We start from the raw sequence: 72,089 nt of genomic DNA, 5'->3' as shown, positions 1-72,089 counted from the left end.
CTCTTGACGAGCTTTCATGTTGTTAGGTGTAACCTTCTTTAAACTCATTAACTCCTAACATATATTCCCAGCCTCCACACAGCTGGCACACTGTTTTTCCAGCCCTACCAGACTATCAGATACACCGGGCTTCTGCAAAATCTTTAGTTTTCTCTGCAGACCAGTCTACCTTGGACTTAGGGTTACAACATAAATGAATTAATGTAATCACGGCCTCGTGTTCTACTTATGCTAATTAAGCCATCAACCCTTTTCACGCTTTAAAGTGTAGTCTTGCTTGACCTCTTCTTAACCAATTGGTCTAATGTTCTAGATTTGCCTCGATTGCAGAAGAAAACATGGGATGTAATATGGTGTCTCTGCAGACATAGAGTCATCGTGAGGTTCCATGTCAGAATATGGACCAAAAAAATGTAAAGGTCCAAAATATTGATAATATATTAGCAAATATATACATTTATTTGTTGATAGCAGTATTTACGTTAAAAGTAAAAGTTACATACTCTTTAATAATTGCTAACTATTCGAAAAAACTATATACATTTGAAAAAAATATAAACACATGCACATGTATACATATGTAGGTACATTTGAAATAAAAAATATCTTTCTGTACTCTCAGAGCTAGCATCAGTATTGATTGGCAGCTCATACTTTCATTAGATAACTGCCTTAGCCCATGAGAGCAGCCCTGGAATTTCAGATCAGCGATACCGTCAAGATGGACATCCACCCTAAGCTGCATATTTACAAGGGTATCGCGCCACCCGAGCATCACTTTTTGAGACTCTCCGGTGGTGCTGTGCCTTGCTCCATATTTAGAAGGTGGCACCAAGCCACTTTGCGTGGCTTAATGCCACCTTGTAAATATGGTCCTCCTCGTCGCAGGTTTCTACAGCAAAGCGACGTGCAATGGGTGTTGCTGTGGGTGTTCCTACGCACCACCCTTTGCTTTTTGACACAGCTCCAGATTTACAAGGATCTGTAAATCTGAGGCAGTGCTAAAAACTTACACCTCCCCAGGAGATGCGTAAGTGTGGCGAAATCAGGAGATTTTTTTTTATTTCACCTCATTTTGTGCTCTTTCTACGTGTGCTGCAGAAGGAGGAAAATGCCATTCATGATTGTTTTTGTGCAGGAAGGTGTAATTTCCTGCACAACAACAATCATCCCTACAATGCAGGTACCTTTGCACCGTGGTGCAATGGTGCCTGCGCTAGTGCTAGGCTGCTATGTTTGCACCGGCACAGGGTTGAATACAGGAGTACGCTATATTGTTGTAAATACTGCACATTCCTGCAGAAAATGATGCCGCTTGGCACAGCAAAATTGCTTGCAGCACCGTATTGCAACACTTTCTTCTAAATATGCCCCAAATTTTGGAAACATGGCTAGTCAGGCCATGATAAAACCCCTGGAAGCCTGAAGTTCTGAGGGCTGCTCTCTGTGCTGTAATGTCTGAGGGGTTTCACTCCCTCCTGCCAAAAAGCTGCCAGAAGGATATGGTGTTGTATACCTTTAGAAAAACATAGGCAATCTGACGCACAAACAATTTACTTTGCTGGACCAACTGAACACTGGTGATGTGGGCAGTGATGTAGTGTATGGATTTGCTGGCCTGCTTCCATGACGAGTGGTCATTTTTGTGGAGGACTGATGATGAGTTGCACAATCCAGCTTCGCCAAAGACCAATCACTACCATATTCAGGGATAAAAGCAGCCAAATCATTATCACTACAAAACATGAGATGTAGATCTCTAGGTACCTTTGTGAAAGAATATTATCAACATTTTGTATATACAGATAAAATGTGATCTCTGTGAACTGAACATATTATTTTCTCGTTTCTTTCAAATGTACTACAATAACATTTATCCTGTGATAGGAAGGTGGTTGTGAGAATCCTTTTTGACACTGCAGTGTCATATCCTGCTTGAGTGCCAAAGCTTTCCTTTGCACACTGTTGGACATGGCCCTTCTTAGGGGAATTTACCCCAAAATGTATTGCTTTGCCGACTCTCTCCGCAATGCCTTTGTAATCTGGGCACCTTCCCACTGTACTGCCGAGTGAAAGTGTGCATGCCCACATTGGAAAGGAGATGTGTACACAATGGTTTAGGTGCTGTACCTATGTCTGCTCTGTAAACATGTACACTACATACCAGGGGTAGCGGCACTGGCTAGTAGTGGGACGTAGCACTGAGTATGCCACCCACCAGATAGCCTGTTAACCCTATATCGTATCTGTCATGGTATGCCTGTGGGAACGCTATTGCTCCCCTGCTTATGTTGGCATCCCGTACACCTCAGCCAACTCTGAGTGGGTCGTCACATAGCTTGTCGACATCCCCAGGGAAGCCCTGGGGGCGTAAGGGGGGATGGTAGGCTGAAAGCCACATGGGTGCATATGTATGTCCTCTATCCAGGTACAGCAGAACCATCCAAATGGTATCTCCACTGCTTTGGAGTTAGGCTCTCCCCGTGGGATACTCCTGTTGCGTTGCCATTTCTCTGGTGTGCTCTCATGGCCCAGAGCATGTCCTTACTGTCAAGTCAGTTTGGAAGTGTGTGCGCCTTCCTACACAGATTAGGAAGGGGCGCTGGCACCATGTTTCGAAACCTGGTCTCGTCTGCCAACACAGACCAGGGTGTGCACACCGGCCCTTATGCTGTTTCGAATATGTGTCCAGCCAGCCACTGCAGGCTGGAGGATGCACCCTGGCACCTATGGCATTTTGAGATAAGTGCCTGGCCTGCTTCACAGGGGAACAACCTTTACAACGCAACTGTTACAACGCACTACACTTACAACGCATTTTTTACAACGCATAATCCATTACAACGCACTACACTTACAACGCATGACACTACAACGCATTTTTAAAAACTACCTTTACAACGCATACCATTACAACGCCTACCATTACAACGCATAATATTACACTACACTATCCAACACTTACCCTACTGTTGCACCCCCTGGAGTTAGAATAGCAATTTTTACCCCTATACTATCCAACACTTACCCTACTGTTGCACCCCCTGGAGTTAGAATAGTAATTTTTACCCCTATACTATCCAACACTTACCCTACTGTTGCACCCCCTGGAGTTAGAATAGTAATTTTTACCCCTATACTATCCAACACTTACCCTACTGTTGCACCCCCTGGAGTTAGAATAGCAATTTTTACCCCTATACTATCCAACACTTTCCCTACTGTTGCACCCCCTGGAGTTAGAATAGCAATTTTTACCCCTATACTATCCAACACTTACCCTACTGTTGCACCCCCTGGAGTTAGAATAGTAATTTTTACCCCTATACTATCCAACACTTACCCTACTGTTGCACCCCCTGGAGTTAGAATAGCAATTTTTACCCCTATACTATCCAACACTTACCCTACTGTTGCACCCCCTGGAGTTAGAATAGCAATTTTTACCCCTATACTATCCAACACTTACCCTACTGTTGCACCCCTTTGGAGTTAGAATAGCAATTTTTACCCCTATACTATCCAACACTTACCCTACTGTTGCACCCCCTGGAGTTAGAATAGTAATTTTTACCCCTATACTATCCAACACTTACCCTACTGTTGCACCCCCTGGAGTTAGAATAGTAATTTTTACCCCTATACTATCCAACATTTACCCTACTGTTGGTGCAACAGTAGGGTAAATGTTGGATAGTATAGGGTGCCCCTGGAGTTAGAAAAGTAATTTTTACCCCTATACTATCTAATACTTACCTTAAATGCAATTTAATATTATGCGTTGTAATGGTATGCGTTGTAAAGGTAGTTTTTAAAAATGCGTTGTAGTGTCATGCGTTGTAAGTGTAGTGTGTTGTAATGGATTATGCGTTGTAAAAAATGCGTTGTAAGTGCATGCGTTGTAAAAGTGTGCGTTGTAACGTCATACATCCGCTTCACAGGCTGGTGAGCGCATACCTGCTTCCCCAGTGTTATAACATCCGGGGCAGGTCTGTGTCAGCACACGTACAGTCATGGTCATAGGGCTGGGTAGGCCCATGTGCCTAGTCGGTCCTTGCCACGTGGAAGTGCGCGCTCCCTTCCTACCCATGTTGGGAAGTGGCCCTGATTTGAAAATCTGAGCCATGGACCGACCTGCCATTGCAGACAGGTAGGTGAGCAAGGGCATCTATCATGATTAAGCCTATGAGTAACTTGCCATTGCAGGATGCAGTATGTGCACAGCCACACCTATGGTGACTGTGACTGCATGTGCGGCATATCATCACAGACTAGTGCATTTTTACTGACTCGCATAAGAGTTAAACCTGTGACCAGTCTGCTGCGCAGACTCGGGCGGATGCATTTGCACCCTTGGTGCTGGGTACTATGGGGCTTATTTACAAGGCTACTGTGCCACCGTTGCATCACTTTTTTTGATGCACCGGCGGCACATTGTACTTGCCCTTATTTAATAGGCCACGTACAGTTACCCTGCATGACTTTTCATGGCCTTGAAAATATGGACCCCTTTCAAACAATACTCTGCGTGAAAGAGGCATTCCATGGGTCATGGAACCTGACAAATTGCCAGATTTATAAATTGTTGTAAACCTGGAAATGTGTTAGAATCCTACGCCTCCCCAAGGATGGCGCAGGAGTGGCGTAACATCCTCGTTTTTCACTTTTTCTATGAGTGCTGCATTCTGCAGCATATAGAAGGAGCAAAACGCCATGAATGATTGTTTTTGTGCAGGAAAGTGTCCTTTCCTGCACAACAGCAATCATCTCTGCAGTGCAGTCACCTGTGCACCATCGCGCAAGGGTGTCTGCATTGGCGCATGCCTTCTGTTTCTGCGTCGGCACAGGGGAGAAAGACAGGAATGCGCCATATCTTGTAGGTACGTCGCATTCCTGCCCTTTTATTTTGATGCAAGGCAGCGCAGCACAGCAGGAAGGCTTGCTGCGAGGACGTGCATCAAAATATAGTAAATGAGGCCCCCATGTGTCCAACCTATCAATGCAGGTCTGTGTGAGCACTAGCACTCATGCGCCCAAGTAGTGAGGAATACCTGTGTGTGTTTTCTCTGCTTATGAGGCCTGCTCTTCTCATAGGTTAATATGGGGAAGTGATTGACATTACTTCGGGCTGCACTAGTGGATTGCAGCTGATATGATGTTTAATATTAATGGATTCACTATACCAAACCCTTTTCATTGGTAAAGGGGTTTCTGGCATAATTAGCTTAGAAATCTCACTTATAGAATCTGGCCATTTCTATTAACCCTGGGTGGAGCTGGCGAAGCGCGACTACGCAGAAGTCCACGGAGTGGGGACAAACTCCGTGGACCTCCGCTCCACCCCACAGCCAGACACCCATCCCCCATTATATAATTAATTAAAACTACATTAAAGATAAAAGAATAAAGACTTACCTTGACTGCGGAGTCCCAGGTTCCCGCCCTCCTCTTCATCGTCGTCTCAGGGTGATCTGCACATGTGCCCTCGCATGTGCATTTCTCTAAAGGAATGCGAGGTCGCGCGTGCATGCACAGATCACCCTCAGACGGTGATGAAAAGGAGGACGGAAGCCCGGGGACACCACAGTTAACGTAAGTCTTTATTCTTTTACCTTTTATGTAGTTTTAATTAATTCTTCATGGGGGGTGGAGGCGGGGGCTGGTAAACTCCGCTCCGCCACGGAGTGTGCGGGTTTGCCTACTCCGTGTTCACCGCAGAGTAGGCAAATCTCCGCTCACTCTGTGGGCGGAGCGGAGCTCTCCGCCCACGATTAATATCTATGCTCCAAGAGCCTTGTGTGCTGTGGTGCCTGGCTCCAGTTTATGCCAGCGATTGGGGGAGCACATCTGTACATTCCCCAAGCAAGAGCTATAAACATAGGGCATCCCGCAACTATGGCAGACCTCACCCATTTGAGGACCGCATGGGATAAGTTGGAGATAGAGGTTTTGATACTTAGCATCTTGGGCCAGATCTTGGCCCCACTTAACATTAATATCTGTATTCCATGGCCCTATGGCAGACAGGCCTACAATTTAGGGGAGACATCTGTGGTTCAAAGGGAAACCCCCTAACCCACCCCTAACATCAAACACACATGACAGTATAACTATGGGCACTATCCTTCAGCAAAGGGTGAGATACGCTTATTGGGATGTGGGAACGTAGAACCCGGACTGCATGGTGCATATTGCCAAAGAACTCTGTTGTGCACATGGAGGATAACTATACGAATAGAAGTTGGTCTGGGCCGAGGACCTGCTGAAGTGTGGAGCCCTGAAGTGTGTTCTCCAAGGGCCCGACCTCAGGCATCCTGTTCTCCTTGAGATCTCAGGGACATCAAAGATCTCCTGCGAGGAACTTACACCATCTACCTGAGACATTTATAAGAGTGGTGCCCTCAAAAATACCTACATCGGCTACTGAATCCCAACTGATAACGCGGTGTGAGCTTAGACCTAAGACTTTTGTATGGAGACCCGGATTGTCTAGTGCGGAGCCCCAGAAATCTTGCCTGCATCTAAGGCATGTGGTTCCTGTACTGCAGGGTCACTGACACTCATAAGCGTCTTGTGGTGGTGAGCGAATTCACTGGTTGCGGGACCCGTGTGGCCAGTGTCATCGCTCGTGCCGCATATCTCTAATGTGACACACTGACTGCATGCTCATTGTGTTTGGTGTTTGATTGACAGGGTGCAACCCTCGGAGGTGGGGATGTATCTGGAGTATTGACGCATTCTACCTCTTGTGGTTCTACTAAACTTGTGCCTGTATGGTGTGTGACCAAACTGGTCTGGTGCAACCTATATCATCTTGCATTGGACATTGTGCCTCATTTCCAGAGAGGTACGGAATTGCAATTCTTTGCTATGTGTGGCAGGAATTGCCTGATGCAACCCATCTAACGTTTACCGGCCAGTGAGTCTCATTTCAAGGGAGGATTAGAATTTGCAACAAATACTGTTTGAAATCTGAAGTGACAGGTAAGACTCACCATTGCGCACCAGTTACAGTGCTTGGATTACCTGGGGAAGGCCCTGATCATTCTACTAAGAAGCTCCCCTGTGCTACTCCCCATTCATTGGCTGTTCCCTTTTTGACCCTCATTGTGGCGGACCAACTGACCTCTCCACACCTGGCCCCTCCCAAAGACATCTTGGTACCAGGTAGTAGCGAGAGAGGTTGACTGGGTTGAAGGACCGCCTCCAAGACAGTTTGGAAGTGGGTCAAGAGACTGCATGACTCACATGTGTTTTGAGACCTGTGGGTGAACTTCCTGAGTGGCTGCTAAACTTCCCTTGTTTATGTCTACCTCCTAATTTAAACTGCTACAAATTCCCATCTGCTTCCTGAGGACCCGAACTATGTGACTTTGGTAGCGAGATGGCAAGTGTCTGGGAGGCGGGGCTGTTTATCTTCCATCTGGGGGTATAGGGAAATGGAGGTGAACTAGAGGGTGGAAGGAGGATGTGGTCACGTAGTCTGCAGGGTGTGATCCATTGACCTGCTGGGTACGAGTGGCAATGCATCAGGGTTCTAAATGCGTATGTATCTAAGAGTGTGCAGTACGGGCTGGATGATACCTGCCGCACCGCATAGTGGTGAGGAGTGAGTATGTGGGAGTGTTCAGTTGTGGATCGCCAGTTATTTATGTCTCTTTCCAGCTGCACCGTTTTGTAGGTTGACTGTATGCCAAAAGCACAATACACTAGACACTGGGTTTACCTGCACTGCGGGCCAGTTGCTCCAGCCCGCAGTGCTGCTACAAAGTGTTCTATTTTCGTGTATGTACATATTGTTGATATTGTGTACCGCATAAGGGTGCTCTCTCTCAATTGGGAGGGAAGGTTAGATTAGTAATTGTCCACAGTGTACATACTATTGATTTCATAACAATATGAGTGGGCCTGGTACTGCTAGTAATAATTCCAAATGTGTTTTATGCCAAAAAGTATATTATGTTCAGGTTATCTAGATTGAATATGTGTGTTAAATATAGAGATTTTTACATACATCCTGTGTGAAGTCTCTTTTGTGATGCTCAGAGTACTTATCTCGAGTGGATGCTGTGCCTTTGCTTTACACATTGCCTCTGATATAAGGCTGACTGTTCAGTGCCAAGCTACCTAAGGGTGAACATGGATTGTACAGTGAGTGTAACCACCTGCCCTTGACGGGAGCGGTAGGTTCTGTCTAGCTTGCAGGCATTCCATCAGCCAACCAGACACTGCTGTTTCCAGAACTCACTAACAGCTAACAGCTACTATTTAACATTTAAATAGGTATGAAAAAGGATGAAATTCCACCCAGGAGCAAACAGTAGTGGGGCCTTGATGGGCAGAGATAACTCCTCTGAACCTCCGAAAATATGTAGGCTGCATAAAACACTTTGGGGCGCACTTAAAAGTCAAAGAAAAACATGCCAAGATGAGTGTTGTGTATCCACTGTCTGGTTGCTGAAGGATCTACTTTTTTCCCACCAGATGTCTGTCTCTGGTTTTTACATATAACACTGGGGGTGCACATGAAAGGACAGGAAAAGGTTGGCAAGTTGGCCTCTGTCGGTTTGCTGATGAACCTGATTTTGTTTCACCAGACTTCTTTCTATAGTTTTATTGTGGTTACTGTGGCTGCGCAAACTGGATTTTAGTGTTAGATTTGGGATGACACTAGGATTACCAGAGTACACTTCCCATACATACTCCCAGCTCTCAGAGCCTAAGTTTAGTGGCAAAAAATGTTGCCATCCTGAAAATGCCTAAAGTGGGTATGATTGGCCTCGGGAACTTTTACCCCATTGGCTGGGGTGTGTCCAGGAGCAATTCCAAATCACTGCCTCATGTGAAGCATAAATATGACACCACCAGGTACCCACTTCAGAGCACTGCTGGAGCTGAGGAGGAAGGGAAGAGGACTGGACTTGAAGTCTATGACCTGAGATAAGCCTTGAAGGACTGGACCTGCTCTCTCTTGTAATCAGGACAAAGACATGGACTCCAAGGATCATAAGACTGTACTCCTATTAAAGCTACAGGAGCAAAACAACCTATACGTGGCCTTTTCCTGCAACTGCCCAGCTGAACTGTGCCAACAGAAGCTGAACTGGGCCCTGCTGTTGACCTCTGCCTGATACCTTTTGAATCTCTACAGGGCATATTTAGAACAGAATGGAGAAGTGTGGCGTTAAGCAAAGATTGGTGATGCCACGCTACGCCATTATGAAAAAGCAAGGATGCGCTGTATTCACAGGAATGCGTTGCACCCCTGCGTTTCCCCTAGCGTTGGTGCTGAATTTAGCTGCCTAGCGCCAATGCAGTCACCCTTGCACCATAGTGCAAGGGTGTCTGCGTTGGGGGGAATGATTGTTTATGTGCATGAAGGTCTCACTTCCTGCACATAAACAATAATTTATGGCGTTTTGAAACTTGTATGTGTGCTGCTTAATGCAGCTCACATAGAAGTTGCAAAACATATTTTTTTGTGTGAATGTTTATATGCAAGAAGGGACACTTTCCCGCACATAAACAACCAAAGACTTTTTCCTGTTTCTATATGTGCTGCACAATGCAGCACACATAGAAACAGCAAAAACGAGGAGAACTTGCTTAAGACCAGGTTTTACCTGGTCTTAATTTTGGCACTGCCCAATATTTACTCCACCCTTGTAAATATGGGGCAGCATCACAATCATTGGGTCTTGTGGTGGAACACCCACGGTAACACACATTGCCCTCTCCTTTCACGCTAAGTACAGCGTGAAAGGGGGCCTTATTTACAAGGCAGCGTTAAGCCACATTAAGTGGCTTAACGCTGCCTTGTAAATAAGGTGAATCCCATATCGCCACAGGAACGTCTCTAAAAGTGACATTCCTGTGGCGATAGGGGCTTGTAAATATGCCCCTAAGTGTCTTTCCTTAAACCCTGCGGTCATTAGAAGTGTACTCCTGTCATGGAATGGGTATTAAATAATTAAGTGAGAGGGTACAATCTTTGATCAGGACAAACCTGGTTGTTGTATCTAACCTGTGCTCAATCATGGTGAGCTTCAAATTGCAAGTAGGTTATTTTCTACTGTGACCACTGACTATAATTGGCACTGTGTGCTTATTGGTACTATTCCTACTTAAATAAAATAAAAAATGCATATCCCCTGTTTCCTTTATTGGACTGTTTTTGTCATCTTTATATCATTATGCTTGTTACATTTTATTCTAGTTATCTATTTCAGTTTAGAGATGTTGTTGTTTTGCATTTTTACTTTGTTTCTGCTTTAGTACTTTGCAAATATTGTACGCACTGCCCTAAGTTAAACCTGTCTGGTATGTGCTATAGATACCAGTCAGTTGAGATTAGGTTAATCTAGTGAATTTGAGAGTTCACACTGAGAATGGCTGTGAGTATTACTACAGTTGGGTACTTACCCCTCTCACCCAATAGAAAACATAAAGAAGCAAGAATGTGAGTGCTTCATTAATGTACTATTCCATCTGAAGGAATTAGTTTGGGTTGTGAGTGTGGCCTGTGTAAGAAGTGCTTCAGTATTATACATGATGAGTTGTGGAATGCACTCCTTGTGTGGTTACTGTTGTGAAATTGCATTTATATGTGGAGTGGAATGAAGCAGAAAGAGAGATAGCTGTGCAAGCTGACCTTCCTGCCATTCTTGTGAGCAAATAGGCCACATTGCTTTGGTGGGCTAGAAATGTAGAGTAACAACATAAGTGAAAGCACAATTTATAGAAACACTAGATAAACAATTAGTTGAGTTTACCCAGGCATGACTGAGTAATTTTGAGGATTGTATTGGATGAAGGATGGATCCTGGAGTTGTAGATATATAAGCTACGGGCATGCAAAAGAAACACAGAGCCACGGAATATGTTCTTAAGGGACTTCCATAGAATGACAGAAGAACAACACAAATGAATGAGTACATTATATGCATCTAAGGCCCAGAGATAATAATCATAAGGTAGGCCCACACACAAATAAAAATACACTATTTCATGAGGAAGCAGACAAGCAAATATGCCAAAGCACAAATTGATAATGATATGGTGCAAAGTTCAGCTCCCACTAGTCACATTCAGCCTCTTATAACTGACAATTTACTTTACAAGACAGATTTATTATTTGCTTTCAGACAGGGCTATTGATCAAATTGCACAAATAAGTTTACTCTTAAGCTGTTGAGTAATTTTATTACTTTTGGTTATTCACAATTTAAGAGGGTAAAGCTACTCAAAAGTGTAGACGTATATGTCTTCACTCCCTGAAGCAGTGGGTAGAGCTAAGTCACTACTGTCAAAAAGAAGGCATTGTAAGTCCAACACAACACTAGGCCATAATTATGTATAAATATGGGCAGTAGGTAGTTATAGTTAGGACCTAGTTTCCATAAGAAGAGTGTTTTTTCATTTGCCAATAACTTTGACGTTGTTTGACGAATTTTCGCAAACTTTTAAAAACAAATTTGACACTCACTTCAGCTGGTGTCTTGAAACTTTCGCGGTGAACCGTCAAGCAAAGGCTGAAAACAATGGGGGGTTTCCAAAACATGTTTTCTTCATGTTAATTTCCATAGGAACTTCAGAAACGGTTACTGCCCGAACGGATGAATTATACCAAATTTGGCAGAAAGGTAGCTGTTTGTTCAGAAAGCGACCTTTTTGTTAAAATGTGTAAATCCATTCAGTAGTTGCTGGGTTTATTAAATAAATTTCCAGTTGTATATATACAGACTCAGAGGAACCACAACCCCTTCAGATCTTATGCTGAGATCTGATTGGCTGCCAACACTTCAAACCAGGAAGTGTTGGCAGCCATCTTGTGACTCGGTTGATCCAAGTCACAGGAAAAAAACATAAAAAAGGAAAAGGGGCAGGGGGATCCTGTGATCCGTTATTAATGGGCCCCCAGGTGAGCCAGGTCCCGGGGGCATTGTATAAGTTAAGGAGGGGGGCAAATGAGACCCCCCTCCTGAGGCTTATTATGCCCCAGGGACTACCACCTCCGCAGGGCTTATCAATATAAGAAATGCGAGGGTGGCCAAACACAACCTCCCTGAGGCAAAATACAACACTAATGTGGGGGCTGCAAATCCCCCCATGCAGCCGCGCGGACTGCCACCACCCTGGAGCAAAATACAACATAAATGCGGAGGGGGCTGCATGCCCTCCCTGCAGCCCCAGGCAAGCACCTCCCTGGGGCAAACATTAAGTTAGTGCGGGGGGACTGTGGGGTACCCCGACAGTCCTGGGGACCAGCACCTCCCTGAGGCTGAGTAGTCTAATGGAGGGGGCCAGCGTGGCCCCCCCACTGGAGTCATATATGTCCCTGGGGGCGGCCACCCCCGGGGTGCCCCCCCTGGGACATTGCAGTTTGCTATGGCTTGGCAGTAGCATTACCGCTCCCACCAAGCTATAGTAAACATTACTTGCCTTTCAGCAAGCGAGAGTATTAAAAATGCTCTCGCTTTCTGAAAGTAAAGCAGAATAGCTTTTGAACAGAGGGAGCTGTATATTCAGCAGCTACCATTGTCCAAAAGCAATAACAACTCCTGGAGGATGTAGGGAGCCGGCAGGGACCTGGCAGGGACCGTGGGGGCCTTCAGGCTCCCCCAGCGGTCCACAACTAAGTGTCTGGGTGCCCATGGTCGGACGAGGGCACCCAGACTAGAGGCCAGGCCCTGGGGGATGGGATTCCCAGTGCCCAAATTGGCCCACAGGGGTTGCGCAGGCCCCCTCCCTTGAAAACATTTCTTTTTAAAAAAGGGGCAGGTCCTGGGGGATGGGGTCCCCGGGGCCGAAATCGGCCCGAGGAGGTTGGCCATGCAGCCCCTCTCCCCATTCAAAAAATGCCTGCCCCAGAGGCTGAAATCAGCCATGGGAAGGGGGGGGCTACGCAGTACCCTCCCCCAAAAAATAAAATAAAAACAAAAAAAGCCAGGCAACTCACCCAAGGCCCCACCCCCTTTCTCCACCAATCTGCAAACACACCTCCAGGTTACAGTGCTGGTTGGGGGATTAGGTCTCCTTGGCTCCAGAAGGTCCTTGGGGGCAAACAAGTCCTCCTGCTACCTCCGGTAAGTCACACACAGGAGGATTGTTGGAGAGGTGTTTGGAGGCCATGACCCCCGTTGTAATCAATTATGTCCTTTCAGATGTTGCTGTGATGTGATTTGTGAGATAATTAGCAGTGCATGGAGAGGGTATGAGTTATAGGTAATTTAGGGCAAGAACTTTGTTCTTTTCAATGAATTTTTAAGGTGTTTCTCAATCTAAGTAAGTTATAATTGCAATTCCTAACTATAATGTTACTTTAACATTTGTTTTTCAGCGAATTTCTGTATTTTTTTTATCAAAAAGTAAGATACAAAATGACCGATTGACTAATGACTAATTATTGTAATTAAAATCAGCATTTGACCTGGTCCCCAGGGACAAATTATGGTCCATTTTAATAAGTATGGGGGTCCCTCCGTACCTCTGTTATTAGATGAAGCGGCTTCATGAATCTAACTATGCACAAGTTAGATATGGGAAAAATGGTGGGCTTACAGATCCTATAGTTGTAGACAGAGGGGTAAGGCAGGGGTGCGTTTTGGCCCCAACCCTATTCTGTCTATTTATTAACGGCCTTGTGGAGGACTTTATTGGTGGGAGGGACGTAGATGCACCCAGGTTGGCGAAACACAGGGTTCCGGCCCTGATGTTCGCTGACGACACTCTGCTACTATCTAAATCTCCTATGGGAACCCAGCGGGCCCTAGACATCCTCCAGTCATTTTGTAAAAGTAGGGGTCTGGAGATAAACTCTCTAAAGACCAAATATATGGTTTATAACACGGGCGATTCCACACGTCCAAATCCCTGCCAAGATGGGAAACCTCTGGAAAAGGTTACAGTTTTTGACTATCTAGGTCTAACCCTCACTGATAAAATGCAGTGGCATGCACAAATCAAGAAGGCTAGTTTAAGACTAGCCCAAACTTCTGGGGGGCTGGCGAAGATACTTAAGAAAAACACCCACAAGATGGTTGGCCCAGCCATGGAAATTTACAAGACACAAGCAAGGGGGGGCAGCCCTGTATGGGGCAGAAATTTGGGGCCATCAACCATCTGACTCCTTCTCTAGGAATTAAAATTCCTTTATTAGACAAATCCTAGGCCTCCCAAAAAATACACCACTGACGCCACTTCGTATGGACCTTGGGGTCGGTCTAATTGCTGAGGAAGTTGCCCTTAGGCCCCTTCTCCACTGGTGCACACCAGAACTGGTGGCTTTTAAGGATGAGATGAAGGAGGTCTTAAACATGCAGGGGGCGGGCAAAATCCCATGGTTAGCCTTTATTAAAAATACCTTAGTTACTCTAAGGATGGGTGACCTATGGGCCAACGCTGAAGTATCTTGCCCAACAATCCCTAGGAAGGCTTTTATAAAACTTTTTAGAGAATTTAAGATAAATCAGATTAAGGGGCACTCGACCACTGGTACACTGACTGTACAATTTCTAGAAGTCAACGACCATTACAGGTTAGAATCTGTTCTTGACATTATTCAGCCCCCTTAGCCAAAAAACTTTATTTGCAATTTAGGCACGGGGTATTACCACTCCGTGCCTTCACAAATAACTGGGGTGGTGCACAGTTCAAGGGGTGTCCGGTTTGTGAGAACATCTCCGAAACGGACCAACACGTATTGTTTGTCTATCCGGCATATAAAAAGATTAGGTACCGATGGCTTCAACAGGTCAGCCGGAATCTAGGGACAACTCATTGCGGGTAGGATTATAGGATATTAAAATATGATACCAGCCTCCCTATTGTGTACTCAGTTTCCCGATATTTATTCTGTATGTGGTGTGTTCATTCAACTGTACTAAAATCTAGTCTGGTTCAATTGGATTTTTAATTTTTAAACAATTTTTATTCTTTTTTACTGTATAAAATTGAGTAGTTTTATATACATTAACGCTTTTACTGAGACCTTTTAAGTATTGCACTGTCCAGCACTTTACTTCATTTTGTATAACAATACCGTATGAAATGTGTTGCTTTTTTAAACAAATGTACTTTTATGACCAGAACGGCCGAAATAAAGATATTTTGAACTTGAACTTGAAATTAAATGGATATTTATAATGCATTGTTTACTAAAAGTGATTGGCATAACATTTTTGTAATACAGCTTTAGTAAAAAAAGCATCAACATGTTTTTGAGATTTTCAGGCCCACGATTCTTCAACAAGGGGTCCCGCACTCCAGCTGAAATACCTAGAGCTCCAGCTCAAAGTGGTTTCAAAAATCTGGTAAACTCTCCTGTGGTCATGAATGTAATGACGCGCAGCATTAATAAGCTTTTTTATTGTTGCTGGGGAGCTGTGTGCTCCCTGCAGCCCCCACACTAGTCAAAAATGTTTGGTGGTGCCCCTTTTCTTTCTAGGGGCACAACCAGGCTTCAGACATTAAAAGTAAAAAGCCCTACCAGGGCATTATGAGGCACTTCTTGTCTGCAGCAGTGAATATAAATGAGCAGCTCCTGCCAGGCATTTATTATTCATTTTATTTGTTTTTTAAAATATTTCTTTGGGTGCCCCAGTGACTACCTTGGCTGGCCACATCCTATTTTTTTAAATTTGGGGCCAAGGTGGGAGCCCCATGGCACCTGAAGTCCCTGCCAGCTCCACAGATGGCACACATCATGGTGCCAGAGGAAGCTGCCATTTTTTTACCATTGGCCTCCCTGTGCCCACCAGAGGCACCCACAAAAAGGTTTTTGTTTGGGGCGCGAGGGGGCCCAAAGACCCCAGCAGTTTCTGCCAGCTCCCCAGCCAGTACCCATGTTGGGTGCAGGCGAAAGAAGCTTTCTTCACTACTCCTGCTGGGGGGGGCAACGTTTTTTTCCCTGCTCTGCACACTCCTGACCAGAAAATCACAAGGCCCAGGGGTGTGGGGTCCTTGGGACACTATGATCAAGTTCCAGAGGCTAGGGCCCTCCGAGCTGACACACTCCATGGAGGTTGGGGTCCTCATGAAGGCTTATGGAAGAAATCAAAAAGCCATTAATAAAACAATAATAAGAAGCTATCAGTGAAAATGGTATTCAATGAATACACTGCTAAAGATATATGCATCAAAAGCTAACATTTTGAGCAAAGGCAAACAAAGCAGTGAATCTGAAAACAATTGCTTTATCACAGAAATCCTCATTAGACTCTAAATTCAATTATCTTTCAATTTTACTGCTTCTCTGAACAGCTTTAGGGGATTGCTAAACTTTGAAGAGCCACAATAGGCCTTCGGATATTTTACGCTTAACGCATCTCCTAACCTCACTGTGATTTCAATGGCAGCTTTACACTTGCGAAAGTGTGAAAGTGCAATTGTCTTTTCCCCTGCTCAACCAACTCCTTTCCCAGACATTCACTCTGAACACCTTCATACTGAACACCACCAGATCCTGATCTGGCCAAAGGAGTTCAAACCATTTTACAAGCCTTCCTCCTGAGAACCAACTCAAAAGGTATAATCCCCATGCATTTTATGAGAGGTAAATATATATTCCGCTACTCTACAATGCACCTCTTTTCTCCAATCCTTTTCCACAGACCCCTACATCTGTGTGAACTCCTCTAACTTCCTACAAAACCCCAATATAATTTGGTTCATCTGGGGATGATACAAGGCACAAATTTTGTAAAGAATTCCTGTTTTTATAGAAAATCTTAATACAACTGAAGTGAAAATCTCACGAACTATGGCGATTTTAGGTCACCTGGAATGCATGTCCATTAGGACAAATATATATGTTGCAACTGCACTCACTGACAACAGTCCAATAATATCAAATGCAACTTCCTCATGTCATTCTTTGGGACACTCCCTCCAAACCAGGGGTGGTGTTCTCACTTTCCTTGCCTTGTCACTCAACCTGCAATGCATTCACTCTCACAACTTCCTTTCAACCTGCAAATTCATGGCAAGCTACTGATATATACTTCTCAGACTCTGTTTAGTTTTGCTTACCCTTTGATGCCCCACATTTACCAGCTCAATTGCTTGTATCTTTAACCCCTTGCGTGCGGGTTTATTTCTCCCGCTGTGCGGGAGAAATAAATGGCATTCACGAACACGACAGCTCCTGGCCGTCGTGCGCACAAGCCCACCGTAATGCACAACGGCCGGGAGACGTCGTGCGCACACAAGGGGTTAAAGTCTCTGTGGGTACTAGCCTTGAACCACTAAGCAACAGTTGATTCTGTACTGAAAGACCCTACTTAACCTTGCAAGCCGATTTTGTGACCTCATTAAACTTATGTTCACACTCTCCAGTGTGACCCACCCTAATCACCTCTGTTGACACATTGTGGCCCATTTCTTCTGTTCATTCATCCTCTGTAACACAAATTGGTCATTATAGTCAAGCTTTGACTTCATCATCATACAACCATTCATCTTCTTCCACATCTACACAGTCAACATTGACCACCAATATTGAGAGGCAGTCAGCAGCTGTGTTCATAATACCAGGTAGTACTTGACAGAAAAATCATAGTGCAGCAAAGCGACTGCATTTGCAGATTCTAGAGAACATTCATCAAGATCCTTTCTGTCAAAGACCTCAAATCTAATTCCTGCAAGAAATGTTTGAGTTGTTTGATTTTCCCACAAAATTGTAATAGCCTCCTTTTCTATTGTTGACTCATTAAATTCTGCTCCACTCAAAGCTCTTGAAGAGAAGGCAACAAAGGACATTTATGGGTAGTAAATGCACTTTGTGAATATCAAAAGTCATAAAGTTAGACTTTCTTCTAACTTTATCTTTGTGAATAGGGCCCAAGATTCAGAAAAAACATGGCCCATGTACGTTTGTTTCTGGCAACAAAATTTGCATTTCTTAGACTTATGAGTCATATCATTGTTCCTCAAAATCTCCAGAACTTTTCTAACCGTCTTAGTATCCTGTTCTAATGTATCTCCAAAAATTAGCATATAATCTTGATTGGCGGGAGGTGAATCATATACCAAACCTTTGGAATACTAAAGCCACTGAGCAAAGTCCAAATATAATCTGGCTGAAGTAGTAAAACCCGAAGAAAGTAATGATGGGTGTCAAATCTTTCTCCTCCTCACATAACCAGACGGAATGATACAAGGACATAAGGTCTAATGTGATGAAAAATGTAGCACTAGCCAACATATTCACTACCTTAGTAATGTTAGGCAAAAGAAACGTATCCTCTACAAACTTTCTGCTCAACTCAGGAAGGTCTATTCGGAGCATGATTTTAGGGTTCCCCTTATCGTCCATAATGACAGACAACAGCCAATTTGTGGCCTCAAAATTTGTAATGTGTTTTTGGTACACAGGCAATGTAACTCAGCTTTCACAGCAATTTACACCACACTTTACATGACAATAGATTTGCTCCTTCTTGAAGGCAAATGTGATGCACATAACCTTAACACAACCAGCATAATCAAAAAACGTCACGATAATCACTACAATACACTGCTTGAAAAGTATCAATTCGATTGACCTGTACTTGTGGTGAGGAATGTGGATCAAGGGAAATGCATAACAGATTAGTGGGGTCAGCTCAAGACTGTCTCCTTTACTGCTGAGATATAAATGTTCATCCTTGCTCTCTCAAAATTCTATAATGATATCTACAGGTTTCCCAACATAGCCATATTGGCTTATGTTAAGTACTAACAAATACACCTTCGCTTTAAACAAGTGCTCATAGTCTTTGTCAGCGATCAGTGTGAGACGTGCACCTGAGTCCATCATCAAGGAAATTCCTATGTTTTGAAAATCACCAAATAACTAAATAAGGTGAATGCTCACAATCTAGTTTAAGAGAAGAAAAAGCTGCAATGGTTCCGTGGGAGTGCAAGAAATTACTTAATAGCAGTATTCATCAGGAAAATAGCCTAGGTTGCTTAATACATAAGAAATGATTAACAATTATTTAAAAAAAAAAAATAGCACAACATTTTAATAAGGTTGGAACACTAGATTGAATTAAATAGCACTCACGAGTAGTTGCTTTCAAAAAGTATTGTATTAAATAAATTCAAGCTTTCATAGGTATTGACAATTATTTACAAAGCTGTCAGAGCGGAATACATAGAATTGTAGTGACGAGAGGTCTGGTGACATTCAGTGCTCAGTGATGGTGATGAGGTGCATATATACAAAGTGCAAAAACAAGGGCAACACAATATATCTAAGGGCTAGCGCATTTGCTTAATGATTTAGACCAGGAAACTTGCGCGTGATGCCCCAAAGCTGGTCCGTGACAAGGTGCCAGCAATGATGTTTGTGGATGACACTTGGTTATTATACAAGTCTCCCATGGGCATCCAAAGGATCCTTGACAGCTTCTCTCTATTTTGTAAAGACAGGGGGCTGGAGATCAATTAGGTTGGCCAATCCTATGGACCCACCCTGAGGAAGTGTCCCCGACAATATCGCGGCTGGAACTAGTTAAAGCTTACAGACTGCTTAGACTGGTTGAAACTACCTGATTGCATGCTGCCCGTGTAACCGCTGGTGAACCGCGAGTTTTAACCGACTGAGGACACGTGCCGGTTGAAGTGAGATTCAATTCTCCTTCTATTTGAATTAAGCCACTTGATGTTTGGATTTGGCCATAACTACTGAGAATTGCCAGTAGTATTAAATTGAAGACACGCGCTTCACAAAAGTGAGATCTAAATATCACCAGACTTCGATACTCTCCAATTTCATCAGGTTTCTTGATTGGGATATAATCCCCCAAAGAATAAGGGGTCAACTTTTAATCGACTTGTCCTGAAGATGGTCTTATGAATGGATGTTTAAAAGACCGAAACGTCGACTGTCACACTTTTTTCTTCATAATTATTTACTATTATTGTGAAAAAGTGTTTGATTAAGTTCATGTGAAGGAACAATTGATTGTACCATTTCCTTCCACTATCTGTATAACTGTCCACTTTCAGTACCCTTGACTTCATTGACTTCATTGATTGATATAAAATTTCTTTTTTACACACCCGTTGCTTTTTCTGCTTTTTCTAGTTTTATTGATTCTCAATGAATTTTGTTTTCTTTATTCATTTATTGATCTATATGACTGATGTATAAGATACAATCTAGAATACGTGAATACTGATGGAATTCAGTTTTATAGGAATATAATTATCCTATATCAAATAATTGCCAAACATACAACTAAGTATCTAAATTAATCCCTTGAAGGCATCCCTTTACCAGTTCATGTAACATTACCCAATCCCTCAAGGGTTTATTGGGTCGTCCATTTTCTATATCTGAAACTCAGGGGAGCACAAAACTAGGCCGGCTAACTACTGACTTCCTTAATTTTAAAGACCAGTACCTATTTGAGTCTTTCCTTGATGTTGTTCAACCATCCATGGCAAGGAAGTTATATATTCAGTTCCGATTGGGTTCCCTGCCGGTTCATGCTTTTACAAACAAATGGTCAAAAGCTACTCCCATTGGATGTGCTGCTTGTAGCAGCCAAGAAGAGTCAGACATTCATGTTTTCTTCTTTTGTCCTGGCTATAATGCAGCCAGGAGGCATTGGCTCTTACCACGTTGCAGCAATTTGGGGTATAGACAGTGTTTGGAGGCCTATAGAGTCTTGAGAACTGACACCCATCCTTCAATTGTTTGTGCTATGTCCCGTTTCCTCAATTCTATGTGGCATAGGCGCCGTAAGTTTTTAAATTTCCCCCGCATATGTTAAACGTCCTTTTTGTACTTTCCACTGTTTTAACACTATTAATTCAAAAAATCGTTGTTTTAACTTCTTTTCCAATTTTAACTTTTTTTAAGTCTTGTTATGAAACTTGATTAATACATTTGCATTCTTGTTATATTTTATAATGTCCAGTTGATATTTTTAGTGCTCAAATCCAATGATGTATGTATTATATTTTCTGCTTTTATGGTCTACAATGACCGAAATAAAGCTTGGAAATGGAATGGCTATCTGCATGGAAGCCATTGAAATGACTAGCAGTTTGAGAACACGTTTGTGGTAGACATATGTGCTCTCACTGACATAGATGATGTGGGAGTAAGAAAAGTGTTTGGGGGTGGGTTTGGAGCTTAAGTGTTGAAGAGAATGATATGAAGAGCTGGGCGAACCAAATGAGAGGGTGGGAATATAGTTTTGTGTTACTGATGCTGCTGGAGTGCACTAGATTGAGGATGTTATTGCTCATGTGTTTTTGCATAATTGACAAGTGAAGATTAAGGTAATCAATGGAGCTAAATTCTGTGACTGTTTTTGACAGAGAGTGTGTAGACTGGCCATTCCAGGTGTAAATATCTCATAGAATGAGTAGCATTTCATGAGATAGGGCTCATGAGCTTAGATGCTCACTGTAGGCCAGGAGGGCCTTGTAGGCTCAGCAGTGCAATTGTATAATATAATTTAGAGGGTGAAGGACATGGAGCAGGAGATGCTCAAGACAAAGGACTAGAAAATAAAAGCAAGGAAGAGGGAGTTCTTATGAAGGATGGCTTTTCCATCTCCTGTGCAAGAAGACTTGTGGGAGTGCTAGGTGGTTTGGTTGGTGGTGACTTTGCGAAAAAAAGGTCATATGTTATAGAGTTTATTGAGCTCAAGGGATTGCATTCTGCAGAGATGGCATGATATGATCCTAGAGGTGCAGTCCAATGATAGGCCAAGTGGTTCTGTTCTGGAGAGCTAATTGTTTAGGAGGCCATTGTGAATGGTTTAGCTTCTGTCAAGCTTGGAAGTTACAAGGATAAGTCTGTAAGGAATGTGCAACAGAGGCTGTATTCTAAATATGTAATAAAGAAGGACGAGTTCACTCTTTGTGATAGTATTGATGTGGGGATTGAAACAGTGGTTGCTGCCAAAAGTGCAGCTAAATTATGATCTTTTTCATTGGTGCTAGTGTGTGGAGGCCTTAGAGAGCCGGGCCAGTACAAAAGAAGTGGTGATGGAGTCACAGATTTCAAGGGCAATATTCCAGCCTTCAGTCCAGTACTTTGATAAAGGTAGCCTGAATCTAATGTTCTACACGTCCGTTGGAAAGTTTACCAGCTGGTGGCAAGTTACAAATCCTTCTTCCCACTTCAGGTTAAACCTGTAAGCCTTTGGCATATAGGTGAATGCTGATGTGGTAGCCATTCAGAAGACTAGTAAAAGGGATCATGCCTGAGTTGCAGAGAACTGGGAAAGTCACTGAATGGGGATGGATTGAAAGAAGAAAACCAAACTTTATTTGCTTTGTCTAAACGAAAAAAAAAGATGACAACTACGCCAAGTATTGTCCCTGACTCTAGTGAATTTAATTACACTGCTGATCCTTGTTGATGTGCTGGCGGGCCATGTCTATATTCAAGTTGACAGTGATTGAAAGTTGCCTTCTAAATGTAAGTATTTATTTTCTTCTCATAGGTATGGGTAGCAAGAGACAATGAGCAATGGAAATCATAGACTCATACAGTCCAGTTCAGGGTCAACAGTAGGAAACGGTGAACCAATGCTCACATGACCATTTTCAGACTCCCAAAGCAGCCCTGGCAATTTGTAGGTGCGGTCAGGGGAACCACACATAACATCTAGGGGCACGTCTCTCAAGAGAGGGAGCTAGCAGCTTGAGCCACCAACTCTTTTTGATTAACCTCTTCTATGCCCATGACGAGATAGTCTTGTCATGGAGCGTGGTTGCGCTGTGCCCATGACGAGACTATCTCGTCATGGACCCCGCCCGCTAATACAATGCCCGGCACAGGAGGGGGAAAGGACGGGGCACTGAAGGGGTTAAACAAAAGTTTATTTCCTGGAATTGAGAATTTCATGAAGAATCATTCTGTGCTTCTAAAATACCACTGAACCTTTCTAATTATGCTATCTCTTCCTAATCCATCCCTCAAGTGTAAGTATGCTAATCAGTGATGTTGTCAAGAGACGGGAAGGGGGTTGTCCTGCAGGAATTTTAGAGTTTGAAAGTAAAGGGGCTGGAGCAGCAGTATGTGAGTTGAGAAGATATATTTACACATTTTTTACATCTACTTATGCAATCATAACGTTAAAACATTAGTAGTGCTTCTCTCACTCAAGACACCATGAATCAGTCCTAATGTATGCAGTGGTAGCTTCTCAATAGCAAATGGGAGCCCCTCCATCATCTCCTATTACAGGCTGTAGTAACCAGGCTGACACAGGAGGTAGTAAAGCTGGTTATTTATTGGCTACATGGATAGCAGAGCCAGAAGGACCAGCTCTGCAAACAGCTCCAACAGGAATGTCTTGTCTCAATACAGTTGCTAGGAGACCATACATTCTAGAGCTTAAACATCATCACATGATTAAAGGAGAACACATAAGATGCAGTACAACTTATCTTTTCTTCCAAAAACAAAATAAACAACAACAAAAAAACAAAATAAAAGGAAAACAGAACATCAAATAACAATAACATAAAAAGCAACATTACTACCTGGCAGGCCTAACAATATTTCTAGAACTCTTCCTGGAACATGCTTGGTCAATACAAGGAGGATCACTTTTCTCTGAAGATGAGGTGGCATCTCTTACCCGAACGTTCACCACCCTGTTGAGGTTCCACCAATGACCTCCCTCAACCTTTACTGCATTTCCAAGAATCTTGAGAACTTTGACAGTTTGACTGAATTTACTGTCACCTTTCTTAGCATGAACAGCAGTTTTGATCTTGATCATGTCCCCCACTTCAAGCGGAACTACTCTTACACCTCTACGGGAGTCAAACCAGAGCTTCCTTTTCGATTGTGAGTCAGACATGTTCTCACTCGCCAAAGACATTAACTGGGTAACATCGGATTCAGACCTGACCCACTTGCTCATCCAAGCAGGCCTGAAACTAGTGGTCGGCTTCCGTCCCCTCAACAGTTCAAAAGGAGAAATTTTAGTGACAGAATGAGGTGTGGTTCTATAGAACCAAACCATGGCATCTAGTGCTTTACAGATATCATGACTACCGGCTCTGGCCCACTTAATACACTCCCCCCACCACCCAATTCATTCTCTCAACCAAACCATTTGTTTGCGGGTGGTAAAGGGAGCTCCTGTGGTGTTTCACACCAGACTCAAGAAGGAAATATTCAAATTCATTACTAATGAACTGCTTTCCATTATCTGAAACCAAAGTCTCATGAAAACCCTCTCTCAGCCACATGTTTTGAAGAAACTCAACAAAAGCCTTCATGTTGGCTTCTTTCACCAGCTTAACTTCCACTGGCCACCTTGACGTATAGTCCATGAGGACCAAGACAAAGCGGGATCCACCTGGAAGAACCTCATAGGGCCCCATGACATTGATACGAGTTTCAACCACGGACCTTTGGGGCATACAATAGACATCAATGGGGGATCAGACACCTTTAGACTCTTGTCAGCAGCACCACAGACACAGCAATTCGTAACCACAGAATCAATCTCAGCATCCATCCCTGACCACCAATAAATGTCCCTGATGCACGGCTTGGTGAGTGTAGAACCAAGATGACCATCATGGACTCTTTCAATGATGGTTTTGCGGAAAACATCAGGGGGTACAAATGTATCTGCCCTGAGCAGCAAACCATCTTTAATGGAGAGTTCACCTTCAACCTTCCAGAAAGGTTGGAGAGGGGTAGGAAGCACTTTCTCTCTGGGCCTACCATTTCTGACAAAAGCACAAACTTCATGTGTCACGCAATCAGATTCGAGGTCTTGCACCCAATCAGTCTAAGAGCCCAGACTCAAATCAGGTAGGTCCAGAACAGCGACCGGACAATCATCACAATCTTCACTCGAAAACTCATCCAGATTGACATTGTCATGTTCACTTGACTTGATGGGAAAACGGGATAAATAATCAGCCCTTCCATTGTTACCACGGAAATATGTTCCACCCCAAACTGATACTGAAGGAGTTTTGTCACCATATGCATGATCCTAAGAGAACAGCACTTACTCACACTCCCCTCTAGAATGTTTACTAAGGGCTTGTGATCAGTCAAAAGTAGGAATCGCTTACCCCAGATGTAAGGTCGAAACTTCTCAATGGCCCATGCACAGGCCAATGGCTCCTTTTCAATGACAGAATACCGGAGCTCAGAAGTTCTTAGCACTCTGGACGCAAAACATACAGTGTTCTCACAATTATTGTCCAATTGAGTTGAGGTGGCACCAATACCTACTCGACTGGCGTTGACAGTGACGCAACAAGGTAGACTCGGATCAAAAGGTTTCAAAATGGGACCATCCCTTAAAGCAGACTTCACAAACTTGAGAGCGACTACACATTTATTGCACCATTCAAACTTGACTCCCTTTTTGAGAAGGTTGCTTCTGGGATGAACAATGGATGCAAAGTTCGGAATAAACTGTGAGTAGTACTCACATAGCCCCAGTAACGATTTGACACCAACTTTGTCCTCTGGTTCAGCTGCATCAACTATAGCTGAAAGTAATCCTGGTCGGGGACTGATCCCATCATGGGAAATAACATGTCCTAAGTATTCAACTTTGGAACACAGAAATTGACACTTCTCCTCCTTCAACACAATACCACCACACTTTTTGAACAGTGTTAGAACTTTTTCCAAATCAATGTCATGAGATGCAAGATCCTTACCAAAAATCCGAACATCATTCTCAAACACTAGGACCCCACCAACATACCAGAGTATATTGCTCATTATCCTCTGGAAAACAGACACCGCTGCCGTAAGCCCAAAGGGCATACGACAGTAGCAAAATGTTCTCAGAGGTGACACAAAGGCTTTTAGATGGCGTGATTCAGGGTCCAGTTCCACCTGATGATAAGCACTAGCTAAGTCGAGCTTAGTGAAAAAACTTGCTCCTTTGGCGGAAGAGAATAGGTCATTGATTTTTGGTAGGAGATGGGAATCTACCCATATCTCTTTATTGAGAGATCTCAAATCAACACAGACACGAAGATCTCCTCCCCTTCTTCTGGCTACTACTAAGGGAGAAAGCCATAATGAAGAGTCTGTCGGTTCAATGATCCCTTTGGCACACAGACCCTTTAATTATTTTTCTAAATCCTCCCTCACACTGAACGGCACTCCTCTAAGTTTGTGTTTCATGGGAAATGCACCTTCGTTAACGATTATCTTGTGCCTGAAACCTTTGATTTTTTCCAGATTTTTGCTAAAATCTTCAGGGTAATTGTTCTTCCATACAAGACTTGCATCATCGCAACCAACACTTGCTCCTTGGCTCCAGGTTTGAGTATCATGCCGAACAGGCCCTTGTGAAACCAACCCAATATGTTGAGTCCCTTCACCGCAACATATATTTTTCACTTGATTCTCCTATCTTTAAATTGCATTTCATCTTAAAAAAAACATAAAATCTATTCTTCGCCCCCCAAATACGAGACAGGAGAGTGATCAGGTGGAGATAGGGCTTGAGAACCATTCCAAGTCTCTTGAGTCAACTAAGAGTTTCACAATGTGATTCCCAATATTAATGTCCCCAATGGGACCAACACATGAAGAAGGATCCCCAATAACAACATCTTGGGAGGAAGTAGGTTTGAAAGAATCTACCTCCTCCGAGCTCCTGACAACAGAAATAACTTCTAGGTCAGACTCGTAATCAGATTCAACCGTGCAAATGGCTGGTTTTGTAACTCTCCTTTTTTAAAGCAAACTTTTGCAAAATGCCCCATCTTTTTGCAATAATTGCACATGACGTTACTAGCGAGACAACGGGAACCCTTGAGATGTGGTGGATTCCCACATCTGATGCACATATTGTTACTATTAGCCCTTGTTGAATTTGCTAGCTTAGAATTGGGTTTGGAAGGTTGATTTCCGGATTGAGTAGATTTTACACGATGCTTAACTGGATTATTAGCATTGACCACATTAACAGCATCTAACGGTTTGTCATCAAGTTCTTTTAGTTACACTATGGATATTTTTATGCTTTTAGCGATTTTGATAGTCTCATCTAGAGATGGGTCACCCAAACTCAACAGTTTTTGCCGAATGTTCTTATCTTTGCACTGGCAAACAAACTGGTCTCTGATGAGTTGATCAGTAAAGTTTTTGAATTTCCAGTCAACTGCTAGTCTGCACAGGGAGGAAATGTAAACGTCCACATCTTCTCCTTCAGCTTGCTTCCTTTAAAAAAAATAAGTGCCTTAGAACCAACAGGCTGGGTTGTTTGTCAAATCTGGTTTTCAACTTAATGATGGTTTCCTCATATTCATCAATGCTACCAAGTTGTTCTTGAGAAAGAGGTGGTAGATGTTTATAGATAGACCTTCCCTCAAATCCAAGGGAGTGGAGAAAAAGGCATTTTTTTCCTTTCTACACTGAAACTTGGAGCACCTATGTTTCACAGGTAAGTTTGGAAGGCGTTGTACCAGATTTCCCACCTGACTGGTGGGTCACCCAGGAGAGTCAAGAAATAAAGGTGGAGGATTGAAAGACTGCATAGTACACAATTCTACTAAGGTCGGCAAATTTGAGAAAGAAATGGTGCAGGAATGTAACAACTAAAGAAACACACGAATAATAAATATAGTATGTGAGTGTAAATATGTGAATATAAGAAATATAATTGCTTGACACTGTCAATAAAATGTGCACAAATGTAACAACAATACGTCACTTAATAAGGGTGTGTGTATCACCGCCAATGTATAGTGGGAACACACTGTAGAGCTGAAAACACAGCTAGTAATTAGTAGATTTAGTAGCTGTAAGTGTGTGCATCACTGTGGATACACCAATGATGAAAAGTTGCAGCGCAAATATAATCTTCTTGTTGAAGTTATGGTGTGTGTGCCACCATATGTGCTGCGGTAGACACACCCTGTTGGGCTGTTCAAACCGAAAATTCGAGAGGTGTGTGTATCACCGTGTATACTTCGGTAGATACGCTTGAGTTCCTGGCAGCGTTGAAGACGAAGATAAAGGGTGTGTGTATCACCAACGATGCGATGGAGATACACGCGTTGTCAAGGAGACAAAATGCAGAAACTTCTTTACTTCACCAAAATGGCCGCTACGTTGCGTGCACGAAGAAACAATGCTTCCCAATTGGCTAAAATGGCCGCCTTCACCTAGGGTGACGTGACGCGTTGATGTCACAGCGTGAAGAGGAGGCGTAGCCGATGCATATTTGAATGTTGAAAACAATGCGTTAGAGAGGAAACCACTGGAGGTAGGCTGGAGGAGGACGCTGGACACAGGTTAGCGCGAGTGTGAAAGCGCGAGCAGGACAGAAGTGCGGGCAGGGTGTGCAAGTTAAATGGCAGTTGTTGGAGGTTTGAAAGAAAACACTTTCCCTATTGGGTACAAATTGAGAATTTTTTAAAAGTCAATGATAGCACAGGGCAGCACAGCATAGGTAGACTCAAAATACCTTGCAGGCAGAAGTCCAGCAGTGACACCTCTCTCTAAAGTGCAGCAGTAGCAAAAGCTGATGCGAGAGGAGGACCAGGAGTCATCAAATCAGCTGTGTGGTTCCTCCATGTAGCCAAAGATCATCGCCACAATTTTGTAGTAACCAGGCAGACACAGGAGGTAGTAGGCTGGTTTTTATTGGCTACATGGATAGCAGAGCCAGAAGGGCCAGCTCTGCCAACAGCTCCAACAGGAATGTCTTGGCTCAATACAGTTGCTAGGAGACCATACATTCTAGAGCCTAAACATCATCACAGGATTAAAGGAGAACACATAAGATGCAGTAAAACACAGGCAAACCTCGAATATTAATTCCCTAGCCAAAATAAGGATGTGTCTTGCCATCCAGCAGCTTGAGAAATGTTTTAGATACTCCTTCCTGCTCATCTCTCCGTTTGATTTCTGACAACCAAATTCCTCTGAATTTGGCCTATTTGACATTTGAGAAGTAATTCATTCAGAACAGGACCAAGGCTAGTCAGCAGTTGCAATACCCCTCTGTTTGTTAGCTGCTTTTGACACCATGGACAAGGATATTTTTTATTTATGGCTCTATACTCACTTTGAAGTAGCAAAACTTGCTTTCGGATAGCTAAAATCCTTTCTACAAAGCTGTACACAAGAGGTCAGACCAGGTGGCTATGTGGCCACTACCTCCATTTTGGGATGGGAACTTCACCAAAACTTCTCTCTTTCCCTGCCTATCCGGAGTTTCCACTGAAGGTCATTCTCCCACATTACTCATAGCCACCTTTTGCCTTTCCAGTGCCATCCTCATACTGTGGTGAGTAATTAAGCCAAATGGCTCCTTTGCCCTTTCATCAGCAAGTGCTGAAACATCACAAACTGCCTCTAAAGCATTTATATTTGAATGCATGTGGGGACATTCAAGGCACTAGGAAATCTTTATTACAGTGGGGCGCCCTAACATTGTGTGAATTGGGGATAGTGTTAACCTAAAGGTCTATGAAGCAATGTGTCCCTTGAGATAAGATTCATAACAATATACTCTTTTTAAATATGGCCAATAAAAAAAGACTAACTCAAAAAGGGAGTTTGAGATTGGAATTCAAAATGACAGTACAAAATTAGTGTTAGACGGCGACCTCAGAGGAGCCCGGAAGGGGGTCCTGACTACCCTGAGACCCACCCTCGTAGTATCGTAGCCGGGCACTGGCGGGAGACTCCCCAGGGGGAGGAATCTCGCAGCTAGGATCGTACTTCTGGCACCACACGACACAGAGTAACCACACTGGGTATTCTCAGAAAACAATCTTTATCAAGTAGGTTATCACGGCAAATATGTACAAGGTGAGCACGGGCTCAAGAGTCTCGGAAAGGTAGGGGGGTAGCGGGACAGTCTTTGGCAAAAGTTCAAGCAGGGACGTATCCGGCGCGCAGCTCACAATCCTCGAGCTGGGGGATACGTGGTCGTAGTCGGGGTCCGGCGGGACTGTGAGAGTCTGGGGGAGCCGCGAGTCACTCAGCGGGCTCAGGTACAAGTTCGGAGGTCTTACGATCTTCAGGGAGCCGCGAGTCACTCAGCAGGCTTAGGCACAAGTTCGGAGGTGTACGATCTTCAAGGAGCCGCGAGTCACTCAGCAGGCTTAGGCACAAGTTCGGAGGTGTACGATCTTCAAGGAGCCGCGAGTCACTCAGCAGGCTCAGGCACAAGTTCGGAGGTGTTACGATCTTCCAGGAGCCGCGAGTCACTCAGCAGGCTTAGGCACAAGTTCGGAGGTGTTACGATCTTCGAGGAGCCGCGAGTCACTCAGCAGGCTCTCGTTGTTCCAGCGTCGAATCTGCCGGACCGACCCAGAGCACTCCTTGTTATAGGTCGACCCCTCTTTGATGTCCGGAGTCGGTGTAGGCAGGGGTCTTGTCACCTGGGGGTCGCTTGTCGGGGTTTCCTGCTATTGTCTTTTGATCTCGTTCAGGGCCGGGGCGGGAGGAGTCCCAGACACCCAGCAGGCACGGAGCCAGCCCGCAGGGAGGCCGGAGGGCCGATCGAAACCCATCGTCCCCGGGGAGTTCAGAGGTGCGATAGAAACTGCTCCTCCCTCTCTCATCCCCTGGAAGTGTGATGTCCTCCAGCCGGAGTGGCGCCTCTAGGTCAGGGTCGCGCTGGGGCCGGGCGGCCATCTTGACGCATGAAGTGGGCATGCGGGCCCGGGGTGGCCGAAAGGAGAGAGGCCATGGACGAGGATGTCCGGGCCGGGTGCGGGTGTTCTGGTAGGAAGGACCGGCTAGGCCGGGTGTTTGGGCTGCAGGTACCAGGTTTCGGTGGTGCGGGTGCACGGAGGGCCATTCTATGAGGCCGGGTCCAACAATTAGCAAACTACAAATGCAGCAATATCCTCATTAAGTTAAATAGAAGTCATTTGCTGTGTAGGGTATCGAATGCAGGGCAAAAGTTAGAGGAATGCTAATTCAAGTGTTTGTATACAGTTTCCTTCCACAGAAATTACAGGAACTGCAAAGTCAGCATGGTATGATCATTGCTCCAACGAATCACATTTTTACATGTCAGATAACCCTGTTACCTTAGCACTATCCCCCTCCATGCATGTTGAGTCGCCTCTTCTGACCAAATAGCGATCAGAGGTGTTAGACCAAACTAGTTGCATAAACAACAGTGAAATATTGTTTACGAATGCAATACACTGTACAGATAGGAAAACCCTTGGACATTGTAGCAAAATGGTTTCCTCTAGAGGGCACTTCGAGAGCAGCATTGTGCAGAAATAAACAATCCACATCATGCTGCACGTCGTGTCAGGCAAGAAATGTAAACAAAGAATGAACATTATGATAAAAGGCATCCATTTTGAAAAAGATAGTGCCGATACCGAAGTCCTAAATAGCTTAAGCCATGAAAACACATTTTAACACATCATAATGATTTGGTTTCAATTGCAATAGCTCAATGACAATATACACGTGTGAATTAAGGTTTAGAGCGAATAATATTAAGGCCCATTTTACTTCACCTATTAAAGAGGCTTCTCAGTTACCACCAATGGGAGCTGTACTTGAGACAGCTGTGAGCAGCAGCTCCATCTTCATTGGATCTGTTACTGAGCCAGTCTGCTAAATATCAGACTTAACCATGACCTACAGAGGGTCTTGCATCAGACAGTACACCAGCCGCGGCCCCTTCAGGTAAGAGCGGTGGGGCCAGGTGGGGGGGATTTTGACAGATGATAACAAGGGGAAATTAAATAAATAAATAATTTCCCCCGTCATAATCCATCACAATTCCACCCCTCCATACCCCCCCCCCCCCCAGCCCCACCACCGTGCCCCACCGATCTTACCTGCACTGGTCATGGATGCAGTACAGGTTGGGAGAGTTAAACCTTCTCCATTGTGACTCCCCAGATTTGCAAATCTCTTCCTCCAGACTAATATATCCCGTTTGCAGGTGGAGACGCAGAATCCAAGCATTTGAAGTTAAGCTGCACCGAGGAGTGCCGTTTCTGATGGTGCTGTAAAACGTACACAGACCTCCTAGTAACCGGAGCTATCTGATAAACTTATCTCTTTTAGCATGATACACCTGCAATAAAACAATCTTTCCATAACTTGGTTAATGAATAAACTCCTCCCATCTCTATAAATTCCTAATCCCTGAGGCATGTTTTAAAGCAAGTCTCCTTAGGAGCTCCAGCCCTAGGGGTTGACATAGAAATTGCAGTTTAAGTACCTCGAGTTTGGCATTTAGCTAACAAATAAATCATGTGATTAAACTTTGAATTACGCTTCCTGCTATCCACAACCCTCACTTACATTCATCCTGTTACAGGCTTATAATATGTTGCTGATAAGAAAATAGTTAAGTGCCCTGCTGCGAACTTTAAGCAAACAGATGTCTATCTCGTCAATGTCCAACCTGGGAGGCAATATGTGTTTATTTATGTTAGGCAGACTGTATTCCTTTAGCAGAACCTTCCTGAAATATTTGTTTCGGGTCAAGTAAAGAGAATGTTCATAGTCTGTCTCTTTAACGGAGGGAACACACCTCTCCCTTGTGGAAATTCCTTCAGCCAGCTCTGCATGGGGATTACAATGCAAGCAAAATATGTGCAGATATTTAAATTGTTCGTGTAGTTTTAGAGCCGAGTCTTTTCAGATTGTGTTTTGTTGTGCCATATGGCAATGTCTGAACTGGGGTAGCAGAGTGGGCTAAAGAACGGTGATGGATTAAACCCAGCTCAGTTGACTGGGGGTGAGTGCTTGCAATGTTCAACACTCCGTCCATCATTTCCTTTGGTTTTTGCTTTGTTCGCCATAAGTTGGCAGGGTATGCTCAGACGTGAGTCCCTTGCTCACTTTGCCACTGGATTCAAGCTAGCCTGGCTGAAGACGGCTGAAATGCCAGAAACCGGTCCTAGGAAGCTTGTTTCCAGTCCAGGGAAGACATGGCTTGGCAGTTCGGGCTGGACTGTTCACATGAGGCACAGGGTCAGCCTGATTTGCATATGCCATGTCTGAACTGGGGTGGCAGAGTGGGCTAAAGAACGGTGATGGATTAAACCCAGATCTGTTGACTGGGGGTGAGTGCTTGCAATGTTCAACACTCCGTCCATCATTTCCTTTGGTTTTGCTGTGTTTTGTTGTGCTACATGAGGGGAAGCCAAAAGGTTTTCTAAATTAAGTCACGTTAAAAATTGTTGATACCCAGCACATACATACTATAGACCTTATAATGGCACTGGTACGTCCCGGACCATGTTAGCAGAGTCCTACATATGACCCTGCAATAACATATTATTTAGCCCTGGCACCATCAAATAAATACTATGGCTCCAAGGCAAAGAGTTGGCTTAGTTTGCCATCTCAGTGGCACATGTTTATGAAGTTATTCTCCACACTACAACAACGATAAACAAATACTACTCCTGGTCTAATGCACACAACACAGCTCCATGCCGAATGATTGGCTAAGCATTTGACATCTACTCTACACACCCATATCCTCTATCCAACCAAATCTTTAAGTATCCAGATTAAGTGAATTTGCCAGAGCTACTCTCACATGCTTATACAATGGCTTCAAAGTCACATACTGGACAAAGGTGCCTGGAAAAGACACCCACACAACAGACCAACGTACACCCTAGTGGAATAAAAAAGCACAATGACCTGACGCACACATTCATGCACATATAAACCCTGTAGCATGCTGGGTTGCAGTTTACGGAACTGGAAAATCCAGACTTGGAATTTCCATGTTGATACCTACAGAACAGAAGAGAACCGAATCAGAGACTGGTGAAGGCCTCCAGTGACAATCCTGTCCCCTCATCCTGTTACAAGAGAAGCCTTTCTAATGATGTTTCCAATTTTATATTTCTCCACCACACAATCTTCAGGACTCTATTTTGGTGCTCAGATTTGGAGATTTTCCCCATGAGCCCTCATAATGAGTTCTCTTATTACCGGTTGCTGTAAATCCACTCAAGTAGTAAAAAAATCACATTGTAAATCTAGGCGTTGAAAATGCCATTGCCCATTCTTTTCTGGTCCTTCCTTTAAAGAATCTATGGATTCACACCAATCAGCATGTGATTTAACCTCACCCGATAATTCCAGGTGTGCTAAAATAACATATAGACTGACCTGTTGAGCAATTTTTAGAAAATAAAATGCATTTTACATGAAATATATGCTTCTGAAAGATTGAGGAAGTATACATTTTCAGAAAGGTAGCTTCAGGTATTGACTGAAGAGGCGGTGAAAGCGGAGCCGTGCCTCAAGGGAAATCTCAAGGTTTGAACACTGACAAAGATTAGAATCAGACTGTGGGAGACCATCACAAAAAGGTTAATGCTATTTCCACCAAGCCAAGCTAGTGGAGGGTTGAAAGAAGAGATTGAATGATCTAAAACAAGAGCTCAAGATCTCCTTACAAAACATCGAATAGTGCCATGCCACAGAATGAGGACCACCGCCAGTGCAGAAATTAGAGCCTTGGGTAGAGGCATCTGTCCGCTATTAACCTTGACAACATAAAGGTCATTGCTGAAGGCACAGATGTTGGCGGAGCTGAAGATCCAGGTAAGAAAAATGCATTTAACTGTATTTTTTATATATAAAAATAATCTATAGCTTCTGAGGGCACCTTTGAAATCAATGCATCTTACAATGCCACTGGAATCATGACATGCACCTTAACAGTATCTGGCCTTGTCCTTATGTATTATATATAATGGAACTCGTATATGCAATAGCATTTGTAGAGTCAAGTGGGCCCTGCATACATCCATACTGTTGTGAATGAAGTCTCCTGGATAAAGTTTAAAACTTCCTCCGAACAGTGTATGTGATCAGAACTATATTTCAGTTTAGGAGCTGTGAGAATATCCTGTACAGAAAAAATAGATTGTATATTCCTGAAATAATTATTTGTGTGAATATTTCTGGTTGAGGAGCTGCATACATGTGTAGACCACCTTATCCCTCAGAATGAGGCTTCATTACATGTTTACTTACGAGAGTAAGCACTTATGTAGGTATCCATCTGTGATGAGCCAATGTAGAAAATTCAGAATGAAGTTATGTAGGTATTCATGAACCACCTTGAAAATTAATCTATAAAGGATATTTAAATATATGAATGTATGTTAAAATTGTATACAAAAAGAGAAAATAACTTTAATTGAGCATTTCTGAGATTATGTCAGAGGAGTGGGAAGAGCCTCAAACCCTCACTTGCTGTGCTGCTCATACCAAATGTTGATCGACTCAAAAAAATACATCACAAGATGTTGGAATCACCACCAGAGTGAAAAAAATCAGTACCAACCAGCTCTACTATCATTCCCACGACAAGCACTGGTGTGACAGAAACCTCTACTTCCCTTACAACTGTTCCTTCGGTGAGTGGTATCTGCCTTTTATATGATGGAGCACTGGGCCGTCTGACCAATTATCCTGCCATGAACTTTTATAGTTTCCTAAAACGTAAAGGGGAGTTAATCGCAATCCATCAATTCACTTTACAGTGCTCCAAACTCTCTGGGCCCAGTTAGCACTATATAAAGTCGCCAAAGAGCGTTGTGGCCAATGCCCTCGCTAACCCTCACCTACACTTTGGAAACTGTGCTACTAAAATCTTAACATTTTTATTTTCTCAAAAGCTCCAATATCCTTTCTGAAATTGCTGACTCTTTGTGTCTCTCTGTCAAAGATAATAACGCCACTAGGTGTTTCTTTTCACACCTCGCTATCGCATGGCCTCTCCGGAGTGAATGACGTGCTCATCTGCTCATGCAGGAACGGCAGAGCCCATTTTCTGTTATTTCAGAGAGGAAGGATTCAGAAATCGGAAGTTCGTTTTGAACAAACGTGTCGCCCGTGAGTGACATCTGGCCGCGCGGAGGCCAGCTGCAGCTCCAGCTGGTGGCCTGCCAACGCATCGGCATTCCGTTGATGTCAGCGCTTCCCCGCATGAATGACATCAGCCATCTTGGCATCTTGGAAGCCCTGGTAGGTGTCCATGTAAGTTAGACAAATGTGTCAAGGGGAGGAAGCAGCCACACGTGGAACACTCCGGCCAGGAGTGCTTGAGATTGGAAAGAAACAACATTGCAACATGTAAGGAAACGCACTTCCTGTTTTCAGGGACTCCATGAATCGTTAGATATATCATGGTTTCGCGTGCGTAATACTCTTGAGGGAAATGCTTTTCTAAGTGTTTTTGTTGACCAGGAGGTATAGTCTGCAGAAGAATTTGATAACATGCATTCTTTCATGCTCTGTCGATGTTTTCAATGCTCTGTATGGTCCAGTCATCGGCACCTGCTCTCTTTGGCTTCTTTTCCGGTTTGTGGGGTGTGCTAGGATCATGGCACTTGTGGTTCTCTTACAGTGGTAAACACATATGTGTAATGGTATGAGTGAAGACTACTACAATGCAACTTTTCAATACAGATGTATTTATTTGTAAAAATACTGTGCATGCTTAACGGGAACAAACCAGACATCTGGGTCCACATTAGGCAATGCATACTTAACAAAGAAAATATACATAAATTAAGGATTTATCCAGGGTTGTCTCCTCTTCTTTTCAATTTGTATATCTCTGAACTGGGCCCAGCCATACATAATCAAAGAGCATTTCATTCAAAATTAGGGTGCTCAGTAGAGCTGTAGTTCAGGGCCGGCTTTAGCAATAGTGGCGCCTGGAGTGACAGTCTTTTTTGGCTCCTCCCTCATGACCGCCTTCTATGGAAATTCCCTTACAACCAATCATCAACAGTGCACCGCACTGCTCCATAGCCCCTCTCTGACATACATTGCATTTTTTTTTAAATCGCTACCCATAGTTTACTCACACAGTTTTGTGATCCGCATGGTACACGATCTTTTCAGCAGCCACAATATCCCTCTGCACTACTTTATGAAAAGTAAAAACTATCACTAGACAAAATCCTGATCTCACCAGCAGTACCATTAATCACTAGAGTTATCAAATATTTTTATTGTAGCCTCAAAACTGCTGGACCCACAAGAAAGTTCACGTGCTTTTAAGCCCATAAGTTATATTTTATGTACAGCACCCGCACCAAGTTGCACAACTGCACTAGTCTCACTGCCCTAAAGCCGACCCTGATGTAGCTACAGAATGCAGACAACACAGTGTTTGAGACATCTCTTCAGAAAACAATTTGGGGCTATATTACATAAAGTGCTCCGGGGGCACAACGTGTGTGTGCTTGTTCTCTGCCCCCCTTGGAAACTTAGATATTACTGAAGGGGCCACAGATAAATGCACTGTCCCATCCAAATTACACATTGTGCCCTGCATATGCAGTGCTAGTGCAATTCTAGGGGAGCATTCTCTCATTAATTTAGGGGCGTGGCCCCACGCTGAGAGAAACACTATAGGGTCGATTCGGATCGGGTCGGACAGCTCTCCGAGACCTGTTCGTAGCCTTACCGTGCGACCGACACGTACCCGTAGCCGGTCCGTCCTGTAGATGAAGTACGATGTGCATAACTGCCAAAAACACGACCGACACGTACGCTGTGATTCAAGCTCCATTCTCCGTCCGAGCCGTAACCCCTAACGCCGAACCGAGTCGCCCGGAAGCAGTATCCACAGCAGTTTCCGCCCTGACAAGTACGATGCGTACTTCCTATGCGCCGGACGGGTCGCCATGTACGGCACGTCACAGCATCCGGAAAACAAGCATATCAGCTACGATTCGCGCCACAACTCAATCCACGGCTACAAGACTGACCAGCTTGCAGCAGGTACAAGACAGAGCAACAAGCAGCGTGTACGAGACAAACACATCATGAATCCCATCGCGCAGGTCATACCAGGACTCTACATCTATGACCTGATCAGGAACCGACGCCGACGGCGCAGACGGTAAGTCAGACAACCTACCACACAAATAAACGACACATACCCGCAAAATTGGACACACACACAGGGGATGCACATCCTGGCCACTAACAACAGGCCACCATAGGGGTCGCATGGCCATCACCACTACCACCCCCACTCATAGGGCTTATGTTGCCCATCACTCCTGCCACCCCCACCCATAGGGACTATGTTGCCCATCACTCCTGCCACCCCCACCCATAGGGGACCTGTTGCCCATTACTCCTGCCACCCCCACCCATAGGGACTAGGTTGCCCATCACTCCTGCCGCCGCCACCCATAGGGGACCTGTTGTCCAGCACTACCGCCACCCCCACTCATAGGGCTTATGTTGCCCATCACCCCTGCCACCCCCACTCATAGAGCTTATGTTGCCCATCACCCCTGCCACCCCCACTCATAGGGAATATGTTGCCCAGCACCACTGCCACCCCCACCCATAGGGACTATGTTGCCCATCACTCCTGCCACCCCCACCCATAGGGACTAAGTTGCCCATCACTCCTGCCACCCCCACCCATAGGGGACCTGTTGCCCATCACCCCTGCAACCCCCACTCATTGGGCTCATGTTGCCCATCACCCCTGCCACCCCCACTCATAGGGCTTATGTTGCCCATCACTCCTGCCACCCCCACCCGTGGGGACCTGTTGCCCATCACCCCTGCCACCCCCACTCATAGGGCTTATGTTGCCCATCACTCCTGCCACCCCTACCCATAGGGGACCTGTTGCCCATCACTCCTGCCACCCCAGCCCATAGGGACTTTGTTGCCCATCACTCCTGCCACCCCCACCCTTAGGGGACCTGTTACCCATCACTCCTGCCATGCCCACCCATAGGGACTATGTTGCCCATCACTCCTGCCACCCCCACCCATAGGGGACCTGTTGCCCATCACCCCTGCCACCCCCACTCATAGGGCATATGTTGCCCATCACCCCTGCTACCCCCACTCATAGGGCATATGTTGCCCATCACCCCTGCCACCCCCACTCATAGGATGGGTGATGCGCCACACATCCATCATACGCCAACATTAGGTATGTCAGCCAAATTCATCCCCCCTAACATCATAACAACAGTGTGTAGTCTGTGATAAATGCCCACAACAGTGATTATGACTTCGAAAATACAATGTAACTAACAGCACATGTGTGACCAACAAATGAGTGTGCCCTACACAAGACAAGCATCACTATAGCACTGTGTCAATGTAAAACTAACACCCCCTCAATGTGTAGAACAAAAGTTAAGTGTGGGGTTCCAAACTGCAGCAAATGTCGAGCATTGTGGTGGTGGGGTCTAAACCCCCCCTCATCACAGTAATCAAAAGGTAAGTGTCATCATGGTCAAAGCTGAAAATGCCAAACAGCATGTATGATTCCCGGTCCCAACACATCAAACACTTCTGGGGCAAAGTAGTGGTTGTGTCCCATACCCACAGAGATGTGGTGAGGCTAACAGTGCTGTGAAAACCTAACACACTCTCGGCCATGTGCAGACAAGCTCCACCCATGGGGGCCGACAATGCATACAGTGTACAATGACACAAGAGCAGAAGTGACCATCACAAAGCATACATACATCTCAAAAATAGACACACTAATCAAAACAACCTGTGTCGTCTGTAGGTGTCAGGTCACAAACTCACATTCCATGCCAGCAATGGCACCTAACAACCAGGATGAATGTGCACAATGATGTGATATGACTCACAGGGACAGCAGGACAAATCACAGAAACAGCATGCAGACAATGGCCCACAACAGCAATACCAATGCACTGATGCAGATGCACAAACACAAACAGGCAACCTCACACTGCACATCTGACACAACATGTGTGTGTGTGTGTCTCAGTATCCCCAGGCAACTACACAACACATGAGGGGGGCTGAACAACAGTGACACAGATGTGGACACAGTGCCATACAAAAGTAAACCATCATTGGGACACCTTTAGTGGGCAATCAGGCATTGTGAGATGAGAGGGAGCACAACAGACACCTGTGACACAAGCTGGAATGAACACCAACTAACACAGCAAGAGACTGACACACAACAGCACTACCCCCAGGGACCAGACATTGGGGTGACACAAGCATGCATGATACCTCCATTGTGATGACAAAGGTAGATGTCGTACAAACTGGGAAACCCAGACATGTGTCCTGTTCCACAAACGTACATCACACATACACAAACACAAATCACTCAGCATGGCCCATCATCCATGGACAAACGGGAGCTAGGGGCCCATCCATGCAAACATTTACATCAGTCCACCCTCAACACCACACACCCTGAACTGCAACAATGTGCATCTGTGAAGCACACATGGACAGGTGACATTGCACATGCACCCATGACAAACACAGGAATGTTGGGAGGAACTAAGGTGCACAGACTCATCACACAAGGACAGTTTACAACCCTGGTGAATTACAGACATACTGCACAGTATGCGGTACATGGCCATTACGTCAAAGCTCACGTAACCCTCCGAATACCTGCCACAGTCCCAGGGCAATGCAGAAGCCAAGGGGAACCACAAAGCACACATGCTGACACCCGCAAACATTGCAGCCCTGAACCCGACAAGTGGGAGCAGTCACACACACATACACATGTCTCAATCACTGAAAGGTACCACCTAGGGACAACTACATGATATTGTGAACAAACAAGTGCCTTAGGGACCCCTGACTGTGTCCCATCTGCGTCTGACCACATCATCAACACTCAGAACAGACAAATCCCAATGATGAACCACTAATTAACAGTAGTGTGTCATGCACCCACACATCTGGTAGCCCATGGCAAAGTTGTGGGATGAACACAGTACCACTCAGCAAGCATCAACAACAGGAACATATCAAGGGAACATTGCCTGTGTATGAAAAGGGATGTGGACACACACACACATGCTCATACAACACACACCATGGGCCCAGCTATGTCACAGGACAACACACTTACTTGAGGGCACCCAACTCCTGTGAAAGCCCAGCTGTGCCAAACATAGTCACAGCACGTCTCAGTCATGTCAGCAGAACACTTGGTCAGTCAGCCATCAGTTACCACACAATGAAGGCTCTGGTCACAACAGCCTGGGTACGGGAGTCTCCCCTAAGTCATCTGCACATACTCAACACATATGTACAGTAAGTTGCACAGAGGACCCAGTTGCCCCAATACCAATGATGCCCACACCTGTGGGTCCAGTGGTGATGCGCACAAAGTCTGTGAAATTGAAAAATTGGACAATGGGAAGCATATCATATGTGCATGGGTGCAAGCCAGAGATGTGACCATGCAAATTAAATGTTCACAGAGATGTCCACAAATAGTTGGTCATGACACACCCAGGTAGCTGCAAAGGATGACATGGATACCGACCAGAATAGGATACATATCTCATGGACCACATGGAGTACCTCACATCAACACCTCAGTATTCAACATTGGAAACCAAGCATTACAGGTGCAAGGGCATGTTAAACATCATCAACCTAATGTACAGATAAATCAAGTTCACAGGGATAAAGAAAGAAGCTTTATTCAACATATTAAAAGTTAAACGTCCATTTAAACAAAAGGCCAATGGCCAGTCCATTATCAAATGCCAAGGAGTGAACTAGAGTGACAACTGTCACACGTTGCTTGCCTGCACTGCTAAGGACAGGGGACATCCCCATCGGAGGGGCATACATGGGGGCAGGCCAGGCACCGCAGGGACAGGATCAGGGCTCAGCAGAAGGAGGCAGTGAAGTGGTGGTGGATGCAGGAGAGACACTTGCAACTGCTGTGGAGCTGACTGAAGTGGTGGGTGCAGTCTCAACTGTGGGGCACAAGTCAGATGGGGTGGGTGCCGGCACAACTTCAGTGGGCAGGTCAGATGGAGTGGATTGGGTCCCCACTCCAGTGCCCAAGTCAGACGGGGTGGTCGTGGACTCCACTACAGTGACTAAATCGATGTGAGCAGAATGGGGTGCAGGTGAGGTCGGCAGGACATAGGGGGGACATGGTCCTCACATCAGTGGCACTAACCGTCTGACCAGGTGTGGAGGAGCAAGTGGTAGGGGGGGAGGGCCTCAGCATTTTGGGGATGGTGTATCTGTGGGTGGGGGAACCCGGGGCAGGGAGTGGCGGGGGAACCTCTGGAGTGGTGGCCTGGGGGATGAAGGACGGAGACTTCGCCTTGGAGCTACGTGGCGGCGGTGGGGTCTTGCTCTTCCGGCTCTGGGGGGGACTTGCGGGTCAGGGTCTCAGTCTGACTGCACCTGGGGGAGGGTGTCCGGGTGTGAGGGGCACTCCCCTCTGTGTGTGGGGACTTCCTCTTCCCCTTTTAATCTGGATCTGCTGGGTCCGTGGGGAAGAGGCCAAGTTCACATAGGAAGAGCTTCTGTGGAGATGGGGTTGCAGGTGAGGCAAGGGAAGGGGGCTGGGAGGGAGAGGTTTCAAGTGGACTGTGGAGTGGTTGTGGATGACTGTGTGTGTGTCTGCAAACCATCCCCTGTGAGTGTGGTATCAGTCCCCTGCGCTTGCTTGTGTGCATGTCTAGACCTTGGTTTGGGTGTTTGTGTGCTGCCCGTGTCTGTGGCTTTGTGAGAATGTGCAGGTGTGTGTGTGCTTGGGACAGGTATGCTGCTAGGAATCGTGGGTGGTGCAGGGGTAGGAGGGGTGCGGGACTGTTGGAGGAGGGACACTTCTGCCATCAGGGAGGAGGCCATGGCCTGATTGGTCCTCTGTAGGACAGACATGCCCGAGGAAATGCCCTCCATGAACGACACCAGTTGTGTCAACAGACTTGTGTGTGCATGGAGGACCTTCAGCATCGACATCTGCCCTACATGGATCTGTCTAAGTAAGTCCACAGACTCCACACTCCGGGTAGCAGGGGATACAGGGGCAGGGGGTGCAGTGCCTGGCACAAAGGAGACATGCTCCGAAAACTGGAGCCTCCAGGGTCCTCTGGGATGGGAGCCGATGGGAGGGTGGTGATGGTGGTGGTGGGGGAGGTGGCGGGAACAGCCTCACTAGCTGGGGTTTGGTGGCTGCTGACACCCGCCTCCACAAGGGAGTCATCCTCAGAGCTGCTGTGGCCCTCAGCTGGGGTGGATGGTACTGACGACTCCTCTGTGTGGCTCAACTTGCCCTCCGTGCCACTGGGTCCCCCGACTCCTCTCCTTCTGTCCCTGTCAGGCTCTGTGGCTCCTCCTGGTCCGTGGAGCTGTCCCCTCCTGTGGCCGTGGATGTATCTGGCTAGGAATAGGAAGTAAGAGAACAACATCAGTCACCTGCACTGACTGCACACACCACAGTGAGTATATCACATCACAGGGCAAGCCCTGGCATCATCAGCTGAACACAGCTCAAAGTGCCAACACTGTTTAGAATAAGCCAATTGTCATTCTCAACATCAACCATGGCACACATATCCCTCCTTGACTTGCACACATATGTCTGTTGCGTGTTGGATGCTCATACCCCAATGACCCGACATGCACCACCCACACATTAGTTGGACATGCAAGTGAACATGTAGGAATATGTCACTATACACACAGCACATCTCTTGCTACTGACTCAGTACAGGTGTCCGGATGAAGGGATGGGCAGAGACTCATTTCACATGCTTGTGATGCATGCCAGCAACACACACTATGATGTTCTCATGTCCTGATGGGCAAAGCCACAATGGGTGCATGGTGCACACTTGAACACAATGCAGGATCCCTCATAGCAAGTTAAATGCCATGGCACTGGCATGCCCTGAAAGTCAGTCAACACTGCCTCCTGTCACAGGGGCAGGGCATTCAGACAACAACAGTATGCACTGTCTCACAATCATAGCTCAGGGGTAAAGCTAACTTTGCAGATGACAGGTGCACTTGTCCATCACCTGCAAACAACATATCCAGGACCCAGAAGACCCCACATCATGCAAATCAGACATATGAGTCTCTGCAAACACAACTCCCTGTACATTAACACATCACAGTCTGCCATGCATGTAACCCAGCTGCCTGAAGGACACAGTTGCATACACCATTGTGCGCTGTCAGATGATCACATACCTATATGTCACACAGGTCTTGTCTCTCACAGTCACATCTCAGATGTCCTGCTGACCCTCTAAATCATGAACACCCCAGTTGTACGTAACAACAAGCCACACCATAATGACACAGAGGCAGACACCTGAAGGCACAGGTCACTAAGCACAACCTGTAATTTGATACACAGGAGTGGGATTACAGAGTGTTTCTAAATGCCCTTGAGGAGGCATGACTGCCCAGGTCTACGTCGAACAGTGTTTGGCCATGGACAGTAGTCAGGTGGCTAAGCAAGTGTGACATACTTGATATACATACTCCTGAGGCCCCAAAATTGGAGTCCCCTACTGCATGGGGTTGTTTGGAAAACCCCAGCCAAATGTGGCGAGTCAGACCAGCAATTGTAACACATCTCAAGGGCAAACACAGATCACATGTCAGATCTCAGGCATTGGGCAAACAATTGAACCACCCATGAAACACACAACAGAGTCACAGGAACAGATGCTGTCCGGTAGCTGAAGCATAGCTGACTGCAGGGACACAGTGCCCTAGTGACACAAGCAACAGACTGTAGGGGCCACACCTGTGGAACAGATGAGCAGGGTGCATCACACAATTGAGGGATCTGAGTATTGGACTACAATACCTACGTAATGTGAAAGTGTGACCAGGCCAAAAGACTGCAATTCTCATGTCAGACATAGTACACAGATTAGGCATAGACTTACCCCCTTCTTGCTGCTGTCTGGCCTTCAGCTGCCTATCCAGATCCAGGAAGACCACTGCCAGGATCCGGAGCATGTCGGGGGTCAGGGTCCGGTGTCCGCCCCTCCTGCGTGGAGGTGACAGCTTCAGCTGGACTCTAGGTATCCTCCGGGTCCAGCCCTGAAGGTCCTGCCACCTCTTCTGGCAGTTGCGGATCTGGCGCTTGTAGACCCCCACCGAACAAACTGCCCGGGCGATGATCAGCCATATCTCCTGCTTCTGGTGGGCATCAACCTGTGAGGATGACAAAGTTAAAAGTACATTAACACACATGCCCCATATTTGTGCTGCAGACATTTGGAGATACATGTCATAATCACAAAGGGAAATGAGTTACACAGGTAGTACAACCATGGGGAAGGACAAATCACCTGCATGTCTGACATGTTAACAATGCCTGGGAAGTTTAAGCTTGCACTAATGCACTTTAGCAGCAGGACACCTGTTCATTACATGTACCTACACACTTTGGGTGATGAAAGTAGTCAGTGAGAATGCTTGCCACTGGTGTACACACTGCTAGTACTGCTAGTCAGACAACATGCACAATTAGGAAGGCAGTGGACTGCACACTCACCTGCTCCCCTGGTTTCCCATACAGCTTGCTGTACTGTGGAAGGAGCCTGTCCAGCAGGGCCTGGTTCTCCTCGTCAGTGCAGGCTGGGGCCCTCTCCAGAGTGCGTGCCATAGCAGGAGCCAGAGGATGCAGAGACAGCAGCAGTGGTAGCAGGGATGTGGTCCAGTAGCATGTAGTGCAGGCAAGTGAGATCCCTGGGGGCCAGCCAGCCTTATATCAGTGCTGCAGAGGCAGAATCTGTGCCATGTGTCCCAAGTGATAGGTCCAACACGGTTGCATTCTATGAATCTGGCCAATCCATGGAAATGTACGACTCGTACACGCCTTCCGCATCGTTCAAATCTGCACCTTCATGAAACACTTGAAATTGCAACATTGTTGTAGGCATCCAACTGAATTTCCAGCGCACAACTCGTACAAGTTTTGAATCCGCATCCGTCTCCATGACAGTCCAGAGCCAATGGGTGCGCCCAGCTCGGTCAACTGACTGTACAACACGTATTTTGAAAATACACATGCACCCGTCTCCATACGATTCAATGGCCAAGGGGTACGCCTGTCTCAGACCATGCCTGCCTGACGTGTATGCATGATAGTCACCCGTGTCGGACCTCATTGCAGAAAAATGGCAAAGCGTACACACGGCTGGTCATGAACCGTGCAATGCGTACGCATTGTCACCCGCGTCGGACCTCATTGCAGTCAATGGCAAAGCGTACGCATGGCTCGGTCATGAACCGCGCAATGCGTACGCATTGTCACCCGCGTTGGACCTCATTGGTGTGACTATTCGACGGATTCAACACACAATTACTTGCCAGGGACACCTGTGCACACCTACCACACTACAGCATTGGCCACACAGTGTCCCATGGCATGTAAGGCTGCATTCCCTGGGTGTTTGGGGGGGCACATTTGGTTTGTTGGGTGGCACTTTTGTGCAGCCACTCCCAGGCTGTGCACGTGTACATGAGGGCAGGATCCTTTGTGTGTTGTGCACAGTACCACTGTGATGTGCAAATGTACAGTAATGGACATGAGTCACGGACACAGTTTCATGTTGGATATGTTTGGGCCATGTCACATACACCCTGAGTCCTGGGGGTGATGGCATGTACGTCACAGTGAGACCTATAGCCACAATACTGATGTGCACCCACAGTCTGTGTGCATGTTGTGTCTCAGATGTGTCTGAGCAAATGTGCCCAATGGGTGACAGTCTCCACATCCATGTGGTATATGCATCAACCTTGATGGTGTGTGTGTGTCTAAGAGACGTACATGTAGGGCCTGCAGGGACAACAGTGGCCACTACCTGTGGGACTCACGCTTGCCTTGTGGTGTGTACGTGATACGCTATGTCCATGCCAGTGTAGATGTGGCAATACAGGGACCCTGGGTTTCTGAATGGCAAAGATCTGTGATGCCTGGTGGACATCAGGCCTCACTTGTCACTGTGTGTGTTTGGAACGTCACAGCAGTACATAGGTCGGGTGACACAGCCAGATGATTGGCCATTGAACTACATGGGACTCATGTGGACATGTGGAATTGAGATGTGAGGTGATGGTCACGTACGTGTCATATGTGTCCATGCCCAAAGGCACACACCTCAGTACATTATGTGATGTCAAGATCTATCATGTGATATTGAGCCTGGTCATGGCCACATGGGGGGATGAACTGACAATCTTCCTTTGTTCATCTCTGTTCTGCAGGGCACCAACTATCCATCGACCATTCCCAGACCTTGCAACCATGCAGGAACGCGACTCCATCCGACGGTACCGCCTCACCAGGCCACTGATTGAGGAGTTGGCGGAGCAGTTGGCGCCACATCTGCTACCTGGCTGGACATACCCTACAGCACTGACCCCAGAGGTGAAGGTGATGGCAGCTCTGCACTTCTTTGCTACTGGTACCTTCCAGTACACTGTGGCTACAGCAGGTGGGATGTCGCAAACCATGTTTAGTCGTGTGCTACGCGATGTCTTGGAGGGGATGTTGCATTTCCTTGACCTGTACATCAAGTTCCCTAGCCCAGCTGAACTCCCTGAAATAAAGGATGCCTTTTATACACTGGGTAGGATGCCGAACGTCATCGGATCTATTGATGGGACACATGTGGCCCTGATACCACCGCAGGCACATGAGCAGGCATACCGGAACAGGAAACATTTCCACTCGATCAATGCTCTGGTGGTATGTCTTGCAGACATGTGTATCACATATGTGTGTGCACGGTTCACTGGTTTTGGCGCACAATGCTTACATAATGAGGAGTAGTCGAATTGCAACGCTGATGTCACAGATGCCAGCTCAGCATGCCTGGCTTGTCGGTGTGTACATTGTGTGTGTTTGTCAATGTTGTATTTCGCACTCCTACAAAACTCAGCTACTTGTTCATTTTTGTGTGTGTAGGTGACTCCGGATACCCCAACATGCTGTGGTTGCTGACACCCCTCAGGAACCCTGTGACACCAGCCGAGATGCACTACAATGAGGCACATGGTCGGAGCAGGAGGGTGATTGAGCGGACATTCAGCCTCCTGAAAAGCCGCTTTGGCTGCCTGGACAAGACCGGAGGGGCACTCCCATATGAACCTGCAAAGGTGTGCAAAATAATCCTTGTATGCTGCATGCTACATAACATGGCAGTGCGGAAGAAGGTGCCTCTCATCCAGGATGACGATGACGATGACCAACCTCCGGCACCTGTGGAGGATCCCGGCCTGGGCCACCATGCCAGTGATGATGAGGATGAGGGTGACGTCCACTCACAGCTCATCAACAACTTCTTCACCTGAATGTGAGGCTCCAGGGTTGTTATGTCAATGTATGGAGTTAGCCTGGAATGTGTTGTGGCTGCTCTGTTGCTGTCTGAGTGTGTCTGTGCCACTTGACTGGATGCGTGCAGTGATGTGTCCGTTCAGGTGGTGTGTACTCCACAATAGGGTAGTACTGCTAACTTGTTTTTGTGTAGGTTTCTTGCGACATGTTTCGTGCATGTGTATTGCATTTCTCTCCTGTTCTGCTGTGCTTTTGACTGTGTCTTGTGTCTGTCCTTCACAGGGTAATTTGCCTGTTGTTTGTTCAACACTGACCCCCAACACCCAGAATCCGACACCAGTGTGGGAGTAGTCAATTGACATCAAGTGATGTGCCACACACCCCTGGACTACAATTCTCAAACACACCATAACGTACAATTGCCTTGCAACTCTTTTTGAATAAACATGTTGCTGATGTGTAATGAACCTGTGCTATGCTTTGTTAGGTTTGTTGTCTGTCTTCCCACATCTGACTGACATTTGCCTACCTCACCTGTGGACTTGTTACCACTGACTGTGGATAGGTGTTGTGGTTGTGCATACCTATGTGTTTCAAGTCAACATCATTGTGTGTGATGAGTAACATGGCCATGTTGAGTATGTGTTGTGTTGCCATAGTGGTGTGTCTCCCTCACATGTGTCACATCGCCATGACTCACCTAATGTTGGTCATATTGTTGCAGTAATTGGCATGTACTGTGTTGTGTAGCAGATCGACATCTCCATGATACATGACAATTTGGAATCACAACAGAGGCAAGTATGGTGTACTGGTGAGTTTATTTTCGAACATGTGTGAGGAAAGTGCACAGGATGGTGGGTGCTGTACATTGGTTTTGGAATCCAAAGTTCACATTAGAGTTGGAAGTGCTGGTAGATGAAATGTCCAGAGTAAAGTCCCCAGTCATCTGCGACATTGGCCCAACATGAACCCTCCATGACATGTGGGCGAGTTGTGTGCGATTGAACAAGGTGAACGGGTTGCGCACAAAGAACATTGTCCAGAACAGGTTTAGAGGTCCTGGGGGCTGTGCTGGGACATCTGCCTCTCACATGTCCTTCTTCGGACGATCCCTCTTTTTCCTGGGGGGGGGGGGGATCCTAAGGTGCAGGCCTCTGCGGTGCAGGCAACTTTCAGCCAGAGTCCTCCTCCCTCCCTGTGGCGCTGGCAGATGGTGTTGCAACAGATGTTGTGGCCACACAGGGAGGTGTGAACAGGTTTGTGTTGATCTGGCGGAGGCATTGGAGTATGTCCCGATGCACCGCAGTAAGGGAATCCCACTTGGCCTCCATGCGGGCATGGTGGGCAGCCTGCTCCTGTTGCATGTCCTTGAGGATCCCCACTACCTGGCCAAATCCTCCGGTGCTATCCTGGTACGCATCTATGATGCGTGCCAGTTGGGGGTCATCATGCATTCCAGACCCCTCAGCAAGGAGCGCCCTCTGCCTCCCACCCCTCCCAGCACCCCTACCCACACGGGCAGGACCAGCGGCGGGACGCACAGGTGACACTAGGAACCCTTGGGTGGTGTTGCTGGTGGTGTTTGCTGTAGCTTCCGGGGGGTCCTGGGTCCCTGTGCTGTGGGTGTTCAGTGGCCTTGGTCTGTCCGTGTTGGCAGGGGTGCCCTGTCAGTTTCCAGATGCAGATGTTGATGCTGCTGGTGCTGCATGATGACTCACACAGGAGGGGCCAGGTTGGTCGTCGTCATCCGAAGAGGACAGAGACAGAGTCAAACCAGAGAGCTCAGTGTCCACCAGAGTCTGGGCCTGGGAATCCTCGTCATTTGGTGCTGGGTCCCCAGCACCACCTGTGTTTGGAAGAGGCACACAATGTGAGTTATGTTTCTACATGCATCGATGGTTCACAAACATGACATTTTCTGCTGTATGAACAGATGCCTGCCTGTACACTGCTTTTTCCCAGCTTGTCACGGACAGAGTTTGATATTGCTGTTGCCCATGTCCCAGCATGGCCTTGTGCTACCCACAACAAAGCCCAGTGTCAGACATCCTGTCAGTCCCTTCCCACTCCCTGTGGGGCAAGTATGGTTCAGTTGGAACTTGCTGGGCCGTGTGGGTGGGTGTGGATTGTCTGTGACTGCAACTCCCGTCATGCTGTTGGCTACACCCCCCTTCCCAGCATGCCCATACCTCCTCCCTCTTGACTCTGCTTCCCTGTGAGAGGTTGTGACAGCAATAGCAAGATGGCTGACTGTGAAGTCCTGGTGTTTGTTGTTGACCATTTCCCAGCAGGGCCTTGTACTCCCCACAACAGAGTCCAGTGTCAGACATCTTGTCAGTCCCTTCCCACTCCCTGTGAGGCGAGCATGGTTCAGTGTATGCTTGCTGGGCCATGTAAGTGGGTGTAGATTATCTGTGACTGCAACTCCCATCATACTCTTGGCTACACCCCCCTTCCCAGCATGCCCATACTTCCTCCCTCTTGACTCTGCTTCCCTGTGAGGGGGTGTGACAGCAATGGCAAGATGGCTGACTGTGAAGTCCTGGTGTTTGTTGTTGCCTAGTTCCCAGCAGGGCCTTGTGCTCCCCACAACAGAGCCCAGTGTCAGACATCTTGTCAGTCCCTTCCCACTCCCTGTGAGGTGAGCATGGTTCAGTGTATGCTTGCTGCGCCATGTGAGTGGGTGTAGATTGTCTGTGACTGCAACTCCCATCATACTCTTGGCTACATCCCCCTTCCCAGCATGCCAATACTACCTCCCTCTTGACTCTGCTTCCCTGTGAGGGGGTGTAACAGCAATGGCAAGATGGCTGACTGTGAAATCCTGGTGTTGGTTTGGCTACAAGTCCAAAGAGAACCCCTGTGCTTCACACAGCTGCACCCAGTACGGGGTGTCTTTTGATGATGTTTCACGGAGGTGTGGGTCAATGCATTCTACCCGGTGAGTTGTGTGGAGTTTGTGTTGGGGGGAGGGTGTCTCCACATGCTGATAAGTATGGTCAGAGCTGTCAGTCCTCCTTCCCACCCAGCCAGACATCCCACCATGAAACATGCTTCCATTGGAGGGCGTGCAAGTTGTCTTTCAGGATGTCAGTCAGTGGTGTCCTGCTTCTGATTTGCGCACATGCCCTAGCAGGGCCTTGTGCTCCCTACAGCAGGACCCAGTGTCAGCCATCTTGTCTGTCATTTTACACTCCCTGTGATGTGGGCATGTTTCAGAGAGGTCTTGATGGGCCAATTTTGAGGGGGAGCATTATCTGTGACTACAAACCCCATCATGCTTTTGGATACACTCACTTCACCTGCATCCCCACAATTCCTTCCTGTCAGTCAGCTGCACTGTGAGGTAGTGTGTTTGTGGTGGCAAACTGTCTGGCAGTGTCTATTTAGCTTTGTGCCACTGGCTTGCTCTATTTGTTTGTAGGTTGGTACATGTCATGACACAGTTCCAAGTACCTATGAGATGGCAGGTATTGTGTTTGTCTGACTGGCATACACATCTTGGGATGATTATCTATTGGTTACTGTAGCTTTGCTTGCGGTGCATGGTTTCACTGTCCCCTTGCCACACAATCTTGGTTATGTTGTTTGTGTACTCACCAGGCTCTGGTATGTCTGTTAGCCCATGGACGCCCTCTGGTGGTCGGATGTCCCGCACCTTCTCCTCCCAGGTCCTGAAGTAGACTGGTTTGGCAGGAGGGCCACCGCCGGTGCACTGACTCAAGGCGTGATCTTTTTCAATGAGTTTCTTGACCCTCCTGCGCACATCATACCACCTGTTCTGGATATCGTCCTTTGTGCGCCTTGCTGGTGCTTGTGCGTTCACCTTGTCCACAATCCTCGCCCACATCTTTGTTTTCTGTGACATGGGGGTCCTTTGGACCAATGTACCAAACAAATGTGGCTCTACTCTGATGATCTCATCTACCAGCACTTCTAACTCACTATCTGTGAACTTTGGGTTCGTCTTTGGGGGCATGGTGATCGGTGGTGGTGGTGAGGGTGCAAGTGAGGGCAGGTTGGTGTTGGTTTGGCTGGCTGTATGTGTGTGTGATGTTGGATGATGTGCTGATGGTGTGTGAGTTGTGTGATGGGTGAGTTGTGAGTGTGTCTGTGGTTGCAGTGTAATGGTGTATGCTGCTGACTGTGTCTCCTGTTTGCAAGCGATCATGGTAGTGATTGTAGTCCTTTATAGATTTGGAGTTGTGGGTGTGTCTTTGTCCCAGTTTTTTTTTAATTTGATATTTATTGGCTTTGTCATTGCTTGTTTGGTCCTTTTTTGGTCTTTTTTCCTTTGGGTTTTGTAGGCATGAAGGAGACGTTCATCTGACGGATACAGACGGTGCTGTTGTCTCGTGCGGGCTTCTCCGCCTCGTTCACGCTGCCTATCTTCTGTGTTTCATACGCATTGGTCACGAAGGTCTCTATTGCTTGTGGGCCCGGTTTTCTGTGCGTGTCGGTCATGTGGCTTGGTCTCCGTGCGAGTCGGTCTGAGTTTCCATGCATTGCATCGTACTGCGCGGATCGGACATCGCGGGTACGGGTCGGTCGGTTCACAATTTTCCCTACGGCTCGGTCGTACGGCTTGTATTACGTATGTGTCGGTTGTAATTCACATGTGTTGCATCATACTGCACGGGTCGTACGGCGCTGGTCCGTGTCGGTCGGTATCTGGTGCGGGTCTCCGTCGGTCGGTTCGTTTTGCGGCCGGAATCAGAATTGGCCCCTTTGTTTCTGGCTCCGGTGCTGCAAAGTCTATTGTGAATGTGATTATGGATGTGGGAACAGAGGAAAAGAGACTGTCAGGAGGAGCACTGTATTTCACAGAGGTGGTGCACATTCACTGAGCCCCCCCCAGGGCATCCAGGGATGCTGGAAATGGGGTTCCAGGGACCCCCTCCAGATGTTCCTCTGCAGATGGACACTGTCACTCACTGCACCTGCCTGAAGAGGCAATGTGGCCCACTTTCAAAAGCTGACTGTGTGCTGCCTGCCAGTAGGTAGTTATAGTTAGGACCTTGTTTCTATTCAAATAGCGTTTTCTCTTTTGCCAATATCTTTGGCGCCGTTTGACAAATCTTTGCGAAATTTTCAAAACTAATGGTTCACTCAGGTCAGCTCCTTTCTTGATAGTTTCGGGGTGATTCGTAAAGAGGGGAACGAGAAAATAGGGGGGTCTCAAAACACATTTTTCCCATGTTCATTTCCATAGGAATTTTGAAACAGGTTACAACCCGAACTGCTGAACGGAATTACACCAAATTTGGCAAAAAGATAGACTTCGGTACAGAAAGAGACCTTTTTTTAAATGGTGTAAATCCGTATAGAAGTTCCTGAGTAATTAAAAAAAAAAATATATAGATATCTGAGCACCGAGGAGGAGTCGCGACTCCTCCCAGGCACGAGCTTCACTCTGATTTGCTGCCAACACTATAAACCAGAATGTGTTGGCAGCCATCTTCTGACTCAGTAACCGAGTCACAAGAAAAGAGTAAAAAACAAGAAAAGAGGGCAGGGTAGGAAGACCCTGTCCGCCTAGGTCTGCCCAGGGGGTCCCCCAGGGACCCCCGGGGCCAAAAAAAGCATTACAAAAAAATCAGCAGAATTTGCGCTGGGTGCGCGAATCCTGCCCCAAAAAAATGAAGCGCGGGCTCCTGTGCTTCGTTACTAAAAAAAAACCCGGGGTGGGCCAGGTCCCGGTTGCAATATAGAATGAGGGTGTTGAGGGCCCACAGGGGCCCCCACAGCAGTCCCCCACAGCCCCAGGGACCACCACCTCCCCAGGGCTTATTAATTTGAATGCAGTAGGGCAGGCAGCCCCCCGCCCCCACTTGTGTACTGAGGTCCTCATGACACAAGAGGACTTCATCGCCCCACCAGCAGTGCGCCAAGAGGCGCGTATACAGAGTGGTGTAAAAAGGGGCGTGGCCTTGGACCACCTCTCTGCATTGCAGCTCTGTGGCGCTTACTGGAGGTACCGGTGGGCTAGTTGTCCCCCAGGGACCCTCAGGATTCAAGTGGACTTATTAGAGACGTTATAGTTAGAAATTAGCATTTAAAAAACCTTCAAAATGTACTGAAAAAAACCTTAGGTTTTGGGGACGTTATAGTTAGAAATTAGCATTTAAAAAACCTTACAAATTCACTGAAAAAACCATAGGTTTCAGGAACGTTATAGTTAGAAATTAGCATAAAAAACCTTGGAAATCCACTGGAAAAAAAACACGGGTTTCAGGGACATTATAGTTAGTTGGACATTTCACTCGTACAAACCAGAGAAATTTGGCCGTTATAGTTAGTAGATCTAACTTTATCTCACGCCCCTGCAACACACTACTGATGACGTCACATATTACATCACTCATGACATGGTCAGTGACATCACTGATTACATCACTGATGACATCTCAAATGAAATCACTGATGACATCACTGATGACATCATCTATGTGATAATCTGATTCACCTCCTCACACCCTAGTAAAATCTTTGATACACCCACTCTAAAATACAGACTACCAATATCGAAACCATAGACAGACCAATAGCAGTTAGTAAGTACCTGCTCAGTGTTTCCTAGGTCTACACACAAACATCCACTCATTCACCCATACAGTAACTCATACATGCAGTCACTCATCAATACAGCACTATTATATGCACTCATACACCTATACATACACTCACTCACCGCCACTCATCCATAGACTTACTCACACATCTACTCAGTCATGCAAAAAATCAATCACACCCATTTACTCACCTATACAGATATACAGACCACCTCACCTATTTATACAAATACTAACATATACTTACTCTCTTATACAATCACTGATACAAGCACATACTCATCCATACAGCCACTCTCACAATCACTCTCTCCCACGTAAATTCATGTATATACTCCAACACTCACATATACTGCCTTTCACATAGGTAGTTACTCACACATATACCAATGAGATACCCACTCACTCACCACCCATACATGTACTCACCCACCCATAGAGCCCTTCATATATTCACTCTTGAACCCATACACCCTGTGAATCACCCACTTGCACATCTATGCGCAGAGTCAGCCACCCCTCCACCCACTCTCACAGACACTCAGGCACCCATACAGATACTCAGACAACCAAACAATAACCCATATAGACAGTCATGTAGCTACTCACCAACCCATGCAGCCACTTATACACCAACTGACAGACTGATATAGACATTTACACAGTTTACTCACTAACCCATGCATTCAGTAAGATTCTCTTAATCAGTCACTTGTACAATCAGTCACGCACCTACTAATTCATCCATTCAGACACTTATACACCCACTCATTCTTCAATACACCTTGGCATATATATATATATATATATATATGTATATATATATATATATATATATATATATAAAAAACATATTTAAACTTTACAGAAACACACATTCACTGGATGATGTCATCAGTGACGTCACTGAAACCTATGGTTTTTTTCAGTGAATTTCAAAGGTTTTTTAAATTCTAATTTCTAACTATAACATAGCAGTCGCATTTGCAGAGTGGTGGAGAAAGGTGAGCGTGGCCTTCATACACCTGTTAGCAATGACACTGTGTGGGATTTAACAGAAGTAACAGGAGGGATAGTTAGCCCCCAACATCAACCTTGGGGGCCAACTACCCCTTTTATTATCTCCAGTAAGTCCCACACAGCAGGATTGCTAAATTGTTATATCAGGCCCCAGCCCCTCCCTGCAGCACTCTGCAAAAGTGCCCCTGGCGCGTTCTAAGTTGGGGGATTAAGTCCCCTTGAATGCTGGGGGTCCATTGAGCGCCACTGAGCTGCTTTGCGGAGAGGTGTAAAAAAGGTGTGACCTCAGACCACCTCTCTGCAATGCAGCTCTGTGGTGCTAACTACAGGTACCTGGTGGGCTAGTTGGCCCCCAGGGACCCTCAGGATTCAAGGGTACTTAATCCCCCAATTTACAATGCACCAGGGGCTGTGTTTGAACACTTGACATATCAGGCCCCGCCCCCTCCCTGCACCACTGTGCAAATGCGCCCCCTGGTGCGTTCTTAGTTGGGGGATTAAGTCCCCTTGAATGCTGGGGGTCCCTGGGGGCCAACTATCCCACCAGGTACCTCCGGTAAGCGCCACAGAGCTGTGTTGCAGAGTGGTGTAAAAAGGGGGTGTGGCCTTGGACCACCTCTCTGCAACGCAGCTCCCTGGCGCATACTGGAGGTACTTGGTGGGCTAGTTAGCCCCCAGGGTCCCGCAGTATTAAAGGGGAATACATTCCCCAACTTACTACATGCCAGCTTTTTTTTTTCTTTTGAAGGGGGCTGTGTGGACCCCTTCTTTTACTATTTTTGGGGTCCTGGGGACCCCATCCCCCAGGGTCAGATCCCTTTTTAAAAAAAGCAAAAAAACAGTAGGGGGGCTGCGTGGCCCCCCTCCAGAGGCCACTTATGGCCCCAGGGACCCCATCCCACGGGGCCTAGCCACCCTCTTTTTTTATTTCTATATTTCTTTTTGAAGGGAGGGGGGCCACGTGGCCCCCATCCCGAGGCCAATGATGGCCCCGGGTCCCCATTTCCTATGGAAACTAGGTCGCCAGTAGATAGTTATAGTTAGGACCGTGTTTCCATAGGAAATCCGCAACATTCTATTTGGAATAACTTTGGCGCCGGTCGACGAATCCTCGCGAAATTTTCAAAACTAATGGGGCGCTACGCTCCGCTCCTACCCTGAAAGTCTCGGGGGGATTCGTCAAGCGGGAGCTGAGAAAAAAGGGGGGTCCCAAAACGCGTTTTCCCCATGCATTTTCCCATAGGACCTTTAGTCCGAGCTACAGCCCGAACGGCTGAACAGAATTACTTGAAATTTGGCAGAGAGGTAGTCCTCAGGTCAAGGATGTGCCTTTTGTAGGTCTGGTGTAAATCTGTTCAGTAGGTACTGAGAAAATAGCATTTAAATCAATATATATATCTGTAAGCGCGCTCCGTAAGCTTACCGTAAGCTTACCGTACGCGTACGGTGCCGTGCGCGAGCTCAATTCTGATTGGTGGTTACATGACTGTAAACATTCGAATCGGTCGAAATCAGGAAGTGTCGGCCGCCATTTTCTGTCTCTCGCACTGAGAAACAAAGGTGGGGAACGTGAAAAGGGGGCAACGAAGAGAGTTGCAGACCCCCTAGTGTTTGTCAGGAGGTCCAAGAAGGACCCAAAAGAACGGAAAATACATTTAATAATTTTTAAAAAAAATCGCGGAGTGCGCGTACGGTAAGCTTACCGTACGCGCACGGCAAAAAAAAATAAAAAAATAAAATAAAGAAGTAACAATCACATTTATTAAATAAATTAAACGACCCACAAGGGAGAAAAAAACAAATGTTACTGTGTAAAAAAAGGCGAGGCGCGCACGGCATGGACTGCTCAACGTGGGCGCTTGGTGCGCGAAGCGCACCGAGCGCCCACAGAGCGCACACGGTGCGCGAAGCGCACCGTGCGCGCACGGTGTGCGCACAGTGAAAAACCAGAAAAAAAAATTAAAAATAAATACATAACTTAGCATTTAAAAAACCGTACAAATTCACTGAAAAAACCATAGGTTTCACACACGTTATAGTTAGGAATTATCATTTACAAAACCTTGCAAATTCACTTAAAAAACCATAGGTTTCACACATGTTATAGTTAGCTGTACATTTCACTCGTAAAAAACCAATGAAATTCCACGTTATAGTTAGATCAGGTAACTATAACTTGCGCGACCGCAATCCACAATGTGTAATTTCAGATGTCATCATTGATGTCATGAGTGATGTCACTGACCATGTCATGAGTGATGTAATATGTGACGTCATCAGCAGTTTATTGTGGGCGCGCAAGTTATAGTTACCTGATCTAACTATAACGTGGAATTTCATTGTTTTTTTACGAGTGAAATGTACAGCTAACTATAACATGTGTGAAACCTATGGTTTTTTAAGTGAATTTGCAAGGTTTTGTAAATGATAATTCCTAACTATAACGTGTGTGAAACCTATGGTTTTTTTCAGTGAATATATATATATATATTCACTTAAAAAACCATAGGTTTCACACAAGTTATAGTTAGGAATTAGCATTTAAAAAACCTTGCAAATTCACTTAAAAAAACATAGGTTTCACACATGTTATAGTTAGCTGGACCTTTCACTTGTAAAAAACCATTGAAATTCCCCCGTTATAGTTAGTTCAGATAACTATAACTCGCGTGCCTGCAATCCACTGCTCATGACGTCACATATTACATCACTCATGACATGGTCAGTGGCATCACTCATGACATCACTGATGACATCATCCTTGTGATAGAGTGGCGGTCGCACGAGTTATAGTTATCTGAACTAACTATAACGGGGGAATTTCAATGGTTTTGAGAAAAAAAAAAAATGTTTTTTTCACCCTTCGGGGTCCTTCGGGGACCCCCTGACAAAGGATAGGGGGTCAGGAACTCTCTACCATGCCCCCTTTTCACGTTTTCAACCTTTCTTTTTCACTGTCACACACAAAACACACAAAATGGCGGCCGACACTTCCTGATTTCGACCGATTCGAATGTTGACTGACATGTCACCACCAATCAGAATTACGCTCGCGCACATTATGGTGCGTGCACGGTGCGCGCTTATAGATATTTATGTACTTTTAACTGCAATTTTCTCAGGAACTACTGAACAGATTGGCACCATATATGCAAACGGCACATGCCTGACCTGAGGACTACCTCTTTGCCAAATTTCAAGTAATTCTGTTCAGCCGTTCGGGCTGTACCTTCGACTAAAGGTCCTATGGGAAAATGCATGGGGAAAATGCGTTTTGGGACCCCCCCTTTTTTCTCAGCCCCCGCTTGACGAATCACCCCGAGACTTTCAGGGTAGGAGCTGAGCGGCGCGCCCCATTAGTTTTGAAAATTTCGCGAGGATTCGTCAACCGGCGCCAAAGTTATTCAAAATAGAATTTTCAAATTTCCTACGGAAACTCGGTCCTAACTATAACTATCTACTGGCGACCGCCAGTAGATAATATATATATATGTATATATATATATATATATATATATATATATATATATATAGCAGCTCCAAAGCAAATCACTCGGGAGACGGCACTCCGTAGAAGTGGAATTAGATTTTAATGAAAGGTTGCAAATGGCAGACAAACGTCCACGTGTTTCGGCTTGGAAAGCCTTGTTCAGGACGTTAGACTGTTGTCCAAGAAAGTGTTAAATAAAGTTTAGTTTAGTTTAACATGGTCATAGAAAAAGGTGTTTAGACATTCACTTTCTTATCATAACAATGGTCGGCCATATTGAAACATGTTACTTGCACATGCATAAAAGATGGAAATAAGGGCGATTACATTGGAGATAACTTGCATTTACAATACATGTGGCATATTATGAGAGCAAATAAATGCTTCGAGAAATAATGTATAATAAAATAAACAATGTGGAATTCGATCCATCAAAAATTTTGAACATAAAGATATGCCGGTACCAGAAAAACTCATTGGGCCCGATTCACAGAACTAACTTAAGACAAAATCCTAAAATTACTAACATTTACTCATTTTGGTATTCAGAGAAGTCACTTACTCATTTTGGTATTCACAGAAGGCACTTACTGATAAATGAGTAAGTGCCTTCTTTGAATACCAAAATGAGTAAGTGCCTTCTGTGAATATCAAAATGGTAGTAAGTTTAGGATTTTGTCTTAAGTTAGTTCTGTGAATTCGGCCCATTAAGTGCAGCCACAGATAGATGCAAAGTAATCAATGTATGATGTAGCTCAAGTGGGCATAGTCCCCAATATATATTCTGAGGACATCATGTACCGGCTCATTATATAACAGAAAAACACTCTCAATGAAATGCAGTCATGAATATATACTAGGGGTGGGCGGAATTTGCGAAAGCGACTTTCGCAAATTATCGCGAAAATGTTTAAAATCTCCGCAAACACGTGGAAATATCGCGAAGATGCGGAAGTTTTTTTCCCGCCCGTTCGCGGTATTTTCTGCGTGTTCGCGGCTCGCCAACTTACCCATGCGGTTGCTTGCGGGCGCGGCCATCTTGTTTTCACTCTTCTCGTGGTGCATGATCGCGAGAAGAAAGACGTGATCGCGCGACGCATGACGTTACTGCGGGCGCGAACTGGCGCAAATGGCTACCAACAATCCAACATCTCGTGGAGAACGCGACCGGATCGGGAAAACTTGTCGGCGAACGCGGGGATTCAGGTAAGTCGATCGCGCGCGCGCAAGAATGTATTATTTTACAGCGCGAGCAAGAACCAAATTATCGCTAAGCTGCGGAATGCGGAAATTTTTACATTTTCGCGCTCTCCGCGGAACGCGAAAATGTCAAATTATCGCAATTTCCGCGAGCGGAACGGAAATTTAGCCCAGGCCTAATATATACACAGAAATCAACGCCAGATTTAGCCCAAGTGGGCAAAGTCCCCAATGCATGATCAAGGACTTCTCATCCTGTATTTGATTTTCTGACCTTAATCATATTGAGAATGTATTACCATGTTCATTAGTTAATCTGTACATTGTGATATGTACACGATAATGGCACACTTGCAGAAAATTGGTTACATCAAAACAGAGCCAAACTGAAGATGAAAGGATATAAATCCTTCCACCAAAGCCACATAAACACAGCCAAACTCTTCAACGGTTGCCTCAGTCATGAGATGTGCACTCACGCAAATATTTTTCAACAATAGTGCCCCAAGGAACCAGTCAGAGCACTCACAGACTGTAATCTTGAATTTATTACTCTGACGACGCGTTTCGGCAATCAGCCTTATTCATGTCAGTTCCTTTGAAAAAATTTACAAAACACACTATTAGATACCAGTTAATTTATTTCACATGATGATGTTTCATAAACATCAACCGAGGACTCGCAGCTCTCCCCTAGAATGGTTTGTTGTTTTTAGGCCTGGGCGGTGAACTTCGCTCCGTTTGCGGAGTTTGCTGCACTCCGTGGAGCTCGCGGAGTGCAGAAAACTTCGCTTCGTGATGTGCAGCGGAGTTTTTTCCCCGCTCACGATCACGAACAGTAAGTTCATGAGCGTGAGTTGCCGCTCGGGTAGAATTTCTACCCGAGCAGCAGGAATACCAGCACAAACTGCAGTTCACATTACACTCCGCTACTCGCGAATCTTCGCAGAGTTATTTTGTAACTTCGGCATAGAAAAACTCTGCGAACTACACCCAGGCCTAGTTGTTTTTCTGCCATTACAGCATGTACCTTTCAACATAGTGGTGCCCACATCTTTCTTTGCACCTTAGCAGAGATGTCAGCTCTCATTGAGTGTGAATCCACTGCATCTGAAGTATACTCCCTCGCATCCAACTCCATTACCTAGGATACGTAGACAATGGCATAAAGTTAACGACAGCACTTTCAAGAAAAATGTTATTTTTCCTTCCTTCCCTCCTAAAATATGTATTGAAACTGCCCTCTCAAAATTTGATGGAGCCATTAAAGAAACTATAGACAAAATTGCCCCTCTGAAACAATTTAAATCCAGACCGGCCAAGAAACAGGAAATTTGGTTCTCGGACAACTTAAGGACATTAAAACTCAATGCCAGGAAACTAGAAAAGAGGTGGAGAATCTCTCTCTTGGTAGAAGATAAAACTAAATATTGGGACTCATTATCCACCTACCATAAAGCCATTCGCACTGCCCGTAAAACCTATATCACTTCACAAATCACAGCTGCAGGAAATTCTTCTAGGGTTTTATATCAAATCCTACAAACCTTTACTAAACCTGTAGCATGTGAATCTTCGGAATTAGGCTCTAAACAGCTATGTGATGAAATCGCATGTTTCTTTACGAATAAAATAGAGTTAATCTATGACAAAATAATATGTGCCAACAGAGGAATTTCTATTGATAGGGCGCTACCTGAAATGGATAATGAACCCAAGCAGGAAAAACACACATTAAGCTCCTTTCCACCTATTTCTCTACAAGAAACATTGTTATTTACATCACAGATTAAACGTGGCAGTCCTGATGATAACATCCCAGCTAGGATTATACCTGTCCTGAGTGAACAGCTATGTCCTATATTTGAAAGATTGGTGAATCTCTCACTTAGTTCGGGCACTGTTCCAAGAGATTGGAAACGAGCCCTGGTTAGACCCATTAGGAAAAACACCTCCATTCCATGGACTGATCTAACCAACCTTAGGCCCATATCCCTATTACCATTTCTAGGGAAACTGGCTGAGAAACATGTCAATCACCACCTGTCTCATTACATCGAACTTGCTGGTGCTCTGGACTATTCTCAGTCAGGGTTTAGGCCTAAACACAGTACGGAGTCCACTCTTCTGTCTGTTACAGATGATTTACAGATGTACCAGGACAGAGGCTTTTCAGTAATCTTGGTGCTTTTAGATTTATCAGCAGCGTTCGATACCGTGTCACATGCCATTCTCATTGAACGGTTATCGAGCGCTGGCATCAAGGATAAAGCCATAGAATGGCTGAAAAGCTTTCTCTTGGATCGCTCTCAGAGAATCATTATGGAATCCCACCACTCAGCGGAGATTGAGATCTCTAAGGGGGTGCCCCAGGGCTCTTGCTTAAGCCCAACCCTTTTTAACATATATGTGGCGCCCCTGGCTAGAGTGATGCGGAGATATGGTTTTATTCCAGTATCGTATGCTGATGACACCCAGCTCCTCTTCCCTTTCAAGACTCTCTCCGCTGAAGTGAAAAGTTCCTTTTCTACTGGCATGAAAGCAGTGGCACACTGGATGTCTTCCAACTTTCTCCAGTGTAATGTCAGTAAAACGGAATTAATGTTGTTTGGTGAAGCAAAAATGCTATGGACTCCTGTCTGGTGGCCACTAGATCTAGGAACAGTTCCCGAACCTAAACAGGTTGTGAAAAATCTTGGGATCCGTTTGGATCAAGATCTGCTTTTCAAACAACATGTTAATTATACCTCAGGAATCTGTTTCCATACCATCAGTTTGTTACGGAAAGTTTTTCCCCTATTACCGGATTCCTTTAGGAGAACCTTGGTTCAGACCCTGGTTTTAAGTAGGATTGATTACTGTAATGGCCTGTTGCTCTCTGCCAATGAAGCTGTATTGGCTAAGCTCCAGGTCATTCAGAACACGGCAGCTCGTCTGGTTCTTAATGTTCCCCCAAGAACTGCGTCTAAACCTCTCCTGGATCAATTACACTGGCTTTCGATCCGTCAGAGAATAAAATTCAAGATATGTTGCTTGATCCACAAATGTATAAATGGACAAGGACCTGTTTATCTTCAAAACAAATTTGTTCCTTACACTCCACTTCGATCATTGAGATCTAGCAACAATCTCCTCTTGGTGATCCCACGTGCAAAAAAAGCCAGACACGGGAACAAAGCATTATCAATTACAGGCCCCACATTGTGGAATAAACTCCCGTTATCATTGAGACAGTGTAAAGAACACCTTACATATAGGAAACTCCTAAAAACTGTGCTGTTTAGGAATGAGATCTAGCTCCTCTTTCCTCTTATTCTTGCCTTACCGGTTCCTGAAAAGCGCAGAGATACTCCATTGGAGTCGATTCTAGCGCTATACAAACCAACAAATAAATAAATAAATAAATATGTATCAACCATGTCAGATAGTTGATAATTGTCCTCTGGTAAGTGCGACATTTTCAAAGTATCAATTCAAGTATTTCATCCTCATTTTGCAGCAATTCTCAGCCTCTCGGTATCGTGTCCGTAGGTGCCAGTCTGGTGACAGACACCTATCCATTATAGTAATGTCCGAAAACTGTGCAGGCGGATCACGTACCAGTGCTTGCAGTGGTTCTGGCAGCTTCAATGAATGGCAAGGGGAACCTCTCTTACAGACCTATATTGCTTTTGGTGTGACCATCTAAGGTTCCTAAATACCACAACCCCAATACCAATGTCATACAACAAGCAACTTGATCACAAAAATATATATTTTTATTGTTTTTTTCTTTATACAAAAAATATTTTATACTTTTTTAATATATTTTTTTAATTGTGCTGCTGTAGAATATTTAAAAAGACAAGTTCGTCATTTTCTGCATGCACATTTAACAGAAAAACAATTACAGCAAGCAGTTACCTAGATTTCTATAAAGCCTCAAATATTTGAATGTACAAAAGTCACATTTTGTATCAACACTGGAATCATGAATTACTTCATCTGTTCCCTATATACAAACTAGGTAACTACTAAGACGGTTTTTGGCACGTTAAAGGTTTGCAAGTCCTTGTAAATCTGGGAATGCATCAAAAACCATGGGAGTTGCGTGAAAATACCCACCCCAACGTCAATGGATTGCCTCCCTTGCGCAGAATAAGGCAACGCTGCAATTTGTGCTGTGTTGCCTTACTCCAGCCATTCAAAGCCACGCTAAGTGGCTTTATAAATCTGACATAGAGCATTGTGTCAAGCATGTACGACATTGCGTGGTGCAAGCACTAAGCAAAGCTCTTATATATATGCCCCTATATCTGCACTGGAAACGAAAACAGATACTGTTATCATGTAAGTGAATCTGCTTTGAGAGGACTATACAAAATTGTCTGACCTAGTGGATAACATGGAATCTGCAATAACTTTACTGTGACCTACAGTTCAGGATGAACATCACCAACTACTGAAACTACAATGAAAGACGAGGAGTTAAAACGTCTGGGAAAGGACACGAAGGCAGCTCTAGACAATATTCTCCTCCTGGGCATACCAGAAAAGGCGGAAGGCATAAATATGGAACTCCCATAGAGCAAGCACCTCGCCTGTCAAGTCGCTCGCCACTGCTGGGAGCTACCCTGTGCTCCACAATCGCTAGACTGCTTATTTACAGCAATAGGGACCTCATACTGCAATTGTTCCATACCAAGGACCCCTGGAGGTACAAAAATGCAAAGATAACAGCCTTTTTGGCCTACACAGCGGAAGTCCAAAAGCACTGCAATTCTTTTGGGGCAGTGAATTAACAGATGAGGAACACAGGCCTGAAGTATGCACTCTTCTTTCTGTCCGGATTACGAGTAGTGAAAAAAAACACAACATACTTTTTCACTACTCCAGAGAGGCATGCACTTAGTTACAATCTAAAGGGGCTGTTGACCTATCTGATGTGGGTCCAGTAACACAGCTAGGTGTGAGCACAACCCTCTAACCATCATGAAAGAACGCCTCACAGTCATCCAACAGATGATCAGGTGGACATAACAATGGCTCAGTGGTAGCAATTGTTCTACTACACAGCTGCAACTCCTTCAATGTCTTCCAATCGGACCATGGCTTAGACTCTGACACAAATGAAGGTAACAAAGATGCAGGCTGGCAGAGGAGATGACACAACAATGAGGGGCTTACAACACAGGAGCAAGATGAAGCTCCCACACACCAAATGTGACCGTGGCTCCGACTCGGACCCAGACAAATCTGGATCCTTGACCGGGTCCCATCACCAAGCCCCACACCTGACACCAAAACTGGATGATGACCTAGGTTGTGAGCAAGATTCAAATACCCAAACTGCACAGTGGAGAGGGGTCAAGAACAAGCCCACCAAATGAAGGTAGCAAAGATGTAGGCTTGCAGGGGAGATGACACAATGATGAGAGACTTACACCACAGAAGCAAGATGAGGCTCCTACACATGGAATGTGACAATACAACACATTTTTAGTTTGAATCCTTTGGTTCAGAGTTATTCATTGTGAATGTCAGGGCTCACATAGTGCAGCATCCCTGGGATACGCTTAGTTACTATTGGGGTATGTATAAAGTTTGTAATCGGTTACTCATGGTATACCATGGAATTCTGCACTACTTGCCTGAGGTCCGACAAGTCACATTGGCACAAGGGCTGATGAGAGGACATGTACGCAATAGGGAGTCTACCAAGTAGGGCTATACAGACGACTGAGATCACTTACACACCTGATGGATGGCACAGGGTATTGGAGCACACGTCCCCTCTTTTGATGTTCTGCCATGGAATATTCAAGGTATGGCATGTATCTAAGGTATCAACACTTTCAGACTGCCTATCTACAGGAGACTCATATGGTACAGACAGAACTTAGTAATCTATGTAGGAGGTGGCAGAGACAGTTGTACGGTATGATCTACTCAGTATTTTGTCATATCACACACTTTCCCTCATGAATATAAATTACAAATTGTTAGGTAGGATACTGACAAATAGGCTACTGCCTTTCATAATACAGACAAAAATGGATTTATACCAGGACGGAGTACCTTCCTCAACCTCCCCCGCCTTTGGAGGCTGATGAACGGTGGTGAGGTGTCTGAAGAAGACTGCCTGGTGGTGTCCCTAGACATCAAAAAGGCATGCAACACTCTAGGCTAATCGTACCTTCCTGAGGTCTTGTCCGCCATGGGTTTGGGTCTGATAGTCCTCGGACGGAATAAAGCACTATACAGTAAGCCATTGGCCAAAGTTAAAACTGAGCAACCAATCTCATATAGGTTTAGTATACAGAGGGGTACATGGCAGGGCTGCCCACTATTGACACTGATGTTTTATTGGTACTGGAAACCCTGCCATGAAGACTTAGAGAATGGCCTGGAGATTTGGGAGTCCAAGCATTCAGGAAACGGCAGGTAATACCCCTACATGTGTATGAATTACTGATTTACTTGCCACATGTTGGTGAGTCCTTGTAGTCCTTAATGGAGACACTAGTAGTTTGGAAAGGCTTCGGGCCTCAGGGTAAATTGAAACAAAACGGGCAATTTCCTCATGAGGTCCATGCAGCCGTCATAGAAACTCAGGGAATTGCAGACTAGGCTAGAATGACAATATGACACACTTAAATATCTGGGCGTCCACATTTATCATGCTGAGTCAGACATAATAGTTGGCAACATGAGTAGGGTGCTTACATCTAATAAACATGGGATTCTAGAAGTCCCTGATGCCTTCTCTGATGAGCAGGGTGGGGATAGCCAAGATGATCATACTCCCTAGGTACTGTACTTGTTTGCCGTGCTACTATTGTGCCACTCTTTCTCATTTTCTAAGGCCCTTAACGGTGCACTCTCAGATTTGATATAGATTAAAAGCAGGAGACGGATGACCCTCTAAAAAGCCACACACCCGCTGAGGGAGGAGGGCATGGACGCCCCAACTATGAGCTATATCACTTTGTAGCACAGCTTCAGGAGGGTCCCTGTATGGAAAGCATGGACATGCAGGCAACACTCTGTGGCAGAACAATACTGGCTTGACTGCTGCTCCCGAGCAAATAAATGGAAGCAGACACTGCTCTTATGAGCACCACAAAAAAAGCTTGACTAAATACCTACGCATACCCCCCTTCATATACACAGGAATTGGAGTTATTGGCCCTCCCCGGGTGGCATGGGACCCAGTTGTTACATGGGGTGATGCCCTGGAAGGAGGTGGGAGTGACTCGGGTTGTAGATTTATATGGTGAAGTGAGGTTGCAAAGATATCAAGAGCTGTAAGAAACATATGGCTTGAGTGCAGACCACTTCCTTACATACAATGCAGTACCACATGCAGTTGAGGCCCACTGAGGTCAGGGCAGGGAGTAGCCATGGACGTCGGCTCACATCAAGGGGTCTTCACACACGATATGGCCTGTTGGGATTTTACGGCTCTGTACAATTTCTTTGTATCACAAGTCTCCCTGGCTCGCCCTTCTACCCAATACCTCATGAGAGGAGAACCTAGGGCGGGACATCACCTATGATCAATGGCAAAAGATTAGGGAGCACGTTAAACAATTGTCGAGAAATATGAGATTTCAATACATGCAATTCAATTATCTTCACCAAGCATATCTCACTTAAAAATGCCTAAAGCGAATGTACAGGTGGGCATCCTTGGACTGCCAAGATGTCGACAGCCACAAGCGGGATTTTACCATATTTATTTATTTGTGAGTTTTATATAGCTCTGGCCAGACCTGAAGGTATCCGAGCGCTTTACAACATTTATCTTGATGCAATCGAACACAAAGTATTTCAATAAACAACATTGACTCGTGACAAATCCTCTTCAGGGTTGGGGGGACAAAGGAGCGAGTCAAAGGGCAGGTGATGTAAAAGCCTTCTTATCAACGTGACTATAAACTGCACTGGGCGGAATTCCTCGTTGGGCTTCAGCTATCCATTTGGATGAGTTTGGTTGAGAAAGAGGTCTTTGAGCTGGCTTTTGAATTTTATGAAGGAGGGGTTAGTCCTAATAAGGACTGGAATGGAGTTCCAAATTGTAGGCTCATTTCCAGAGAAGGAGCGTGATAAGGTTTTTTGTTTGCGAGTTTTCGGGGCAATGAGAAGTAGAGTGTTAGTACTCCTGAGATTCCTTGTCTGGCCAGCCTTATTGAGTTTGGAAGCCAGGTAGGCAGGTTTACCAGTGTGCAGAGCTTTGTGTGTGAGACAAGCAGTTCTGAAGTTGGAACGCATTTTGATTGGGAGCCATTTTAGCTCTCTTAGAGAGGGAGAGATGTGGTCGTATTTCTTTACTCCAGTGACCATCCTGGCAGCTGCAATTAGATTTGATCTGAGGGGAGCTAAGTGCGAATTTGCCGTGCCTATGATGGTTGCATTCCCATAGTCCAATCTGGACAGAACCAGGGATTGTGTAGCCTGTTAAAGGTCATTGGGGGGGGATGAAGGGTTTTATTTTGTTGAGTAATTTTAAGTTGCAGAATGTGCTCTTTGCGGTGTTTTGATATGTTTGTCCATGTTTAAGTTTGGGTCCAGAGTGATTCCCAGGGATCTTACGGAGTCGGCCGGGGTGAGATTGCAGTTAAGAGCATCAATGGTTTTTAGCCTTTCTGTGACTTGGGGGGGTCTGCTCTTTGTTGTAAATGAGGAGGATTTCCGTCTTATCTCGTTTGAGTTTCAGGTGGTTGAGGGATAGCCAGTGTTGGACTTCTCTTAGAGTGTCCTTTAGTCTCTCTATGGGCCTCATGTAGGTAGCCAAATACCGGTCGGTAACGGCCGATTTTCGTAATTATACCGTTACTGACCGGTATTTTGGCTTTTGAGATGTAGGGGGAGATTTTCTGTATTCGGAATTTACCGAATCGGTAAAATTACCGAATCGGTAAAATTACCGATTCGGTAATTTTACCGATTCGGTAAATTCCGAATACAGATATGAGATGTAGGGGGACTGTGTGGTGTGTGTGGGGATTCGTTATTTACCACCAACTAATAGTTGGTGGTAAATGACGAATATGGGTGTAAATGCAATATTTGGCCCGTAGATGTGTACAATGTGGCAGACACACATGCCCTCAGGGCATGTATGTGTGCCACATGTGCACACATGGCCGAATCAGGGGTGCAACAGGGTGTCAATGTGACACCCTGCCACCCTTGCATGTGCTCCCCCATTACCGAATCGGTATTTACCGATTCGGTAATGAGGCATACCTTCCCATCAATGGGAAGGTATGCCTCATTACCGAATCGGTAAATACCGATTCGGTAATTACCGAATTTTTCCGAATCGGTAATATTTACCGACCAATTACCTACATAGCATTTACCACTTCATAAATACCGAATCGGTATGATTCGGTATTTATGAAGTGGTAAATGCCAGCCCACCTACATAAGGCCCTATGTCTCCAATAGAGGAAGTTTCTAGGAAAATCTGGGTATCGTCCGCATAGAGGTGGAAGGGGATGTTGGCTTTTTTGAGTATGGCAGTGAGGGGCCCCATGTGGATGTTGAACAGTGATGGGGAGAGAACTGATCCTTGAGGGACACCCCTGGTTATGAGGAGTAGGTCAGACATGAAGTTGTTGATTTTTATTCATTGGGAGCGGTTCTGAAGAAAGGAAGTAAGCCATTGTAGGATCACCTCATCTGCTCCAATCCTTTCTTGGAGAACATTAATGAGTAGTTTGTGGTCGTTCGTGTCGAAGACTGCCGATAGGTCAAGGAGTATGAGTAGACATCGGTCTGTATCGAGTGATTTGTAGACATCATCTATGATATTCAGGATCACTGTCTCTGTACTGCATCCTTTTCTGAAGCCCGATTGGTGAGGATCTAGAAGGTTGTCACTGTCAATGTGTTGATTAAGTTGAAGGAGAACACATCTTTCCAGGATTTTGGCTAAGAATGGAAGATTGGAGACAGGCCTGAAGTTATTGGGATTGTTTTGGTCAGAGCCCGTTTATTTTAGTAATGGCGTGACTTGGCTGATTTTAAGACATTCTGGCATGACTCCTGTTCTCAGAGCTATTTATAATCTTGGTCCAGAGAGGGGCAATGGCGAGTTTGAGCGTTTTGGCCAGTTGGGCAGGAATAGGATCCACTATGTGTGAGGAGGGTTTGGACCCGATAATCATTTCAATGATTTCTGCTTTGGAGATGGTGTTGAAAGACTTCCAGTTGTAAGGGGGGTGCCTGGGTGGGTTGTTGCCTTCTTTGCAGAGGGGGGGCATTCATTGGATGACAGGAGGTGGTCATCCAGCGAGAGCTCAATGTTAGTGATTTTCTCGTTAAAGAAATAGGCAAAGTTTTCAGATAGGTCTTTGGAGGCCTGCACTGATGTTGAGGAAGGCTTGGTATGTTGTGGGTGTGCCCAGTGTTAAGACTGGCATGGGAGAGGCTGACAGAAACAGTATCAGCCCTGGTCGGATGGATGATGACGAATACCCCTGATTTATGCCTGCTAGGACTGATGCCAAAAGGTAAATACACCTACAGATTAATTGACCTGGCCCAACGCTATGTGAGAGACAGATTACGATGACATTGAAAGCCAGCCAGCCTCCGGATCTGAGTGACTGGCTGTGTGACCTTAAGAAACGGGCGAGAGAAGAAACAGACACCATGACATGAAATCGCCAGAAGGGAGGGAGGGGTCTAGATGGTGCAATATGGGACGTGTATATTGCCAAACTAGAAGCTAAAAATGACATCAAGCCATGATGAGTGGGAGGTCAGGGCTAGACCAGCAGTTGGGCATGACCACACACCGACTAAATGTCATAAGAAAAAATGGGCAACCCAATAAACCCTTGGAGGCTTGGGTAATCTAAATGATCAGGTAATAGTGCCTTCAAGGGATGCTTTTAGATATTAATGTCATTACAAGATATATGAAATGAATTATCTATAAGCCGAATAAGTGGCTTAGTACAATCAAATGTCAAAAATGAATTATTTGATTAAACAATGAATCAAATTCAAATCTAAAATACATTCAGTAAGAAACACAATTCAGCACAGGTGTATACTTCAAAAAGTCAAAATTTATGTAAAAAAGTTGTATTATATAAAAGGGTACAAACTACAAATCACATCAAGGCAAAAGTAAATGCAACAAACATTCCCCATTTTCAGACAAAGTTTGATAATTGCTTACACCTGAAAAATTCCAATCACTTATACACGTGGGGCTTGAGGAGGTTCTCATGCAGGGCCCTTAAGGGGTTCCTGGGGGTCTTGAGAACTATGAGATATGTGACCTCCCCCTTAGGCTCCTTTAGCTCAGAGGGTGACGTCCGCCAGTCGTGCAATACCCAGGGTTCCACTGGCTCATCACCCATACTCTCTGACCAGACTAAAACTCAACCAGAGTGGCCTTCCAGTCATTTCAGAGTTTCATGACTTCCTGGCTGGCTTCCAGGTTCTCACTGGCTTTCTTGCAAAAACTCTTCATATACATCCTGAGAGCCAACATGTAGCTGACTATATCCTGGGGGAAGGAGGGAGTTATTGGGAGCTTGCTCCCACCACTCTTTCATGAGACTAAGAGGCCCTCAGAAAGGGTGCCCATAGAGAGGTTCCAAGGGGCTGAACACTACTCCCTTCTGTTGTATCTCCTTGTGAACAAACAATAGGCATGGCAAGAGTATGTCCCACTTCTGCATCAAGGGCTCTGACAGGCCCAAGACAATACCTATGACGGTCTTGTTGAACCTCTGA

The sequence above is a fragment of the Triturus cristatus genome, chromosome 3_1 (genome assembly GCF_964204655.1).
Source record: "Triturus cristatus chromosome 3_1, aTriCri1.1, whole genome shotgun sequence".
Taxonomy (NCBI): Eukaryota; Metazoa; Chordata; class Amphibia; order Caudata; family Salamandridae; genus Triturus; species Triturus cristatus.
Note: the sequence above shows the minus strand (reverse complement) of the source record.